Genomic DNA, 71,046 nt, shown 5'->3' on the forward strand with positions numbered 1-71,046 from the left:
TTTATTTGAGAGGGACAGACACAGAGAGAAAGACAGAGAGAGAGAGAATGGGCGCACCAGGGCTTCCAGACTCTGCAAACGAACTCCAGATGCGTGCGCCCCCTTGTGCATCTGGCTAACGTGGGACCTGGGGAACCGAGCCTCGAACCGGGGTCCTTAGGCTTCACAGGCAAGCACTTAACTGCTAAGCCATCTCTCCATCCCGAAAATGCTGTCTTTAGTCAAAGGAGAGGCTGGGTGGGTACCTGTGGGGTTTTTTGCTATTTGGTGAAGGCCCAACATTCAAGTCAACCAACCAGTCCAGAGTAGATTGGATGGGACAAGACAGCGTGGAGGACCGTGAAGGGCAGGGGAAGAAGCATGATCATTAACAGAACTCGAGCAGGAGGAACTGAATTCAAGTCCTTCCTTTACTTCAAGCTAGTCATAGGCTCCGAGTTTTTCTCTCAATCTAGAGAACGGGGGTAGTAACCTATACCCACATGGTTCTTTAAAGGATCTTCCAGAGTGAAGACTTGACATTTCTTCTTTCCTTCTGCAGGTTGGAAAGAGAAGCTCCAAAGCCCACAACCCTTCCAGACTGAGCCGCAGAGAACTGGAGAGCTTTGATATTTATTCCTCACTGTTGTAGATATTCTCGCTGCTCTTACACATGAGCATGGATTCTGGAAACCGGACAAGGGGTGATGTCCCATGAACCTCTAAGGAGCAACTCCTAGTCTGGAGGGAATATACAAATGTATTCATGGCGTATACTTTATTTTGAAAGACTTTTTTTCTTGAGACAAGATCTCATATAGCCCAGGAGGGTCTCAAGTTTGCTATGCAGCTGAGGATGACCTTGAACTCTTGGTACTCCCAAGTGCTGGAATTACAGGCATGCACCACTACGTTTGGGTTTGAAAAATGATTTTTTTAGACTGGAGAGATGGCTTAGTGGTGAAGGCACTTGCCTGTGAAGCAAAATGACCTAGGTTTGGTTCCCCAGGACCCATATAAACCAGATGTACAAGATGGTGCATGTGTCTGGAGTTTGTCTACAGTGGCTGAAGGCCTTGCTGTGCCCATTCTCTCTCTCTCTCTCTCTCTCTCTCTCTCCCTCAAAAAAAAAAATGCTTTAAACAATTTTTTTTGGTTGTTTTTCAAGGCAGGGTCCAGGCTGACCTGGAACTCACTGTGTAGTCTCAGTCTGGTCTAGAATGAACAGCGATCTTCCTACCTCTTTCTGCTTCCTGGGAAAATGATTTTCTTAAAACTACAAGCAGAGAGAAAGAGAGGGAGCGAGGAGAGACAGACAGACAGAATGGGTGCACTAGGGCCTCCAGCTGTTGCAAATGAACTCTGGATGCATGTACCACTTTGCATGTGGTTTTATTTGTGTACTGGTGACTCAAACTGGGGTCATCAGGCTTTCCAGGCAAGCGCCTTAACCACTGAGCAATCTCTTTAGCCCCTGAGAAAATAATTTTCTTTTTCTGGAGGTAGGTTCTCACTGTAGCTCAGGCTGACCTGGAATTCACTATGGAGTCTCAGGCTGGCCTCAAGCTCATGGCGATCCTCCTACCTCTGCCTCCCGAGTGCTGGGATTAAAGGCGTGCGCCACCGCACCCGGCTCTGAGAGAATGATTTTTAACAGCCACTCTGAGAGCAAGTTTTTAACTATCTCTGGGAGTTGGGCTGGCCACATTCTGACAACTTGTAATTTACAAAATGCTACATAAATGTAAGGTAGATATTCCTTTTCCCTGGTTCTCTACCCTGCAACTTGCTTCCTCTTCCTTGCTAATGTGGGATGGCTGCATTCCTCCACCCTCCCATTTGAAAGTGGGGGCAGTGAAAGATGGTGTTGACTTGGGGGAAAAGGAAGCAACTCTGTGCTATCTGGCTGTGAGTTGGCTGACAATCTTATATATATAAATATGTGTGTGTGTGTGTGTGTGTGTGTGTGTGTGTGTATATATATATATATATATATATGCATACACACATATACACATATATACATACATACATACATTTATGTATATATTTAACAACATATTTTGTATGGCTACATCATATGTTGTATGTTGGTACCTTCTTCCCTTATATCTGCCTCCATTCCCCTGGGGACCCTCCTCAGTGGGGTTGTGGGTTATGTGCTGTGGGAGCAGCAGTCACTTTTCTTGGGGGTAGGGAATGCTTCTGGGCATGACGTCTCAACCTGTAACTCTTATAATTTTTTTGCTACCTCTTCCACAAAATTCCGATTGGCTGGCAATTCTTGCTGGGGGTCCAGAACTTAGGCTTCATGCAAATGCCCAAAAGAGGCATTTTCAATTGCTTTTAAAAAAATTCTTAGTTGTTGACAATTTCATACATGCATATGCTATACCTTGATCATATTTGCCTCACATTACTCTCTCTTATTCCCTCAGAATCTCTTTGTATTCTTAAATTATTTCCCCTTCCAGTTTCGTGTCTGTTTGCTTGCACGGGCGTGTGTGTACGTGTGTCGGGTGTGTGGTTATGGACTGGAGTGTGGACATCTAGGAGAACATGGCTTCTGTCCCCCAGCAGCCATTAGCTCTAGCTCCTCAGGGAGGGGTGGGGCTCCATAAACTCATCCCCCATTCAGGATGGAATGTTGCGGGGCCCAGTCTTGTGCAGGTCACCACAGTTACTGTGATTTCCGTGAGTGCATAAATTGTCAGGTCACGTCCAAAAGACAGCAGCTCGGAGCACTCCTTCATCCTTCAGCCCCAACGTTCTTTCCTCATGCTCTGTCACAGCGTCCCCGGAGCCTTGCAGGCGGGAGGATACATGTCCCACTTAGGGCTGAGCATCCAACAGCCACTTGTTCTCCACACTTTGACCAGCTGTGAGTCTCTGTCTACTGCGAGAGCAACTCCTCTGACCAAGGTCGTGGGTAGCATTCATCTATGGGCAGATCTCCTTCCCCAGGGACAGTCATCGATGAGATTTTGTATATCCTTCCAAAGCATTGCTATGGCAAAATAAGCATATAAACATACATTTTTCTTTTCCTTCCTCCCTCCCTCCCTCCCTCCCTCCCTCCCTCCCTTCCTCCCTCTCTCCCTTCCTTCCTTCCTTCTTTCCCTCCCTCCCTTCCTCCCTTGCTCCTTCCTCCTGTCTTCCTTCCTTCCTTCCTTCCTTCCTTCCTTCCTTCCTTCCTTCCTTCCTTCCTTCCTTCCTTTTCTTTCTTTTTGAGGTAGGGTCTCACTCTAGTCCAGGCTGACTTGGAATTCACTATGTTGTCTCAGGGTGGCCTCCAACTCATGGTGATCCTCCTATCTCAGCCTCCCAAATGCTGGAATTAAAGGCATGTGCCATCACTCCCAGTTTAAATATACATTTAAAAAATAAATTTATTTATTCATTGAGAGAGAGAGAGAGAGAGAGAGAGAGAGAGAGAGGCAGATAAGAGAGAGAGTGGGCTTGTACATCTGGCTTACGTGGGCACTGGGGAATTGAACCTGGGTCCTCAGGCTTCAACAGCTAAACCATCCCTCCTGCCCAAACGGACATTTTTCTAATCCAGCGGGTAGCATACGGCTCTGGACTTTCTTCTTGATGTGTGGTAATGTAAGTCAGACCTTTCTTTACACGTTTGTCTCTGCATGGGTGTTATGATCCTGTACCTAACCAGACTTGCTACGTGGATGACTAGTTTGTTTCACATTTTCTTTAAATTGTAGATAATACAACAGTGAATATTATTTTACACATATCTGTGTGTCCATGTGTGAAAATGTCTATTGGGTTTATTTTTGTAGAAGATGACAGTGAGGTGAAGGATGGTCTGTTCTGGTTCACTTCAACAACATCTGACCTGAAGAAACTGCATAAGCCTGACGCTACACAGAAGCCACATGCATTCCAAGACTAGGTGGAGGAGAGCACGCTTGGCGGAGTTTGGAGTTTGAGGAGGAAACTGTGTGCAACCAATAGAGACAAAGACAGAGACAATAGAGCAGGATGTTTGAAGCCTGGAGGCTCGGAGAAGGAGCCTCTGTCTGAGCCATCAATAGGCTCAAAAGTCCACATGGGCAGGAGAAGAGGTCACATCCCAGCATGTCTGGGTCACTGTCAGAAATTCTGCTGTGCTTCTCGTTGCAGAAGTACCAGGACTTATGAGGTCCCAGCTGCTTCTCCAAAAGCCAGGCCCCTGGAGAGAGGTAGCAGCTGCTTTTCTTTTCGTTTCTTTTCAGGTGAAATTCTCATAGGTAGAGGTGTCAGGAGACTCAGGAGCATCAAATTGTGGTGGTGGCACCTTCTGTGAGCCAAAAAGAACACGCAAGAATAAAGTTAATAGAGCCTTGGACGATTAGAGTCTCTTCAGTCTGTGCTAGTGGGAGACAGGAAGGCAAGGGCAGGGTATGGCTGCTCCATCCTACAGGTTTTAAATATTTTTATTTTTAAAATACATTTATTTATTTTTATTTATTTATTTGAGAGCAACAGACAGAGAGAGAAAGAGGCAGAGAGAGAGAGAGAGAGAGAGAGAGAGAGAGAGGGAGAGAATGGGTCTACCAAGGCCTCCAGCCACTGCAAATGAACTCCAGACACATGCACCTCCTTGTGTATCTGGCTAACGTGGGTCCTGGGGAATTGAACTTGGGACCTTCGGCTTTGCAGGCAAACACCTTAACCACTAAGCCATCCCTCCAGTCCTCCTACAGGTTTTATAGAGTCTCCTAGTGGAAAAGGCCATGAGCTGCACCCTGTGCAGTGGTATACTAAACAGTTTAGTCCATCAAATCTAGGGGGTTAAAAAAAATCCCCATAAAAATATCCTGCCTTGCAGAAGCTTCCACTGAGTGACCACAATCTCTGCCTTAACCAGAGAGACAATGCAATTATTAACATAATGATGATTCAGATGGGAACCAAGTGCCCATTAGGCTTTCATGGTCTAAAGGTTCTAAGGATCCCGTCTTTTTTTTTTTTTTTTTTTTTTTTTGGTTTTTCAAGGTAGAGTCTCACTCTAGCTCGGGCTGACCTGGAATTCACTATGTAGTCTCAGGGTGGCCTCGAACTCTCGGTGATCCTCATCCTCCTACCTCTGCTTCCCGAGTTCTGGGATTAAAGGCGTGTGCCACCACGCCCAGCAGGACTCAGGGAGGGCTGTGAAAGGCAGATGAAACCTGAGCTGATGAGGAAGGTTAGGTTCTAGTAACAGCATTAGAGGTAGAATAAATCTTTGAGATATGCAGAGCTGTGAGTTAGAAAGTACTGGCTACAAGTAGGTCTTACATCTCCTAATCAAGGGATACTGGAATTACTGATGCTGAAAATCCTGAAAACAGATGACAAATTCTGTTGGCAACTTAGCTGAGGAAATGCATTGATTTCTACTTATACTGTAGTTGAGGATGGGTTTAAGGGTCTGAGATCCTTCGGGCAATGGGGGTGCTGCGTAGGACTGACCAGGCAGTGGTCACATGTAAGTAGAATAATAGAAGCATGTTTAGAAGTTTTTTTTTGTGTGTGTGTGTGTGTGGTGTGTGCATATGTGTGTGCATATTCATATGTGCGTGCACATGACAAGGCTCGTAGTCATTCTAAAACTCAGAGTGGGGACAAAGATCCATGACTTTAAGGTTGAACAGTTTTGGCCCAAAGACAAGGGACCAGACTGGAGTGGTGGTTGGTAGCTCCGGGAATGTTACAAGTAATACACATTTGTCCTCAAGGCCAAAGGCAAAATCCCTGGCTGGCTAAGAAGTAGACTATGGTCTTAAAGTCAGGAGGAGGCAGATTATAAGTGTTTGCTGAGTACATTCTAGCCTCCTCCTGCCCTGCTTCTTCCTCTTCCTCCTCCTCCTTTAAGATAGTGTTTTTCTATGTAGCCTAGGCTGGCCTGAAACTGGCAATTCTCGGGCTGGAGTGATGGCTTAGCGGTTAAGGCACTTGCCTGCAAAGCCAAAGGACCCAGGTTCGCCTCCCTAGGATGACCCCATAAGCCAGATACACAAGAGGGTGCACACATCTGGAATTCATTTGCAATGGCTGGAGGCCCTGGCATGGCCATTCTCTCTCTCTCTACTTGCCTATTTCTGTATCTCTCTCTCAAATAAATAAATAAGTAAATAAAAATATACAAAAATTAAAAACAACCTGGCAATTCTCTTGACTCAACCTTCCTATTATATGCCACCATACTTAGCACACTATCCACCTTTTTATGTTCAGCTCAAATCCCTTTTGTTGTTTGTTTTTTGTTTTTCAAGTAGGGTCTTACTCTAGCTCAGGCTGACCTGGAATTCACTCTGAAGTCTTAGGGTGGTGTTGAACTCATGGCGATCCTCCTACCTCTGCCTCCCGAGTGCTGGGATTAAAGGCGTGCGCCACCACGCCCAGCTCAAATTCTTTTCACAAGGCCTTTCTGCTTTCCCTCAATGCAGTGACATATCCTACTTTCAATGTTGGAAAGACCCTTGGGACTCCACACATAATTTATTAGGTAGTCACATAGATTCTGCTCTCCTCTTTCATCTGTCTAAATCAACTCCACTGCTCCTCAACCAAAATGTAGGTTAGATTACACATCTTTAGGGTTGGGTTGGTATAATAAACATAGTGGATCCCCAGAGCACCCTGGCCAACTATTGGTGAAGAGAAGGCTCTCAGGAAATATATGCTGACTGATCTATCCATCCCAAATAAGCAGTATAATAGAAACCGTTTTAGCATGTGTACGTGTGTATATGCACATGTGTATGGGCATGTGTGCACACGTGAGTGTGTGCATGTAGAGGCCAGAGGTTGGTGTTGGGCATCTGTCTCAATTGCCTCCCTGAACCCAGAGCTCACCAATTCCAGCAGTCTAGCTAGCAGCGTGCCCTGGGGATCCCTCTGCATCTACCTCCTAAGCACTAGGAGTATAGGCAGGTTACCACAACCTGGCATTGAGGATGGTGCTGGGGAGCTGACCGCATGGCAAGTGCTTTACCAACTAGGTATCTCTCCAGCCCCTTTTAGGTTTTTTTTTCAAGGTAGGGTCTCACTCTAGCCTAGGCTGACCTGGAATTCACTATGTAGTCTCAAGCTGGCCTTGAATTCTTAGTGATTCTCTTACCTCTGCCTCCCAAATCCTGGGATTAAAGGTGGCAATTTTTTTTATTAAATTTTTATTTATTTATATGAAAAGAGAGAGAGAAAGAGAGAGAGAGAGAGAGAAGACTGAGACTGTGAAAACCATGGCCTTAGGCCTTGCAAATAAACTCCAGATGTATGTGCCCCTTTGTGCATCTAGCTTTATGTGGGTACTGGGGAATCAGACCTGGGTCTTTCAGCTTTTCAGGTAAATACCTTAACTGCTGAGCTATCTCTCCAGCCCTTAGAGTTTTTTGTTTGTTTGATTTTCAAGGTACAGTCTCACTAGCTCAGGCTGACCTGGAATTCACTATGTAGTTTCAGGGTGGCCTCAAACTCACTGTGACCCTCTTACCTCTGCCTCCCCCAGTGCTGGATTAAAGGCATGTGCCACCACACCCGGCAAGTTTTTTTTTTTTTTTTAAGTCTTTTTGAATATATTACAGGGAAAATTTGGAGATAGATTTAAAAGCAAAACTGTGAATGGACTCAATTTTATCAAGAAGGTGAAAGTGGAGTGGTCACTTAGATGCACATAAAGGTCAATTATTTAGAATTATTCAAGAGTTTTTAAAGAGACCCTTTGTATTTCTCAGCACTGGAACTTCCAATTTCCATCTATGTGACCAGAGGCAAAATTAATTTCTCTAAATCTCAGCTTCTTCCATTCTCAAATGTGAACGATAACACTTTTCCCAGAGGTGTCAAAAGTATGGAAGAGAGTGTGTTTGTCAATGTTTTATAAACTGTAAACCTTTGTATAAAAGCTAGTTATTATCATCACAGTTCTTAATGGTAAATTCTACCTCTAAGTAAGGCATCTCTTTAATACTCTAATAGAACCAATATATTAGTTAACAGCACATTTTCTTTTTCTTTAAAATTTTTTTTGTTTATTTTTATTTATTTGAGAGCGACAGACAAAGAGAGAAAGAGGGAGATATAGAGAGAAGAATGGGCCCGCCGGCCGCTGCAAACTCCAGATGCATGCGCCGCCTTGTGCATCTGGCTTACGTGGGTCCTGGGGAATCGAGCCTCGAACTGGGGTCCTCAGGCTTCACAGACAAGCGCCTAGCCACTAAACCATCTCTCCATCCAGCCCAGCATATTTTCTTGACACTAAATAGTTGGTTAATTTTCTTTCCTTTTTCTGTTTTTTTTTTTTTTTTTTTTTTTGAGGTAGCATCTTGCTCTAGCCCATGCTGACCTGGAATTCACTATGTAATCTCAGGATGGCCTTGAACGCACAGTGGTCCTCATACTTCTGCCTCCCAAGTACTGGGATTAAAGGCGTACGCCATCATGACTGGCTTAGTTGATTAACTTTCGATTGTTTTGCTAAGTCATCATTTTAGTATAGTTAGGCTTCGTGTGTGTGTGTGTGTGTGTGTGTGTGTGTAACAGATGTATGTTGTGCATACACACACACACACACATACAAAACATAACATATATGTGTATATATTTACATTGCAGTGTTTGAGTTTATGGTCTCTCTCTCTCTCTCTCTTTTTTTTTTTTTTTTTTTTTGAGGTAGGGTCTCACTGTAACCAGGGTTGACCTGGAATTCACTATGTAGTCCCAGGCTGGCCTCAAACTCACAGCGATCCTCCTACATCTGCCTCCTGAGTGCTGGGATTAAAAGTGCATGCCACCATGACCAGAGAGTTTATATACTCTTATTCTAATCAGTGTTAAAAATAATCAGTATATTGGGCTGAAGGGATGGTTTAGTGATTAAAGTGATTGCCTGCAAAGTCAAAGGACCCAGGTTCCAATTCTTAGGCCCTATGTAAAGCCAGATGTACAAGGTTGCACATGCATCTAGAGTTTGCAGTGGCTGGAGGCTCTGGCATGCTCATTCTCTCTCTCTCTCTCCCTCTCCCCCTTCTTTCTTTCTCAAGTAAATAAAAATAAAGAATAATCAATATGGACATTATTAAATCAATTAGAAATGTTCAGGCTTTGGCCACACAAGTACAAATCAGACATGTTGCTTAAACATTTCTGTTGGCCATAAAATGTATCAGAATGAGTAAAGTTTAAGCTCCTTGGCCATGGAAATCTAAGGACTTTTAGATTTAGAAACTAGTTTTTCACTTTTTGGGATTTGGGAAAGAGAAAATTTTCTCACCGTCCGAGGTTTTTGCACAGAAGAGTAGATTGTGTTTGAACTCTCTTTCTTCTGAGGAGCTGGACTATTTCCCTGTAACAGACCAATGCCAGATGCTGTAAACACCAGATGAGCTTCCCAGTTTGACCCTCATCTCTTGAGGACAGGGGATGTCCCACAAAGTTCTGGCCAGAGAGAGGAGTGGGGAGCTACCTTGGTGTCATGGGGACAATGCCTCTGAGTCCACCCCTCTTATTAATGGCCCGAGGACAGGAGCGGAGGAACAGGCGTCTCCATTCCAAGGGTCTCAGGGCTTGGTAAACACAGATGGAACTGTGAGTCTGTGCCTGCGCGTCTCTGGTCCTGTCCATAGCCCCTTGTTTGGAAGAACTTGTCACCCAGGATCTCGGATGGCCCCACAAGTGGGAAGAGGATGAAGCCATTTTGATCAGGGGTACTCACATGGAAATTAAGGATCACTTGTACATAATTCAAGTCCCTTTCAACCTCAGACTTAACCACTGTGTCATCTGGGGTGACGTCATACTCCGCTTGTCCCCGAAAGGCCAGGTCGTATGCACTGTTCCCCTGAGCGCCCAAGCCATACACCTCATCTCTTCCATTGACAGCACTGGGCAGTTCCGTCCTTTCATCCTCCTCCTCTGTTGTGGCGTTACTGTCAGAGCTGGTGTCTGTGGCGGGCCTAGACCAATGCCTCGTCGTCTTAGGGGGAGTGTTCAATTTCTCGTACCGTTGGGAGACAGAGGTGTATATTGTGTGGTCAGCTTGGGGTTCTGGAACATATTGTGTAAGGTTAACAAAAGCATGCCAATCCCCACCTCTTTCTTGCTTGGCTTCAAGGATTCAACCTGTTCTAGCTTCCATCCCAGATGAAGCCTCGAGGACTGAAGTTTTCTTCTGTCTTCCCTTACAGGGTTTCATCCTGCTCCTCTCCCTTCCTCCTCCACCTCCTCCTGGTTTTGGTTTTTTGAGGTAGGGTCTCACTCTAGCCCAGGCTGACCTGGAATTCACTATGTAGTCTCAGAGTAGCCTCGAACTCATGGTGACCTTCCTACCTCTGCTTCCTGAGTGCTGGGATTAAGGGCGTGTGCCATCACGCTTGGCTCCTTCCTTTTAAAGCACTTATTTTATTTACTCACTTGATCAGTATTCATTGAATATGGTGTGATGGACTTAGCAGCTGTTAGTGAGTGGAAATAGCTCAGCTGGATAAACTATGCCCAGCACAGGGAGGGTACAAAGGTGAAGTGGACCTGGTAGAGGAGTGTACTGTCTAGTTGGTGGGGAGGGGAGTCATAGCCAGATGTAAATTAATTTTATTATTATTTTTTATTTGAGAGAGAGAGTGTGGGGGGGAATGAATTGGCACATCAGGACCTTATCCACTGCAATTGAACTCCAGATGCTTGTGCCACCTACTGGGCATGTGCAAACTTGTGCTTGCCTCACCTTTATGCATCTGGTTTACGTGTGATCTGGAGAGCCAAACATGGATCCTTAGGCTTTGCAGGCAATTGCCTTAACTGCAAAGCCATCTCTCTAGCCCCAGATGTAAATTATTAATGTAAGGTGAGCTCTGATAGGCGTGTGTCATGTGGAAAGTATTAGGAAGGTTCAGAGAGGAGACCATGCACCCTCATGGTAGAAGAACAGGGAGGAACTTGAAGGTGGCAGAATTGAGGTTGGCATTAAAGGAAGGACCAGGTTTGGTGCTCTGCGAAAGGAGAAGCAGGATTCGGTAAGGGTGAAGCGTGGAGCACTCTCAGTTTTGGGAAAGGATTGTTCTCAGTATAGTTCTGTGGCAATGGCCTAGGCATAGGACAGTCAGAACACATGTCTATGAGCAACTGGCATGGCCTACCAAGAGGATGTCAGCCTCGCTTTGAGGCACCTCAAACAGCTCATCTGACCTGAATGTGGAATATTCACAGCTCCCATCCGCTAAGAGCCTGCTAAGTGTCAGGCAATTCCACAATGTCTTTTATCTGCAATCAAGCCCACAAGGCACAGATGTGAGGAAACTGGACCACAAAAGGTTAAGTGTTTGCCCAACTAAGTGGGAAGAGCCAGGGTTTCCATGCGAGGAGCTTGGTCCCTGGTGATAATACCACTGCTCAGTCCTATTCTGCCTGCCCCCAACCAGACCTTTATGAGGGAAACAAAGTAAAGTGTAATCTGGCCCAATAGCTGTCAAGAATAGTGATTATCACCAACTAAGTGACCACTCTGGACATCAGTCCACATTGCAACTCTGAGAGGTAGGTACCCTCATTTTGCCAGGTAAGAAAAATAAAATTTAAAGCTTGAATTACCCAAGGTCATATAACTGATAAGGAAGCAGGATTGTCTGACCTCAGAGCATGTAATCTGTTAATTAAGTTTGTGTTGTTTCTACCAGGAGGAGCTACTGGTCACTTTAGAATAACCAGGATGATTACAAAGTAGGGAGCAAAAAAGATTTCAAAAATTTCAGAGGGAATAGTCTTTTAGGGAATTGTTACAATATTTTAGGGGAGAATTAACAAGGAATTGGAATGTGTATTAATAAGAACTGGTTAGATAAATCTGTTAACTGAACTAAATGGGAGTCAATTTTAATCTTCCTATGCTAAAATTGGCATCTACTGTTAAATTTAAAACACCAATTTTTAAAAAAAGTTTTAAAAATATTTTTAATTTTTATTTATTAATTAGAGACAGAGAGAGGGAGAGAAAGAGAGAGACATGGGCACTCCAGGGTCTCTAGCCTCCGCAAATGAACTACAGATGCATGTGCCATCTTGTGCATCTGGCTTACGTGGGACCTGGAGAATCAAACCTCGGTCCTTAGGCTTCACAGGCAAGCACCTTAACTGCTAAACCATCTCCCCAACTCAAAAGTTTTTATTTATTTATTTATTTGATAGAGAAAGAGAGAGAGGGAAGGAGAAAGAGGCAGAGAGAAAGAGAGAAGGAGAGAATGGGTGCGTAGGGCCTCTAGCCAGTGCAAATGAACTCCAGACACATGTGCTGCCTTGTGCATCTGGCTTATGTGGGCACTGAGGAATTGAACCTGGGTTCTTAGACTTTGCAGGGAAGCACCTTAACCACTAAGAAATCTCTCCAGCTCACATTTTTAGAAAAGTGATATAGACTGCTCCCGTATGTGAAATCAAATGGAAAACACCTCTCCCCCACAATGCTAGGGAGATGGAGCACTGTGGGGTGGAGGGGGAGAGTAAGAGCAGGCACTTCAGCACCCCACCCCAACATCTGTTGGAGCAGTTCCACTTTTATATGCTTCGTGCTATTGGGTGGTTGTATAGCAGTTTGTTTCAAGAAATTTCAAGACTGAAAAACCACTGCTTAGTGATGCTCTTGGGCAGTAGGTGTCTGTATAGATTCATATGGGATTTTTTTTTTTTTTTTGAGGTAGGGTTTCACCCTAGTCCAGGCTAACCTGGAATTCACTATGTAGTCTCAGGGTGGCCTCGAACTCATGGTAATTCACCTACCTCTGCTTCCTGAGTGCATTCATTAGGGTTAATTTTAATTAATTTTTTTTCATACAAGCATACATTTTATTTTATTTTCTTTCTCAATTTTTATTGATGTTTTCCATGATTATAAAAAATATCCCATGGTAATAGTTTCCCTCACCCCCTTTTTCCCTTTGAAATTCCATTCTCCATCATATCCCCTCCCCATCTCAATCAGTCTGTCTTTAATTTAATTTAATTTAATTTAATTTAATTTTTTCTCAATTTTTAAAACATCTTCCATGATTATAAAAAAATATCCCATTGTAATACCCTCCCTTCCCCACTTTTTCCCTTTGAAATTCCATTCTCCATCATATCCCCTCCCCATTTCAATAAGTCTCTCTTTTATTTTGATGTCATGATCTTTCCCTCCTCTTATGAGGGTCTTGTGTAGGTAGTGTCAGGCACTACGAGGTCATAGGTTAATTAAATTTTAAATCTGCTCCCACCAATGACTTACTCTTCCATCTGGCTTGGAATCTAAATTCTGAGAATAGAGAAAATAATTCCATCCTCATGATAGACCACATTCAAGTGATGAGAACACATGTCCAAGGAGCCTGGGAGGCCCCAGAGGACAGATTGTCCCTTCTAGTTCACTTTCTGTAAGGAATCCATCTTTGTTGAGGATTTTGCTCCCAAACCATCTTCCTTTAGCATACTGCATTTTAAACTTTAGTGGGCATTCGAATCACCCATGGGGCTCATGCAGATTTGGATCCCCCAGTGCTCAGGGGAAGTACCCAAGATTCTGTATTCCTAACAAGCCCCAGAAAGATGCCCATGTTGCTGGCTAGCAGACCAGCCTTTGAGTAGCTAGGTGTTGGAGCCTCCATGCGGTGGACACAGCCTGTGTCAGTGGGGGTATTACCTGGTGTGTCAGCGGGGGCCTCAGCTTGGCTGAAATTGAAGGTTGGGGTTGAACCTGAGAAAGCAAGTTAAAGAAGGTCACCAAGAGGGGTGTGAGCAGAGCCGTGTCTCTCAGTGTGAGCATCAAAAGAAAAGGGCAGAAGTTCTGAGGACACGACCAGGAGAGAGTTTATGGAAGAGGACTCCTGATGTGAGCCTAGGACAGCGGACAGTGGTGACCAGAGCCCAAGGTCTTCTTCAGCTGAGAGAAGGGCGGTGAGCTTCCAGCCTTCTCTATGGAGGAGAGAGCTTGAACTCTTCTAGAAGTAATTCTCCCAGGAGCCCCTGTGTTCTAGCCTTCCTGCTCTTTCAGGGAAAAGTCTCCATTCCTGTACCTATACGCATACTAAATTCTAAAAGGAACTGCCAATCAGAATAGCTTATCCCCTTGCCTACAGTGGATGGGTCCAAGCAACAACCGCATGACTTTAGCTTGGCCAATCAGAGATATTTCTGACTTTTTTTTGGAGGTAGGCTCTTGCTCTAGCAAGAATTCACTCGGTAGTCTCAGGGTGTCCTCGAACTCAGGGAGATCATTCATTCTACCTCTTCCTCCTGAGTGCTGAGATTAAAGGTGTGCATCTCCATGCCTGATATCTTTTTTTTTTTTTTTTTTTTTTTTAAGTAGGGTCTTGCTCTCTAACCCAGGCTGACCTGGAATTAGTCTCAGGGTGGCCTCAAACTCACAGAGATCCTTCTACCCCTGCCTCCTGAATGCTGGGATTAAAGGCATGCGCCACCACGCCTGGCTTCTGACACTTTTTCAAATTGAATAGGAGGGAAACATTCTTTTCCTTCTGTGGGAGCTATTAGGCCACCTGTGCCTGATCCAATCAATCAGTAGCTACGCTGTGGTAGACCTCTCCCTGTTACCTGCAGCCTTGACTCTCAGCTGGCTGCAGTGTTAAGTGTTAAGCTGGCTGAGAAACAGAAAGAGAAATGAGATATGGGGAGGTCTTGTATCCTTTGAGCCTCTAGTAACATTTTCAAGTAAGGGTCATGAGTCATGAAGAGATAAGTCATGTCCCTTGCCCCTCCCCCATACCCTTAAATACCCAAGATAATTTGAGTTGATTCACAGCTATGTAGATCTGATCAGCAACACACACCCTCCCCATCTTTCTGAAAAGAAATGAGGCCTTGAAAGAGAAGGAGTAACAAGGGATTATGTGAGGACACAGGGGCCTCCCTTCTTACTGGTGGATGCAGATCTTAGAAATCTCCACTGTCTCTTCTGCTTCCAAATGCTCACAGCACAAATTCCAAGGAGGAGAAGGATGGAAATGGCCAAGAGGAGCCCGATCCAAAGGCTCTTGTTCCACTCAGGGCCTTTAAAGAGAAAAATGATCAGGTTTTAATACAGAGAGTGACAAAAGAGATTGGAGCAAAAGACAGATGTTGCAGTCAGGTTTGCATTGCTGGTAGAAAGCACCTGACCAAGCACAGCTTTTGGGAAAAAATGAATTATTTTGGCTTACATCGTGGAAGCTCCATGATGGCAAGGGAAAATGATGGCATGAGCAGAGGGTGGACATCAACCCCTCACCAATATCGAGTAGACAACAGGAACAGTAGAGAGTGCCAAACACTGACAAGGGGACACTGGCTATTACACACCCATAAGCCCGCCCCCAACAATGCTCTGCTTCCAGAAGGAGTTAATTCCCAAATCTCCATCAGCCTAGCATTCAGAACACCTAGGTTTATGGTGAACACCTTAGTCAAACCACCACAACAGAACATAATGGCCCTCTTACATGATCCTGAAACTCCTATGATATCTCCTAAAATATTTTTTCCTCCCTTCCTCCTCCCTCCCTCCCTCCCTTCTTCCCTCCTTTACTCTCTTTCTTCCCTCCCTCCCTCCCTCCCTCCTTCCTCCCTCCCTCCCTCCCTTCTTCCTCCCTCCCTCCCTCCCTCCCTCCCTCCCTCCCTCCCTCCTTCCCTTCCCCTTCCTTCCTTCCTTCCTTCCTTCCTTCCTTCCTTCCTTCCTTCCTTCCTTCCTTCCTTCCTTCCTTCCTTCCTTCCTTCCTTCCTTCCTTCCTTCCCTTTTTGACAGGGCCTCATGTACCTCAAGTTGGCTTTCATCTCTTTATGTAGCCAAGGATGACTTAAACTTCTGATTCTCCTGCTTCCACTTCCCAAGTGCTGGGATTACAGATGCACACTGCCACACTAGATATTTTTCAGCACTGGGGATCAAACTCAGGGCCTTGTGCATGCTAGGCAAGCACTGTGCTTCATCCAGAACTCTTGTTTTGTTTTGGGGTAGGGTCTCACTCTAGCCCAGGCTGACCCAGAATTCACTAATGTAGTCTCTGGGTGGCCTTGAACTCACAAGAATCCTCCTACCTTTGCCTCCTGAGCGCTGAGATTCAAGGCATATGCTCTTTTTTGTCCCCTTTAAGATAAGGTATCACTTTGTAACCAAGGCTGACTTCAAATTTGTGATCCTCCTGCTTCAGTCTCCCAATGGCTGGGAGGACAGGTGTGCACCACCCTGCTTGTGTCTTTTTGCTTTTTCTAATAGCGTGACCATTAGAACAAAAGAACTGCCAACCTAGATCCCACTACTTTGCAATGTGCTGCTCTGAAGACTCCCTACACTTCACCACAGACTTTCACAAAAGGCTCAGAGGCCCCAGGCTTGGAAGCTGAGTCAAGAGCCAGCGAGAGTCACCTGAACAGATGGTCCACGAGAGGAACTGACTCGAGCTGTTGCTGACAGGGTTGTTGGCTGTGCATGTGAAGTTGGGGTGACTGTCGCCACTTTTCCAGGAGACTTTGAGGTGTGGGCCCCTTTGGATCATGACAGCTCCCTTCTGCACAGGCGTCCATGTGTATGTCACATTGTTTCCGCCATCGTCCACCGAGCAGGTAAGGTTGATCTCGCAGCTCCCGTCCTTGGTGTGCATGGGGCTTGGAACGACTGTTGGTTTCTTCAGCCTTTCTGTGTGAGGAAACAGGGAGAGTCAGCTTGGAGCCAGATCTATCTACATCATTCATCTAAAATACACTCCTGAGCGCGTGTTGTGCCCCCAAGAACCACAGGCCCTTTGGAGTACATCTGGTCTTTCCCTCAGGCATCTTTGCTTCTTTGGACTTGATCTTCAGGTGTAAAGTAAATTAGTGAAAAGGAAAAAGTAGAAAGAGACCATTTTATTCCATGCACTATACCTCTGGTGAAAAATGAGCCAATCCAGGACCACAACTAATCTCAATTCTACAAACTCCATGTGGTCTAACTTATTTACTTCCCCAAGAGAAGGGATATACAGAGGCACACATAACCCCCGGCACACAGGAGGTGTTCAATAAACATTAGCATGTTTTTTTTTTTTACTTAAAAAATATTTATATAAGAGGGAGAGGGAGTGGGAGCGAGGGAGGATGGGCATGCCAGGACCTCTTGCCAAAGCTAATGAACTACAGACATATGTATTACTTTCTGTATCTGCTTTTATATGGGTACTGGGGAATTGAACCTGGGCCTTTAGGCTTTGCAAGCAAGTACCTTTAACTGCCAGCCATCTCTCTAGTTCCATTAACATATCTTAAATGTTTCTTTTACTCCCCCACCCAGATAGAGTCTCACTCTGGCACAGGCTGACCTGAAACTCACTGTAGCACCAGTCAGGCCTCAAACTCACAGCAATCCTCCTACCTCAGCCTCCTGAGTGCTGGGATTAAAGACATGTGCAACCATGCTCAGCTTTTAAGTGATTCTTCTAAGAGCTATCTAAAACGTTATTTAATTTTTTTAAAAGTTTTTATTTATTGAGAGAGAGAAATAGGCAGGGAGAGAGAGAAAGAGAGGGAAGAGAATGAGAATGAGTGTGCCAGGGCCTTTGGCTGCTGCAAATGAACTCCAGACATGTGTGTTCCCTTGTACATGTGATTTTTGTGGGTTCTGGGGAATCAAACCTGGGTCCTTTGGCTTTGCAGGCAATTGCCTTAACCACTAAGCCATCTCTCAGCCCTAAGATGCTATTTTTCTTTTAAAAAGACATTTAATATTTAAGTAAATATTACATTAGCTGGGCATGGTGGTGCACAGTCTTAATCCCAGCACTCGGGAGGTAGAGGTAGGAGGATTGCCATGAGTTCAAGGCCATCCTGAGACTACATAGTGAATTCCAGTCCAGCCTGAGCTACAGTGAGACTCTACCTCAAAAAAAATTATATTTTGTTACTTTTTGAAGATTTTAATTTTTAGAGTATTTAAGAAATATTTATTTATTTATTTATTTAATAAAGAAAGGGACTTCTGGTTAAGATGGTGGCTTAGGAACCACACCAAAGCAGCCTAGTAGAGAAAAAGCCAAAGAATACCCATCAAAATACACACTTTTACTAAAAAGTGAGGTGTATAAGAAATTAAAATGGCAGCAGAGAAGTAAGAGAGATCCAGGGCATCCAGAGCCCACACAGGCAGGCCAAAGAGGCTCCGGGAGCAGTGGTTCCAGCTCCAGCTCCGGCATTGGCAGCAGCACCTCCGGCAGTGGTAGATCCAGCAGCGGCAGCAGCAGCTTCAGCTCCAGCAGCAGCAGCAGAAGCAGCAGCAGCCATAGCAGCTGTGGATACAGCAGCAGCAGATCCAGCAGTAGCAGCTCCAGCAGCGGTGGTGCCAGGTCTGTGGGGCCACAGCTGCCAGGCTCCACTTGCCCCACAGGAAAAGCCAGTGCTCAGCTCTAGAAAACAGAACCGCGGTCCAGTGGTCCAGCCAGCCTACTTGAACCCACAGGGCACCAAAGAGGGATGCATAACTGAGACCAAATTCATCTAAAAAGGTAACTGGGATTGCATCAGGGAAGGGTCTCTCTTGGTCACAAGCTGACTTGGAACCTTCAGCAGACCAGAAATCTTAACCTCTTTGTTGATAGAGGATCTGGTTGTTATAATACCTACTCTTGCATAAATACTTGGTGCTGTCTTTCATTGAATGTGTACATTGTTTAGTTATATTTTAGAATCTATATGTATTTTGTTCCACTCAGCCTACTTGAATACTCCCATAGCAGGCAAACCCAACCCCTAGGAACACCTTTGTAGATACTATGAGAGTCTTAAGAGCCACACCTAACACCTTAAGCTCTTACCCTGATGATATATATCATCAGATCAATTGATATAGCTAAGAATACCCCGCTAGCTAGAAAATCCAAGCACTAACTTAATCCAAGATGCAAAATTATATGCATTATAACACAAGAAACACTAAAAATCAAGACAATAAATCCACCAAAAAGTATTAATGCATCAGAAATAACCTCCAGTGAGAGTGAGTTAGAGGAAGTACCTGAGAAAGATTTCAAAAGAATGATTGTAAATATGTTCAAAGAAGCCAAAGAACAAATCAAAGGAATCAAAGAGGAAATAAAAGGAATCAAACAAGATGCAGGACACCAACTTAATGAAATAAAGAAGTCAATACAAGACATAAATAAGGAAATAGAAATAATAAAGAAAAACCAGTCAGAATTACTAGCAATGAAGAACACAGTTCATGAAATAAAAAAACTCTGTAGAAAATCTCACCAGTAGAATGGATGAAGGAGAGGACAGAATATCTAAGCTAGAAGATCAGGTGGCATATCTAATACAGTCCAACAAAGAGAAAGACAAACTAATTGAAAAGCATGAATGGGAATTTCAAGATATTGGGGACACTATGAAAAGATCAAACATAAGAATTCAGGGCATAGTAGAAGGAGAAGAATTTCACTCCAAAGGCATAGTAAGCATCTTCAACAAAATCATAGAAGAAAACTTCCCCACAATTGGGAAAGAGTTGCTAATGCAGATTCAGGAAGCCTTTAGAACACCAACCAGACAAAACCTGGAAAGATCCTCTACTCTCCATATTATAATCAAACTACCAAATGCACAATCCAAAAAAAAAAAATATTGAAAGCAGTTATAGAGAAAAATCAAGTTACCTACAAAAGCAAGCTCATCAGGATTACAGCAGATTACTCAACACAAACTTTAAAAGTTGGAAGGGCTTGGAGCGATGTATTCCAAGTTCTGAAAGATAACAACTGTCAACCAAGATTAGTTTATCCTTCAAAGCTATCCATTGAAATAGAGAAATAAGGACATTCTGTGACAAAAGCAGGCTAAAGGAGTATTTGAAGACAAAACCAGTTCTACAGAAAATACTTGGAAGAATCTTCCATGCTGAAGAGAAGGAAAAGCACACATATAAGGAACCTGGAAAAAACAAACAATACTCAAATACTAGTTAACACAAGAGAGAAAAGGTAGAACTGGAACTATAAAGAAAAAATGGCAAACATAAATACATACTTTTCAATAATATCTCTTAATATTAGTGGCCTCAATGCCCCAACCAAAAGACATAGGTTTGCAGACTTGGTTAAAAAGCAGGATCCTGGGCTGGAGAGATGGCTTAGCGGTTAAGCACTTGCCTGTGAAGCCTAAGGACCCCGGTTCGAGGCTTGGTTCCCCAGGTCCCACGTTAGCCAGATGCACAAGGGGGTGCACACGTCTGGAGTTTTTGCAGTGGCTGGAGGCCCTGGCGCGCCCATTCTCTCTCTCTCCCTCTATCTGTCTTTCTCTCTGTGTCTGTCGCTCTCAAATAAATAAAAAAAAAAAAAAAAAAAAAAAAAGCAGGATCCTGCCGGGTGTGGTGGCGCATGCTTTTAATCCCAGCACTTGGGAGGCAGAGGTAGGAGGATCGCCATGAGTTCAAGGCCACCCTGAGACTACAGAGTTAATTCCAGGTCAGCCTGGACCAGAGTGAGACCCTACCTCAAAAAAAAAAAAAAAAAAAAAAAAAAAAAAAAAAAAAAAGCAGGATCCTACAATTTGTTGTCTCCAAGAAACTCAACTTTCTACAAAGGATGGATATTATCTTAGGGTGAAAGGTTGGAAAACAGTGTTTCAAGCAAATGGGCCAAGCAGGGGTTGCTATCCTAATATCTGACAGGTAGACTTCAGTCCAATGTTAGTCAAGAAAGATAAGGAAGGTCATTTTATATTGATTAAGGGCACACTCCAACAGGAGGACATTAAAATCCTAAACATATATGCAGCTAATATGGGGGCTCCCAAATTCATCAAACAAACACTATTAGAACTAAGGTCACAAATAACAGCACAGTGGTAGTGGGGAATTTCAACACTCCACTTTCATCAATTGACAGGTCATCTTGGGAAAAAATAAGCAGAGAGGCATCTGGACTAAATGAGATCATAGAAGGTATGGACCTAACAGATATCTACAGGATATTTCATCCAAATGCTGCAGAATATACATCCTTTTTAAAAATTTTTTTGTTTATTTTTAGTTATTTATTTGAAAGTGATGGACAGAGAGAGAGAGAGAAAGAGGCAGATAGAAAGAGAGAGAATGGGCGTGCCAGGGCCTCCAGCCACTGCAAACGATCTCCAGACACCTGCACCCCCTTGTGCATCTGGCTAACGTGGGTCCTGGGGAATTGAGCCTTGAACCGGGGTCCTTAGGCTTCACAGGCAAGCGCTTAACTGCTAAGCCATCTCTCCAGCCCCAGAATATACATCCTTTTCAGCAGCACATGGAACATTCTCCAAAATAGATCATATATTAGGACACAAAGCAAATCTTAGCAAATACAGGAAAATTGAACTAATTCCTTGCATTCTATCTGCCCACAATGGAATCAAACTACAAATCAATAGCAAGAATAGCTATAGATCATACACAAAATCATGGAAACTAAACAATACACTACTAAATGATGAATGGGTCAATGAAGAAATCAAGAAGGAAATCAAAACATTCATAGAGTCAAACAATAATGAGAAACAACATACCAAAATCTCTGGGACACAATGAAGGCAGTCCTAAGAGGTAAATTTATAGCTTTAAGTGACTATATTAAGAAATTAGAAAGGTCTCAAGTAAATGACCTAATGGTTAACCTTAAAGCCTTGGAAAAAGAAGAACAAGGCAAACCAAAAATCAGTAGATGGGAAGAAATAATAAAGATTAGGGCAGACATTAATGAAATAGAAACAAACAAACAAACAAACAAAAAAACAATCCAAAGAATCAATGAAACAAAGAGTTGGTTCTTTGAACAGATAAACAAGATTGATAAACCCTTAGCAAATCTGACCAAAAGATAGAGAGAAGAGACATAAATTAATAAAATTAGAGATGAAAAACCCAACATCACAACAGACACCAAAGAAATTAAAAAAATCATAGCGACGTACTATAAAAACATATACTTCACTACGTATGAAAATGTGAAAGAAATGGATGATTTCCTTGATTTATATGACCTACATAAATTAATTCAAGATGAGATTAATAACTTAAATAGACCTATAACAAGTATGGAGATCTGAGCAGTTATCAAAAATCTCCCAAACAAAAAAAGTCTAGGCCCAGATGGATTCACTGCTGAATTTTACCAGACCTTCAGGGAAGAACTAATACCATTGCTTCTAAAGGTTTTCCATAAAATAGAAAAAGAAGGAATCCTACGAAACTCCTTCTACGAAGCAAGCATGACCCTGATACCAAAACCAGGCAAAGATAGAACAAAAAAAGAAAATTACAGACCAATCTCCCTCATGAACATAGATGCAAAAATTCTCAACAAAATATTGGCAAACAGAATACAAGAATGTATCATGATGATCATTCATCCAGACCAAGTAGGCTTTATACCAGAGATGCAGGGCTGGTTCAACATATGCAAATCAATAAATTTAATACATCATATAAATGGACTGGAGGACAAAAATTATATGATCATCTCATTAGATGCAGAAAAAGCATTTGACAAAGTCCAACATCCCTTCATGATAAAAGTCCTACAGAGACTAGGAATAGAAGGATCATATCTCAATATAATAAAGGCTATTTATGACAAGCCCACAGCCAACATATTACTAAATGGAGAAAAACTGGAAGCTTTTCCACTGAAATCAGGAAGAAGACAAGGGTATCCACTGTCCCCACTTTTATTTAATATACTTCTGGAAGTTTTAGCCATATCAATAAGGCAAGAGACACACATAAAAGGGGTACAAATTGGAAAGGAAGAAATCAAGTTATCAGTATTTGCAGATGACATGATTCTATATATAAAGGACCCTAAAGACTCTACCAGCAAACTGTTAGAGCTGATAAACACCTACAGCCATGTAGCAGGATACAAAATAAATACACAGAAATCAGTAGCCTTCCTATATGCCAACAACAAACACACAGAGAATGAAATCAGAGAATCACTCCCATCCACAATTGCATCAATGAAAATAAAGTACCTTGGAATAAACCTAACCAAGTAAGTAAAGGATCTCTACAATGAAAACTATAAAACACTCAAGCGAGAAATTGCAGAAGACACTAGGAAATAGAAAAACATCCCTTATTTCTGGATTAGAAGAATCAATATTGTGAAAATGGAAATCTTACCAAAAGCAATCTACACATTTATGCAATCCCCATCAAAATTCCAACAGCACTCTTCAAGGAAATAGAAAAAACAATACAAAAATTCATTTGGAATCACAAAAATCCTCGAATATCTAAAATAATACTGAGCAACAAAAATGAGGCTGGTGGTATCACTATACTTGATTTTAACCAATACTACAGAGCCATAGTAACAAAAACAGCATGGTACTGGCACAAAAGCAGACATGTAAATCAATGGAACAGAATAGAGGACCCAGATGCAAGTCCAGGTAGGTATAGCCACCTGATAGTCGATAAAAATGCCAAAAATACTCATTGGAGAAAAGACAGACTCTTTAGCAAATGGTGCTGGGAAAACTGGATATGCATCTGTAGAAAGATGAAAATAGATTCTTCTTTCTCTCCATGCACAAGAATTTAGTCCAAATGGATTGAAGACCTTAATATCAGACCTGAAATCTGAAACCGCTAGAGGAAAAAGTAGAAGAGACCCTTCAACATATTGGTCTTGGCAAAGACTTTCTGAATATAATATGACTGTTGGGACCTCATGAAATTACAAAGATTTTGTATTGTAAAGGACACTGTGAATAAAGCAAAGAGGCAACCTACAGAATGGGAAAAAATCTTTGCCAGCTATACATCTGATAGAGGATTAATATCTAGGATATACAAAGAACTCAAAAAAATTAAATAATAAGAAATCAAACAAGCCAATTAAAAAATGGGCTATGGAACTAAATAGAGAGTTATCAAAAGAAGAAATACGAATGGCGTATAAGCATCTAAAAAAATGTTCTACATCCCTAGTCATCAGGGAAATGCAGATTAAAACTACGTTGAGATTACATCTCACTCCTATCAGATTGGCTATCATCATGAAAACAAATGACCATAAATGTTGGAGAGGATTTGGTAAAAGAGAAACCCTTCTACACTGTTGGTGGGAATGCAATCTGGTCCAGCCATTGTGGAAATCAGTGTGGAGGTGCCTAAGACAGCTAAAAATTGATCTACCTTATGACCCAGCTATAGCACGCCTAGGCATATATCCTAAGGACTCATCTCATTTCCTTAGAAGTACGTGCTCCACCATGTTTATTGCTGCTCAATTCACAATAGCTGGGAAATGGAACCAGCCTAGATGTCCCTCAACTGAGGAATGGATAATGAAGATATGGCACATTTATACAATGGAGTTCTACTCAGCAGTAAAGAAAAATGAAGTTATGAAATCTGCAGGAAAATGGATGGATCTGGAAAGGATTGTACTAAGTGAGGTAACCCAGGCCCAGAAAGCCAAACGTTGCATGTTCTCCCTCATATGTGGATCCTAGCTACAGATGATTGTGCTTCTGTGTAAGAAGGAACAAACTCAGTAGCAGAGGCCAGTAAGTTAAAAAGGAGATGTAAAGGGAAGAGAAAGGAAGGGAGGGGGGTACTTAATAGGTTGATATTGTATGTATGTAAGTAGAAGAATAGATTAACAGGGGTGAAAAGGCCCAAAATGAGGTCATGGAAGAGATTGAGTAAAGGAAATGTGGAGGGAGGGCTCATCAAAATCTAAGGATGCAAATAAATCATATGGAATCCTTCAGTTTCAGACAATGGAACACTCAGGAGCCATAGATCATTGTTAGAAAATTTTCAGTGCAGGGATGGGATACCTCCAGTGAGTTGTTGGCCAGGGAGGTCCCTGATGCCCCCAAAACATTATAGGCCATTGCGGAGGCCCTTGGCTTCCCACCAGGAATAGATGGTAAGACCCTATTGCTGAAGACTCCACATACTTGGGCTGCAAGGCCACTGAGAAATCCTGATGGAACTGAGCTGATAACCTCCTCCATGTAGACCAGCTGACAGAAAGCTGGAAGAACCCATTCTACATGTAGTTCAATGGGAGAAAGAGATACCACCAGTGAAGATACTCAACAGTGGACACTGCAAGCCTTATAATTGGCCAGCCAGGCCAAATAAGCCAATGGGTGCAATAGTGGCAGGTCTGTCAAGGTGGAAACCAACTGCCCTCTAATTGGACTGGAGGCCCACTCAAAGGTGGTGGGGGGAACACATCCCTGATACTGAAAACTTAAAACAGGGGTAGTCATGAGCCCTAGGGTTGTAACATCTGCTGATGTCTGGATAAATGTATATACTATGCTTATCAAAGTGCCCAGTAAGTACTTCTCTTAATATTTATACCCTTATATTAATGCTATTCTCACTTTGGGTAGAGAATCTTCTCTTTTCAGTTAGCAGTGACCTTGGGATGACTCAGAAAGGTATCATAGTGCTAGAAAGAAGTGACTGGAGTACTGAGTAACATCTTGATCACACCTTCCAAGGCTCAGGGTCTAATGCAGAAGAGGTGGCAGGAAGAATGTAAGAGCCGAAGGAAGGGCAGGATTCCTTACAATATGCTCCCTCCAGACATAAAATGGCCTGGATATCCATGACCTCATAGTGCCTGACACTACTTACACAAGACCATCATAAGAAGAGGAAAAGATCATGACTTCAAAATAAAAGCAAGACTGATTGAGATGGGGAGGGGATATGATGGAGAGTAGAATTTCAAAGGGGTAAGTGGGGGGAGGGAGGGTATCACCATGGGGTATTTTTTATAATCATGGAAGTTGTTAATAAAAAAATTTAAAAATAAAAAGAAAGAAAGGGAGGGAGGGAGAGAGAGAGAAAGAGGCAGGGAGACAGAATGGGTGTATTAGGGCCTCTAGCCACTGCAAACAAACTCTAGGCGCATGTGCAACTTTGTGCATCTGGATTATGTAGGTTCTGGGGTGTTAAACCTGGGTACTTTGGCTTTGCAGGCAAATGCCTTAACTGCTAAACCATTTCTCTGGTCCACGTGTTGTTATTTGAACAAAAAGTTATTTTCAATAAATGGCAAGGCGGGCTTTGTCTGTTATTACTTTTTCTTAATCTTTTTGCTGATTCTTTTAGTATTTAACTCACTATATGCAGTGGGCATGAACATGACCAGCTTGCTACACACTTTGACTGGATCATGGGTAGATGGTGTCTGTTACCACAGGTACCTAGACATCAGCGAACTAAGGCTGAGACTATGGTGATCATATCTGCATGGTGCAGGCAAAGATGCTGGTAGAGTTAAACTGTACAAAATGTCATCAAGTCTGATGAAGCCCAGGGTTCAGGAGAAAAAAATCTGAGTTTTGTGTCTCATACTCTGGGGATTTGAGTGGCCCATCCTCTCAGAGACATATGGTCTTTGAACACCAACGGCCTGTCCGTTGTTTATTCTGATTATATCCTAGTCAGCTCCCCCCTTATTAAAAAACAATGGTTCTGGGCTAGAGATGGCTTAATGGTTAAGGTGCTTGCCTACAAAGCCAAAGGACCCAGGTTCAATATCCAGGACCCATGTAAGCCAGATGCACAAGGTGTCACATGCATCTGGAGTTCATTTGCAATGGCTAGAGACCCTGGTACATCCATTCTCTTCCTCTCTCTCTCTCTCTCAAATAAAAAAATTAAAATAAAATATTCTTTAAAAATTAAAAAGAAACCCAATGGTCCATTGGTTGGGTAGATGGTTCAGTGGTTAAAGGCACTTGCTTGAAAGCCTGATGGCTCTGGTTTGATTCTCCAGTACCCACATAAAGCCTGATGCACAACTTGGCACTTGCATCCAGTTCATTTGCAGCAGCAGGAGGCCCATCCATACACTGTCTTGCAAACAAACAAATAAAAATAAAAAGTCATAATCCAGTGAAAGTGCAGATTCAAGAGTTCCTTGTTCCATCTGCGAATCAACACAGAAAGACACAATATGGTGGTTGGGTCCTAACAGGAACTCTAGAGCAAAGAGTATGTTGTTGGGTAGATTTTTGCCTGGCTGATAGTTGTAGTTTCCTCTCCTGTGAATTCACTGGGATGAACGTAATAGCTGTGGTTGGGCCCTGAGGCATTTTCATAGGAAGAGAGGAAGGGAATGGCAGCAGATGAAAAGTCTTTTTAGAGAAATAAACTAGTGCTGAGCATTCTGCCCAGAGACTCACTGTAGATGAGCAGAGTGATGTGCCTCACACTGGTGACTTCGGAGGCCTCTGAACACACATAGGCATGGTAGGTGCCAGCATCCTCCATCTCCAGCCGGCTGATCTTCAGGGAGTAGTCCTGGCCAGACACCCAATTCCTATTGTCCTTAGGACTCTTGTGCGTAATGGGAGGATCTGCTGTTACTGCTTCCTCCCATTTGTTGCTGATGACAGACGTGTTAAACATCCAGACCACATTCTTCACGTACTGACTGGCTGAGAGTGCTAGGGGTAGGGTAAACGACTCTCCCAGGGTCCCCACCATGGTCTCCCCCATTGTTTTTCTTCCATAGGCTCCTGGGTTTGCTGCTAAAGATGAGACATTGCAGCTTTAGTCACTCTCCTTACCACCCTTGACCCTCAGCTGACCCGAGGAGGCATGGAGTCCCTCCTCTCCTTGTCCTCCTGCCCTTGACCCTCAACTGACCTGAAGAGGCATGGAGTCCCCCTCTCCTTGTCCTCACGCCCTTGACCCTCAGCTGACCTGAAGAGGCATGGAGTCCCCCTCTCCTTGTCCTCACGCCCTTGACTCTCAGCTGACCCGAGGAGGCATGGAGTCCCTCCTCTCCTTGTCCTCCTGCCCTTGACCCTCAGCTGACCTGAGGAGGCATGGAGTCCCCCTCTCCTTGTCCTCACGCCCTTGACTCTCAGCTGACCTGAGGAGGCATGGAGTCCCTCCTCTTCTTGTCCTTTTGCCGTTGACCCTCAGCTGACCTGAAGAGGCATGGAGTACCTCCTTTCTTTGTCCTCTTGCCCTTGACCCTCAGCTGACCCAAGGAGACATGGAGTCTCTCCTCTGTTTGTCCTCCCAGCCCCCTCCTTTGATGAGGCAGCTCTTTTGTTTCTGCAAGACCACATGTTCCACTTGGCTTTGTCCATTGCATATTCAGCATCTCTAGCCCTGTCCCCCTTCTGAGGAGACTTTAGGGCACACTACCCCCTAGGCAAAGCTCAATCTGCACCTCTCCATCCACACCCCCCTTTCCTCCTGTGTTCTACCTTTGGAGTATCATAGCACCTTGAGAGTTCTCAAATTCTACCAGCCTCTCTCAGGCTCTCTAACAAAGGATCTTTGGACTTTCTCCATACCATCTGTGACCTACCAGAAACCTGGATGCTCACTGCTTCTGGAATCCCCTAGAAGGTCTGAATGGAGCCACTTACCTATACAGAACTTCCAGGCATGGATAGGGCGGGAGCTACTCTGGCTGATGGGGTTCCGGACTGTGCAGGTGTATGGGAGGTCTGAGTCACAGAGTCTTTGGGAGACGGTGAAGAGGGGGCCACCATGGGGTTCAGAAGACTGAGTGTCCTTTTGGGTCCAGCTGTATTGGACGCCATTTGTTGCCCCCTTCACAGTGCATGACAAGGTGATGATGCAGGAACTGTTCACGGATATGTTCATAGACTTTATAGCAACTTGAGGCTCCTGTAGCTGTTCTGAGGGAAAAACAGTATTGCAAAGGCACTCATATTTGTTCCCTGGTAGGAAAAGACTGACAAAAGAAGAAGAAGAAGAAGGAGAAGATAATGACAGAGAAGTCAGAAGCATTGGTCAGCATTGCTTGTTCTTGGTTCCAGGCTCAGGATGATGCCCAGATACAAGGAGTGGGGTTGTCTCTCCAAAGGGCTCCAAAATAAGATGAGTAGAATACAATGCTACCACTGAACTTACTGTCTAGAAGACAGACCATTTAGCCAAAGAGGATTATTCTTGGGCCTAAAAAATATAATGGAAGTTGTCCTATAGGTTTTAGGCTTGCTTGGGACCTATGACTCTTCTTTCTAATTTCTTTCTTTCAGAAAGGAAATGCCTATCCCATTTCTGAGCCAACACTATTTTGTAAAAGGTGAAAAGACTTATATGACCTGAAGGCAATCAAGAGTATACCACTGTGGTTTGGAAGCAGGTCACTTGTTTCACAGATGCACAGCTGGTTCAAAATTCACCTCAGAGTGAATTATACAAGTCTTCATTCTGATATGATTTTGATGGTACTTTGATATATATCAGAGTTTAGCAGGAATGGGTTAAGACTCTAGGGTTATTGACATAGGGTGATGGTACTTTGCATATAAGAAAAGGGAAGAGTTACTTGGGCTCACCTGTGTCCTTCCCAGATTCATATATTGAAATCCTAACCATTAGTATCTCAGAATGTGACTGGATTTGGAGCTAGAATCTTTAATGCAGTGACTGAGTTAAACTGGGGCTGCTAGGGTGGGGTGTGACACCATGTTACTGGAGTTCTTTAGACAGAGGGATGATCGTTCGAGGACACAGTGAGAAGGCAGGCACACAGGACAAGGAGAGAGGCCTCTAACAGCATGTGCCTTTACACCCTCAGACTTCATAACTCAACTCCATGAATATAGCCCATAGACTTCTTTAGAATATAACCTACTCACATATATGGGCTTAAGAATATTCAAGACAGTTGTATTTATGAGAGAAAATATTAGAAACAACTAATTGTGTATTAGTCAGCTATGTGAATTATAACAATGATAAAATAAGGATTCTATGGCTGAATTTTCCATTCTTGACACCTGTGTATACAGAGTTGGAAAATTACCAAAATAGTAGTCATATTTACCCTGATTTACCAGTCACATTCTGAGATGCTATTGGTTAGGATTTCAATATATGAACTTGGTAAGGATGCAATTAAGCCTTAGTAACTCTTCCCTTTTTCTTTTTCTTTTTCTTTTTATTTACTTATTTATTTGAGAGGGAGGGAAGGAGGGAGGGAGGGAGGGAAGGAGGGAAAGAGAGAGAGAGAGAGAGAGACAGAGAGAGAGAGAGAGAGGGAGAATGAGCATGCCAGGGCCTCCATCCACTGTAAATGAACTCCAAACACAGGCATCTAGTTTATGTGGGTCCTGGGGAATTGAACTTAGGTCCTTTGGCTTTGCAGGCAAGCACCTTAACCACTAAGCCATCTCCCCAGCCCAACTCTTCCCTTTTCTTATGTGTAAGGTACCATTACCCTATGCTAATATTCCCCAAAGAAAAAGAAAACTTGTTCTTGAAAATAAAAGGTAAGTGCTATAGGTATAGTGTGCATGAAGCCCTTGAATTTAATCCTTAGTAACAGAGGGTCGGGTGTCAAAATTCACTGAGCAGTTTGGAACTCACCATAGATTTGCAGCGTGAACTCCTGATGGGAAGTGTTAGAATTCTTTCGGTTTATCTGGGCTTTGTAGGATCCTGCGTCTTCTTGGCCTAAGTTACTTAAGTACAGGGAATAGCTCCACTGGATGTTTAGTCGGCCCTTGTAGCTTTTGGCCAGAATATGTATATCATCATTGGGACGTACTAAAACAAGAACCTCTTTGGAACTACTCCAGACGACTTCCTCAACCTCGGTGTCTCTTGAAATGTTTAGAGGAAGAGTCACAGAACCTCCTAGAATCCCTTGTACCACTCTTGGGGCTAAGTCCTTTTCAGAGGCTCCTACTCCTGTAGAAACAGAAGACAGACTTGAAGGAGCATCTGTACTTTTCAAGCCAGCTTTCATTCATTCATTCACTCAATAAACATGTATTTGGCATAATTACCATATGCTGAGAGATGAAATGAAATTCCCAATCTCCCTTTTCTAGATCCATTGCCTAACAATGTAATTCATTCATTCATCCAAATTCTCATGAAAGTAGCTATCACAGTAAAATAGACATTCTAAGTTTCTGTTCTAATTGAATTGTTTGTAATTCTGAATGAACTTATGATTTCTGAGAATCAGTTTACTGACCTTTAAAATTGGAATGCTCATAATATAGTTATAAGGAATATGGTAAATATTAAGTGAAAGCAAGTTGCTGTGAAATTGCAAAGAGCAGATAAAGTGAAAACAGCATCTCTTTAAAAATAAGATGAGTAGATGAATACCTCAAGGGCTGGAGAGATAGGTGAGAAATACAAGTAATGTAATGATAGGCCCTTAGTGTGGGTGTTGATGGAAGGCCATTAGCAAGAGACCAGAAAAATGGAATTCTGTGGTAGGGACCTGTTCCAAGTCAACATACTAGGCTTGTGAGTGTCACCATAAAATTCAAGGTTTTTGAAGTTTAAGGATTTTTTTTTTTTGTTATGTGTGTGTTCATGTGTTAGCATTGGGCACATATGTGTCATGGCAGGTATGTGGAGACTAGTGAATAACCTTGGCTGTCAGTCTTCATGTTGCATTGTTTGAAGCACAGTCTCCTGCTCAGCACTGTATGTGTAAGGCTAGTTGGTCCATGCCTATGAGCCTTTGGGATTCTCCTGTCTCCATCTCCCACCTCACTGTAGGAGCACTGGTATTACAGATGCACATTACCACGTCTGACTTTATATGGGTTCTGGGGATCTAAACACAAGCCCGCATGGTAACATTGTGTGGTAGTGTGAAGGGACTTCCCCCAATAGACTCAGGAGTTTTATTATAGCTTCTTACATTTCCAGCCACCTGGCTGGAGGAGGTGTTACAGTGGGCAGATCCTAGGGTCCAGCCCTAAGTTGTAGGGGAGGATCTGAATCCAGCCTAAAGATACGCAGCATGTCTGAGTTCTGGAATTCCTGGAGTGTACTTGTTTGTGTTGGTGGTGGTTTCTTTTCTCTGCCTCATGTAAAGGGGGCCAACTTCTTCTGCCATTATGGAACTTCCCCTGGATCTGTAAGCTTCAAATAAATTCCCTTCCTCCCATAACTGTGTCTGGTCTGGAGGTTCATCCTCTCAACATGAAGGTGTCTACTGCACATGGCAAGTGCTTGACCCACTGAGCCATTTCCCCAGACCATTTGAGAATATTGTTTTTTAGAGAGAAAGAGAAAAAGCAAGAGAGAAAAGAGAGAGAAACTTGGTGCACCTGGGCCTCAGCCACTGTAATTGAACTCCAGATGCACCACCTAGTGGGCATGTGCGACCATGTGCTTGCCTTGCTTTTGTGCACCTGGCTTATGTGGGATTTGGAGAGTTGAACATAGGTTCTTAGGTTTAGCAGGCAAGTGCCTTAACCACTAAGCAACCTCTCCAGCCCCCATTTGAGAATTTTTATAACAAAGAGTCAAGGGCAAACAAAACCTCTTTCAGTTGGCCTCAGCCTACCTGCTTCCTTGTTGTCTAGGGGAATCATGGATTGGTTTGGCGAAGTCAGGTTTTGGGTTAGGAATGGTTGATAACATTGATTCATTCTTGATTTTCTCATCTCAGACAGGACCCACATTGCTGATAAACATTATATTCAACACTTCTAAGAGCCTAGTGTTGCATCATCACTGTTACAGAAAACTGAGGCTCACAGAACCGGCATCGGAGACTGATGGAGAATCAGGATGAAAGTTTCTTTCCACACCAGCGTAGGCCCAGGGTAATCGCTTCCAAAGCCTGGACTGTGATTCTTGGTGGTTCAGAGCTTCTGTACCTTATCTTGGACTACTTTTGTTATTGTTAGGTCTTAGAGCCCAGAGCCCCAGCCTAGTGCCAGAGACCTTGACGAGGAGACAAGCAAGTTTTACAGAAACAGAAGGTGAGTTTGCAGACAGATGCCTGCAGCTGAGCTATGGAAATGAAAAGATGGTTTTCAGTACAGGTAAGAAGCTGCAATGCAAATCATGGACTTGAAACAATTAAGCAGACCACAGTGTTAGGACAAAAGACTATATAATACAACACAACCAATACAAAAGTCTGTACTGTACAGGACATAACTATAGGGCAGGGCCACCTGACTTAAATTTCTTGATTCCAGTTGCCATCTCAACATAACTCATTTTCTTTCTGTGGTTTTCTGTTGGGTAACTCTAGCCTGGATTCTAGGTTGTAGGGCTTCTGAGGCTCCTTAGAGAGCTCTGGGGATTTAGATGAAATTAGATGGGCTTGGGAGCCATGCTATTCAAAGAAGTCTGGATGGAAAAAAGTGCATTAAAATCAGAGAAAGAGGACTAGACGGATGTCTTAGTGGTTAAGGTGCTTGCCTACAAAGCCCAAGGACCCAGGTTCAATTCCCCAGGACCCATGTAAGCCAGATGCACAAGGTGGTGCATGCATCTGGAGTCTGTTTGTAGTGGCTGGATGCCCTGATGTGCCCAATCTCTCTCTCTCTCTCTTATATAAATAAATAAATTTTTTAAAAAGTAAGAGAAGCTGGACATGGTGGTGCATGCCTTTAATCCCAACACTTGGGAGGCACTTTGGAGGATGGCCATGAATTCAAGCCAGCCTGAAACTACATAGTGAATTCCAGGCCAGCCTGAGCTAGAGTGAGACCCTACCTCAAAAAACAAAACAAAACAAAAAATCAGAGAAAGAGAAGAGGTGAAGTGGGTGAGGGGTGGTAAGGAAGCAGGAAAACTTTGACAGAGGTTCCAGAATGTTATGCACAAGCGGTGACACTCGGATGGTTGTAGGCCGTGGGAGTGCTCTGTCTCGGCTAACAGCAGCTGAGCACAGCTGTGGAGGCGGCTAGGGAGGAAGCAAGGCTGGGGACCCTGGACGTGAGGAGGACCGATTCAGAGGGTGGAAACTGTTGGTATGAGGATGGTTCGAGGTTGTCTAAAAGAGAATTTCTATCTGGAAGAGTTGCTTACAATCGCTAGGTGTGTGTTAGGTGCTTTTCATAAGTCTCCTCATTTAATCCTCAACATTACCCCATAATAAGGTCATGTTGACAGACAAGGAGCTGAATTTAAAGACTTTAAGCCACTTTCTTTTTTGTTTTTCTTTCTTTTTTTTTTTGCTTTAACAGAAAATTTTATTGCCTCTAAGTTTTCTAAAATAGTAATAGAAAGAAATAGTTGTTATATTCCTTGAAAGAAGTCAGCATTTCTAATACATTCTTTCATCCATACACTCATATTCCCTGAGTGAATGAAAACTTGAATGAAATATAAATTACAGATATTTTAAACAATAGTTATAGATACATATATATCTTACTTTGTGTACTTCAAGATACACAATTAAGCCACTTTCTTAAAATGAGAAGGCAGAGTAGTTGCAGAGTCTGGAGAGGGTATTCATGGTGCCCCTGGAGGTTGGGAGCCAGGGGCACTGACTTCCTCTGTCCTGTAAGCCCAGAAGATGGCTGGGTGTTGGTTGTATAATTATGACATGCTTTGAATTCACATCTCCTCACAGCAGACACAAAAAAGCTTCACAGACTGTCAATGGAGGAAGCAGGATGTGGGTTTTGTAGGTCAAATTCTGTTGCAGCAGTGCTATGTAGCTCCCAGTACAGATAGCACCCCAGCCGTCTTTTCTGACCTGCACCATTTAACACATAATGTCAGAGGGGCTCAAAGACTGTAAACACTGAATTTGACTTGTCCATTCCTTGATAGTTTTCATAGGAGGTGCATGAACAGTAATTGTTATGGTAATGATCACAGCTTTCACCAACTGTGGACCTTTATATATATATTTATATGAAGATTACATATATTTATATATGTTACATATATTTATATAGATAAAGATTACATAGTTATTTATTTATTTATTTTCTAGGTAGGGTCTCACTCTAGCTTAGGCTGACCTGGAATTCACTCTGTAGTCTCATGGTGGCCTTGAACTCACAACGGTCCTCCTACCTCTGTCTCCCGAGTACTGGAATTAAAGGCGGGCACCACCACATCAGGCAGATTATATATTTATAAAGATTACATGTTTATATATAAAGATTATATATATTTATGTATAAAATCTCCAATCTAGAAAAGAGTCCAGTGTGGTATATTTCACTGTGTTCTCCCTGTAAGAAATAGAGGACAGGCTGGAGAGGTGGCTTAGTGGTTAAGGTGCTTGCCTGCAAGGCCTAAGGACCCATGTTCCACTTTCCGGGTTCCACCTAAGCCAGACGCGCAAGGTGACACAAGCGAACAAGGGCGCACATGCGCACCAGGAGGCAAAGTGTCTGGAGTTGGAGTGCAGTGGCTGGAGGCCCTGGTGCCAATTCTTTCTCTCTCTCTCTCTCTCTCTCTCTTACTATCCCTCTCTTATAAAACATAACAACAACAACAACAACAAAAGGAAATAAAGGCATACATAGCTAATACATGATGGGGCAAGAATTTAATTTTAAATGTGCCCAATACTAAAAGTGCCTTTTTACCCTACTGCTCCATAAGCTCCTAAATGACTCTTTGGGTTGCAAAATATTCACCCTTTTAGGCTGAGGAGTGAGATTTGGTGTTCCTACAATCAGTGGGACCAGATGGCGTAAGATGTCTCTTTTCCCTGAGCTGTTTGAAATTCACTGAGACGCAGATGACATCGGATATAGTTTCTTTCAGAGTCACACAGCCAAAAACCATAAAACCGTTAGGTTTGATATGGGTATTTTCTGTGTTGGTATGGCGAGTAAGGGTGAAATCAAAAGTAAAAAGAGCCGGGCATGGTGGCACATTCCTTTAATCCCAGCACTGGGAGGCAGAGGTAGGAGAATTGCCACGAGTTCGAGGCCACCCTGAGACTCCATAGTGAATTTCAGGTCAGCCTGGGCTAGAGTGAGACCCTACCTCGAAAAACAAGACAAAACAAAACAAACAAACAAACAAAAAACAAGTAAAAAGAAGTCTGAGCCGGCCACCAATACCTGCATCTGAGTTTTTTTAAAACTCCCCTCAGGGGCTGGAGAGATGGCTTAGCGGTTAAGCGCTTGCCTGTGAAGCCTAAGGACCCCGGTTCGAGGCTCGGTTCCCCAGGTCCCACGTTAGCCAGATGCACAAGGGGGCGCATGCGTCTGAAGTTCGTTTGCAGAGGCTGGAAGCCCTGGCGCGCCCATTCTCTCTCTCTCCCTCTATCTGTCTTTCTCTCTGTGTCTGTCGCTCCCAGATAAATAAATAAAAAATAAAAATAAAAATAAAATAAAAAAACTCCCCTCAGGCCCCACTGTTCTCAGGTCCCACACTACTATCTGTACCACCTCCCGAGCCTCTGGGAAAGGCAGAAGCCCGGAGGAAAACAGCCACTACCATTCTACCTGCCTGAAATCTCACCTTGTACCTGAGAGATTCCCCAGAGAACAGCAGGAGCTGGGCCTCACTGGGGAGGGAATCGAGATCGTCAGAAGTCACCTTTCCTGGAGCCATCTGACCATGAGATGTCTCAGCAGTGACAGGAAGTGGAGAAAAGCTCCAGCAGTTCTCCAGTTCCCTAGGAAATTGCGAGGTGGCTTGTTACAGGAGAATTTTCTTGGATCCTTATGTGGATTTATCTCTTCTGTGTAGGGAATACACTCATCAATTAGCATTCTTAAGAAGGAAATGTGAGTGTCAAGGGAGCATAGCTTGAGCTCAGAGTTATTTGAGAGTGGCTAGAATGTCACCTCCTCCTGGTGCATAAATGTGCACGTACACACACACACACACACACACACACACACACACACACACTCACACAGGGACATCTCAGAATAAAGTAGAGCCTGCAGAGCAGTTATCACAAAGAAGGAAGTTTCCTGACTTTACTACAACGAGACTCTTTGTGGCCAAGAACAGGGCCAGCCTCAGAGACCACCACCAGCAAGTGGTGATGGCCACAGTGTGGACTTACCCATGAGCAGGAAGAGGAGAGGAGTCCACAAAAGGGAAGAAAATACTCGAGGCTGTAGTTTATCAGAGGAAGGCTGTAGAGCCTGGTCACCGGAACGACTCTTGAAGCCCGCCATGAGAATGTATTTGCAGACCTCAGGCTGAAGGAGGAAACATCACAGCTTCCGCAAGTATGGGCGTGTGGGGGGTGCATGTGCACGTGAGTGGGTGTGTGTGTGTGTGTGTGTGTGTGTGTGTGTGTGGCTGAGCGCATACTCAGGAAGGGTGGTATACTATATATGGAGCGCTATAGACTGTCATCTGCTCAGGCTGAGGGTCCAAGCATGTTCAGAGCCTTTGGGGGATTTACAAATGAATGTTGAGCATTACTTTTTTTAGCATAAAGGGAGCTGGTTGTAAACTTGGCCCATGATGATGACTGCTGAGATCAGCATCTCCGGGCATTCACATCCTTGCATGAGTGAGGCTGGATCAGGCGACTGCTTCTAGTGAACATAACGTGGCAGAGGTTACGAGACGTCACTTCTGAATTTAGGTTTACACAATGGCTGTAGCTTTCATTTTGGGTTCTCTCACTTCATTTCCTTCCCTCCTTCTTTCCTTCCCTCATTTTCCCTTTCTGTCTTTCCTCCTTCCTCACTCTGAGGGAAGCAGGCTACTACATTGTAAGCTGCCTTATGAAGAAGGCCCCAGGACAAGGAACGGAGGGAAGGATTCGGGCCAGCATGCAGCAAGCAAGTGATGTCTCTGGTCAGCAGTCGATGAGAGCTCGAGGTGTGTCAGGAGTCCCACGAATGAAAGTGAAAGTGGGTTTTCCCAGGAGGATCTGGAGATGCCCACATCTGCGGCTGACACCTTGACTGTGGCTTTGTGAAGGACCTGAGCCCGAGACATGCTGCTCAACTGTGCAGCTTTCTGAGTCACAGACACTGTAACATAACAAATGTTTATTGTTTTAAGCTAGTTAATTTCCAGGTGACTTGTTACACAGCAGCAGTGCAATGGCCCAACAAGTTCTGTTTTGCTGATGTCCTTTGTTGGTGTCCTGCCTCAGGTAACTGAACGACTTAACTGCTAAGGGAAGACATGCCGGTGAAACTCCACTGGGCACCGATATATCACCAGTGATGGTACAGAACAGGGCGAATTGAAAAGGCAGGTTGGGGCCGGGGTGGGGGCTGCATCATTTCTTTTAGCTTGCCTGGGGAAACTGACCAAATGCCTACCTACTGTCACCACCAAGGGTGATCTTTATTTGATCTGCTGACTCACACGCTAGTCTCTTTTGGGCTTGTGTCACAGACATACCCAGAAAAAACCTTTTACCAACTTTCTGGGCATGCCTTTGCCCAGTGAGGTTGACACAATTCAGCATCACAAGTTCACCTCTTGTCAACTTGGTACCCACGCCCATCTGTTTATCCATGCTTAATCTCCACACAAGGCCACAGTTCAGACTTATGCTGCTTTCACCCTGATTATCCATGACAGTAGCCATACCCATCCCATTTTGGGTTAAGTACCCCCTGGTCCCCTGCCACCCCAGGTCCAATGACTTCCTGGCATTTACGCTTTCACCTTCGTAGCCATGATTCCCACCAGGCTGCAGAGAAGAGAGATCATGAACTTTCTGGGGCTTCCCTCCCCAATGTGTTTCTCAAAGTGCTGGTGAAAGTTATGTTTGCTAGCATGGGAGACTATGTCTTAAATGAACATTTCACTGCACATTCCAATCGCTTTAAGTCTGAGTTATCCTTTAAAAAGGATTTTATTTATTTATTAGATTGAGAGAGAGAGAGAGAATTGATGGATGGGCATGCCAGGGCCCCGGCCACTGCAAATGAATTCCAGATGCATACATGGCTTTGTGTATCTGGTTTTAAGTAGGTATGGGGGAAATTCAATCCAGGCTGTCAGGCTTTTCAAGCAAGAGCCTTTAATCACTGAACCATACCTCCAGCCCAAGTTATTCTTTTATATTAAAGCAAGTAAGTCAGGTTAGTCCAATTCACTCATGGTGGGTCAACTTGTAGCCAGCAGTGGTAGGTGCAACTTGACATACCAGTGGTGCAGCCCTGGGTGTTCTCTTGGAGACTTCCACTCAGGTGCAGCTGGGACATTTAAAAAATGATTACTGTGTATTCATTGTAGGAAGCAATGGGTTTCATAATGGCATTTTCATTCAAGTCTATACTGTACTTTGACCATATATTTATCCCCATTACTTTCTCTTGCCTCCTTCTCACTAGTCCCCTTACTCTTCTGAAATAGTTCCCTTCTACATTTTAAAAGTTAAAAATTCATTTTAGGGTTGGAGAGATGGCTTATCAGTTAAGACTCTTGCCTGCAAAGCCTAAGGGCCCAGGTTTGACTTTCCAGATCCTACATAAGCCAGACTCATAAAGGTGAGGTAAGCGCAATGTCTCACATGCCCACTAGGTGGTGCAAGTGCCAGGAGTTTGATTTCAGTGGCTAAGGCCCTAGTGTGCCAATTCTCTCTCTCTTCCTCTGTCTATCTCACTTGCTCCCTCTAAAACCAAACAAAAAATTCATTTTCATTTATTTATCTAATTATTTTGTTGTTGTGGTGGTAGGATCTTGTTCTAGCCCAGGCAGATCTGGAATTCACTATGTTGTATCAGGCTGGCCTCAAACTCATAGCAATCCTCCTTCGCCTGCCTCCCAAGGGCTGGGATTAAAGATGTGCTCCACCACACCCTACTATTTATTATCTAGTGTGTGCGTGCGTGCACGCGCACACACATACACACACACACACACACACACACACACACACACACACGGGGTTGGGTAGAGAGAGAGAGAAAGAAAGAATTTGGAATGCCAGGGCCTTTTGCCACTGCAAATGAACTCCAGATACATGCTCCACTGTGAATCTGGCTTTACATGGGTACTGGGGAATCAAATCTGGGCCAGCAGGTTTGGCAAACAAGTTCCTTTACACTATGAGCCATCTCCACAGCAGGTTCCACATATGAGACAAAACATGAAATGTTTTTTTCTGTTTTTGGTTTTTTGGGGGTAGGATCTCACTCTAGCTCAGGCTAACCTGGAATTCACTATGTAGTGGCCTCAAATTCACATCTATCCTCCTATGTCTGCCTTCCAAGTGCTGGGATTAAAGGCATGCACCACCACACCCGGGCCTTTTTTTCTGGAATGGGGAGATTTTTTTTTCTAAGTCTGGTTTGTTTTAGTTAGTATGGCCTCCAGTTCCATCAATTTTCTGAAATTAACACAACTTCATTCTTCTTTTTGGCTATTGTGAGCAATGCCACAATAAATATCGGTGTATTATGTATCTCTGTCCTATGCAATTGGGATCTTGACTTAGGTTTATTTCAGGGTCAGTCAATATGAAGCAACATTGCTTGTCATTTATTGAGAAAGAAAAGCACATACTAAGAGAGGTAGAATCCAGTGTGGGCATTAAGAGATATCTAAGTTCCTTATCAGTAGCTGTACCTATTGGATTTTGTGACTTTTTAAGTTACATTGTTTAAAGGATATAACTATATCAACATTTAAAGATTAAGTAAAATTATTTTGGGATTTAAAAAAATTTAAAAATATTATTTTTATTTTTATTTTTTGGTTTTTAGTGAGACTCGAGGGTCTCACTATAGTTCAGGCTGACCTGGAATTCACCATGTAGTCTCTGGCTGGCCTCAAACTCATGGTGATCTTCATACCTCTGCCTCCTGAGTGCTGGGATTAATGGCGTGCACCACCATGCATGGCTGGATTTCTTTTTTTTTTTTAAATCTAATGAAATTTTCTTTTACATTGCTGAGTCTTGTGGCTTCCATCCTTCCTTATTTCATGTTCCCTCATTTTTGTATCTTGCAACTCAAAACCTACATGTGATTCAAGTGGCAATCCTAAAACAGGAAATGTCTATAGGCTGACATATGCACATTTCAGCTACTCTGTGAGGCAGGCCAGTCTGCAGTGGATATCATGGGCCATTTTCTAGCATGGTCCTTGCTCCTCCTTGGTCTTCTCATGGGTAAGTACACCCTTCTTCTGCCTCTTACACTCAATCTTCGGTCTAACAATGGACCATTTTCTGTGAAGGGGCTGCCTCTTTGGGGTGTATGTGTTGCCCACACGCAGGTGCTATAATCTCACATCATGAACCGCAGACTGTGTCCTTGTCACGCTCTCATCTCTTTTCCTGGTAGAACACAAGGAGCCTGGGCATTTCCAGAGAGGATGAATGAGGGGCATGGGCCAGGGTTAGCCACAGGCATGTCTAGGATTCACCTCTTGTGTATCTTGCCATTTCAGGCATATTTTCAAGAACCCATAGGGCTTTGTGTCCACTATCTGGTCCTTTCTCTTTTCCCTTTCTCCTTCCAGCCCCAGAGAGTGACTTCTATATTCTATTAATAACTTCAGAAGCTGGATGTGGGGCCCTGGATCTTCAGGGCTGCAGTTCCCCAGAGACGTTCAGGCAACTTGCAGAGCAGGGTCTTGAGTGGTTGTGAGTGTGACAGGAAGAAGTTCATCCAGGAGACAGGTTCAGAGAGTAGCTTGAGTTATTCATCAGGGGACTGAGTTTTTATAAGCAGTTGAGAGAAAGTGGGAAGAGGGTCCTAAGGGGATTGGTGGGCTCAAAGGTTGCTAGCGGCTGGTTAGGGATGTTCATTGCAGCATGTAGGGAGTCAGGTGATCTACACAGTGGTGGGAAGAGGGTCGCAGGGGGATGGGCTGTGTGAAGGCTGCTGGCTGATAAGGAGTTTCCTAGGCAACTGGCCAGAGATCACAGGGCTTTGAGTAAAGCCTAAGTCTTATCTGAATGTCCAGGTATCCCAGGCTTGGAGAAGGAGTGGCTCTACTTCCTGCCAAACTCGGGGCCCAAGATTTTGTCTGGGGGGGTCCATGAGCCTGGCTCGGTACAACCCCTGAAAATGGGGGGAGGAGCTCCCCTGCTGGTCTGGTCCCCGAGATGCATGCAGCGGTTCGGGCTGCTGTGACCTCTCCGGAGCCTGGGGGCCTTAGTCCTGTCAGAGAACTTAAGCTTGCTTTAACCCAGGGCCCGCCTGTGTCAGCCCCCCTTGTTTTCACAATGGGGAGCTGTCATCATCTTGAGAGAGATCTTTATACCTACCACAGGTTCAGATAGAGCCCGATGGTGCACGAGGACCTGATTAGCAGCGACCTCAGCAATATCAGTTATCTGTTGTCTGAGAAATTTGATGAGGCAGGGGCTACAAGTAATAGGGTTCCTACAGCAAGGGGGGGCTAAGGAGGGGGAGAAGCCAAGTGACTAAAGGGTTAAAGAACCAGGTGGTGCGGTTCTCAGGCTTGTGGCAGTCAAGCAGCTCCTTGTGGAGTTTTTTTTTGAGAGTTTTAACATATTGTTCAATAACATTTGATTCATTAACAAAAAAACAGCATTCTTCTCCCAAGACCTTACATGTCCCCCCATGCTCAGCACTAATGAGGTCTGAGGCCCTACGGTTCTGAAGTACCACACCAGTGAGAGAGTTCAGTGGTCTCTGGAGACATATGAGGCAGTGATAGTGGATATTATGGCCTGGTCAAGCTTACTTTGGAAGCCCCCTGCGAGGTGGTTGGTTTGGACAAGAGCAGCTCCTGCAGCACCGGAGGCCCCCAGGGACAGCGCAGGCCGAGGCCACCAGCAGAGGGATGAACATCTCGCTTGGTTGGTGTGGACGGAGCTGATAGGCCGCTTCCTCTTCCTTGCAGAGATACACCCGTGGAATCATCTAGACTCAGGAAGAGGAGGGAGAGGAAACAATTATGCATGGGGTGGTTAGCCCTTCACACCAAAGGAGAGTGGGTGTCTTGACACAAGTGGTCCTTGTTATGGAAATGTCGAGGAGGCATTCAGCTCTGGTCGGCCTAGAGCTGGACAGGCAGAGGCACACCATGGCCAGAATCAAAGAGGGGAATATCAGTAAGGCAGGGTTGGGAGTAGCTTGTTATCGATGTAGGGTATTAAGGGTGGCTTTAATAGGAACTGCGGTTAGCAGGGAAGGGAGGAGATGCACGAAAGAAGCCGTTAGAAGCACAAGGACGGGTAGTGAAGGGGAGAGGCTTGGCCACATAGTGGACATATTGTGTCCATGTTACAGGGGCTGGTATTTTTTCTGTGACTTGTTCCTGTGAGAGAGTATGACAGTTAGTTTGCACCGGGCGGGAAGCAGGGGTGTACTGTCTGGAAATACGAAGAGTCCCAGGGGGAGATGAGTGGTAGATACTAGCATCGAGTTTCCTATCACCCCATCCCCCAGCGTTCATTCCAGGGGTCTCGTATGGAGAGTGCACATTCTCTAGTTTTCCAGGAGGCTTTGAAGACAGCGTCAGGATGCCTAAAGCTGTCAATGACACAGTAATCGTATCGGCATCCTCCGTAATAGTTCTGGTCTTTAAGACACTCTGTTAGTTTGGTGACAGGCGAAGCGGGCTATGCTGTCCACACAAACCATAGACTTGGGATAGACACGGAAGGTGACAGTGTCTTGGCAGCCTTTAGTGAGGCAGTATCCTGTGCCAGTGATTTTATTGACCCCTTGATAGGACTCTAGGGCTGCAAAGTGCTATCCTCCACTGGGGGTGGGAGGTGACAAAAGAGGCAGCGAGAGAGACATTTGCATTGGAATGTAAGATTGTTGAAGCCACCAACAAAATGGCAGAGCGGGAGGCCTGTGGCGGGCATATGGCTTTGGCTGTGCCCATGAAGTCATGGATATCCCTCCGGGGGGCCCCTATTTCAGGTGGTGCTGGCGGGGGTGGTGCTTCCTCCTTTTCTTCCATCTCTGATCTGTCAACGTCAGGCAGGCCATCACTTTGGTCAGTGGATGGAATCAGACATTTCGAGCTGGAACCCACACGGGCCTGGGCTGGTCCTGTGGGAAGTCAGATCAAATCCCCTTCCCGTGGTGAGGAGGCATCTCATCCTTCCATATCCCACCTAAGGGATCTCACCATCGCAGCAGAACGGGAGGGGCGGTCTCTGGTGTGTGCCAGTGGAGGGTGATGGGGGTATTGGGAGTTTTTGTATATATTGGAAATGTTTAAAGTAGTCAGGGCCATGGCTAACTGAAGGTTGGGTGGATAGGTATTGGGCTTAAATTTTTTTTTTTTTTTGCTTATTATGTATGTATTTATTTATTTGAGAGTGACAGACAGACATAGAGAAAGAGGCAGGGAGAGAGAAAATGGGCACACCAGGGCCTCCAGCCACTGCAAACAAACTCCAGATGTAGGCACCCCCTTGTGCATCTGGCTACCATGGGTCCTGGGGAATTGAGCCTCAAATCAGGGTCCTTAGGCTTCACAGGAAAGCGCTTAACCACTAAGCCATCTCTCCAGCCCTGGGCTATTGTTTTTTAAGTTGGGTTTTTAAGGTTTGGTGTGTTCTTTCTACTATACCTTGGCCTTGTGGGTTATGTGGGATTCCCGTTATCATGGGTAATCTTCCATTGCATGCAAAAGGCTTTGAATGAGGAACTGACAAAAGCTGGGCCATATCAGTGTTTATTTGATGGGGGACACCTATGATGGCAAAGGTAGCGAGCCTATGATGTATAACTTTCTTTGAGTTCTCTCCTGTTTGTGCTGTGACCCATATATGATGGGAGTAAGTATCCACTGTCACAAAGACACATTTCTGATGATTGACTTGGGGAGTATGAGTGACGTCAGTCTGCCAAAGGGTATTGGCCTTGAGGCTTCGGGGGTTAGTGCCCATTGTCTGAAGGGCAGGTGTTATTATTAGTGAGGCACAGGACTGGCATGGTTTCAGTATACGTTGGAGATGATTTTTGGGAATCAGAGGGAAGCATGATTGTAATCCCTTAAGGTTTATGTGGGTGTCAGCATGAAATTTTTTTTTTTTTTTTGCTTCCTCAAGGGTAGCCAGGAAGATGTCTGTTGGGTCTCCATAGGAGGCCGCCTGGTCTGCTAATGTGTTTCCCTCAGTGAGGGGGCCAGGTAAGGGGCTGTGAGATCTTATGTGTTGCACAAATGGGGGACTTCTTTTGAAAATGAGGTTGGGGACTTTTTTTTTTTTTTGACAGAGAAAAAGAGACAGACACAGAGAGATACAGAGAGAGAGAGAGATTGGGCACACCAGGGCCTCCATCCTCTGCAAATGAATTCCAGACCCATGTGCCACCTTGTGTATCTGGCTTATGTGGGTCCTGGGGAATTGAACCTGGATCCTTTGGCTTTGCAGGCAAGCACCTTAACTGCTAAGCCATCCTTCCAGCTCCTAGAGGTTGGAGACTTATCAGCAGGGGTGAAAGAGGGTTTTCATGTAGTCAGATATGTGAGAAGCAAGCCAGGGGAGTAAGTTAACAGCACAGATGCTCTCTGAAAAGAGATGAAGGGGCCTTCCTCTAGGAGTGCCAGATAGATGCATACAGTTCCTTATATTGTGGGATCTGTCAGGAAGTTCCTTACACATGATGGTGGGAGGTTAATCCCCTGGGTGGTAAAGAACAACAGCTGCTCCCCCCCACCATCTGTAAAAATGGAGGGAGGGGCTCAGGAGACATTTTTGTTGTTGGAAAAGAGGCGGGTTGGGAGCCATTTTAGAAGGGGTATTGGAGGAGCTCATTTTTCATTAGGGTAGTTGTCAGTTTGACTGGGAAAGCCTATTAGGCAGATTGCAAATCGGGAGTGGTTCCTAAATAGCCATTGTATATCAGCGAGAGAAAGGTGGGTTATGATCGTGTTAGGTTCTTTGTCCAAGGCTTGGAGAGCCTGATCTCGCCCGGTTTTGATCATGGCTGCAAGGGCATCAATTTCTGTTAATATACGTGGGACACCGTCAATGGACGTGTGGAGCTTTTCCAGGACTCCTTGGGGTTGGTATAGTGCTCCCATGACAACTGGTGAAGAGTTAAATATCACAAGCTGAACTGCCTTGTCTGGTGAGTAGTGGGCAAGTGCCATATCAGAAAATATGTTATTAATATTAATAAAATATGTTATTAATCTTGGTTAATGACTGTTTTGCCCCTGGGTTTAGGAGACAGTGGGGGGTGAGGATGGGTCTTTGTCACCTTTTAACATACCAAATAAGGGTTGTAAATCACTGGTGGGGATAGGAAGCCATGGTGGGAGTCAATTGAGGTCCCCCAGAAGGCTCTGAAGTTAGGACAATGTGAGCTTCTGGGGAAAGGAGACTGTGGGTTTAAGGGGTTGGGCAGAGGTGAGGGAGAGTTCTGTCCCCAGGAAAGTTATGGGTGGGATAAGTTGAACTTTATTTGGGGCAATTTTGAAGCCTGCATCAGTGAGGAAAGGTATTAATCACTTAGCTCCGCTGCTGAGGTAGAAGAGTCTTTCCATACTAGGATGTCATCCATATAATGACAAATATTAAAGCCTTGATCTAAATGCGGCCTTAATGCCACATTTAATGCTTAATGCTCTTGGCATATAGTGGTCCAGACACAAGCCTGTCCACAAGTTAAAGAGACCAGCAATCTGCCCTACAGGCTTTAAAATTGTTTTTGTTTTTGTTTTTATTTTTATTTATTTATTTGAGAGCAACAGACAACAGAGAGATAAAGAGGCAGAGAGAGAATGGGCATGCCAGGGCCTCCAGCCACTGCAAACGAACTCTAGATGCATGCACCCCCTTGTGCATCTGGCTAACGTCGGTCCTGGGGAATGGAGCCTTGAACCAGGGTCCTTAGGCTTCACAGGCAAGTGCTTAACCACTAAGCAATCTCTCCAGCCCTGCCCTACAGGCTTTTAAGAGGTTGATGCATTACCAGCTTTTTGTGTTGGAGAGAAATAGATGGAAGTTCTTTGCCAATGCCAATGGGCTGCTGGGGTCCAGGCAGAGGACAGCTGACTTTCAGTCATTGCTGAAGAGTGGCCTTGGCCAATAGACATCAGTTGCCAGTTCCTTGTGTCTGGTCCCCCACAATGGCGTGAATTGAAAGTAAAGGAGGAAAAAGAGAAGCCCACCAGCCCTCAAAACATGAAGGCAAGGCCACAGGATGCCGATATGGCCCAGATTGTCCCTCTGGGGGAATACTCACTTACCCTGGTATGTCACAGAGGGTCACTGTTTGGGTGCCATCTATGGGGCCCTGGATCTTTGGGGCTGCAGTTCCCCAGAGACGTTCAGGCAACTTGCAGAGCAGGGTCTTGAGTGGTTGTGAGTGTGACAGGAAGAAGTTCATCCAGGAGACAGGTTCAAAGAGTAGCTTGAGTTATTCATCAGGGGACTGAGTTTTTATAAGCAGTTGAGAGAAAGTGGGAAGAGGGTCCTAAGGGGATTGGTGGGCTCAAAGGTTGCTAGCGGCTGGTTAGGGATGTTCATTGCAGCATGCAGGGAGTCAGGTGATCTACACAGTGGTGGGAAGAGGGTCTCAGGGGGATGGGCTGTGTGAAGGCTGATGGCTGATAAGGAGTTTTCTAGGCAACTGGCCAAAGGTCACAGGGCTATGAGTGAAACCTAAGTCTTATTGGAACATCCAGGTATCATGAGTTTGGAGAGGGAGTGGCTCTACTTCTTGCCAATCTCAGGGCCCAAGATTTTGTCTGGGGGTCCAGGTTCACTGCAACCCTTGAAAATGGGGGGGGGGAGGAGCTCCCCAGCTGGTCTGGCCCTTGAGATGTGTCCAGTGGTTCAGGCTTCTGTGACCACTCCATAGCCTGGGGCCTTAGTCATGTCAGACAGCTTAAGCTTGCTTTAACCCAGGGCCCCGCCTGTGTCTGGCAGCTGGCCTCAAGACACTTGGTCGGGCAGTTTCTGGAGCCCTGGATTCTCACTGCTCACTCCCAAGCATCTGAGAGGTGGCAGGAGACGGCTTGAGCACTAGTGGTTAGGATAAGTGGGGTCTTGAGAAACCTATGGTGAGGGGCTGGCTTCTGTTCTTGGTCTCATGAATATCCCCACCCATCACACGTGCCCCAGGTAGAGTCTCCCTCTAGCTCAGGCTGTCATGGAACTCACTACGTAGTCTCAGGCTGGCCTCGACTCACAGTGATCATCCTACCTTTGCCTCTTGAGTGCTGGGATTTAAGGCATGTGCCACCATGACCAGCAATCTTATGAAGTTTAAACTTTTATCCTTCAGGGGAAAACTAGAATGTCACTGGCCTTCAAGGCTATCCCCATTATCAGTACTAGATGTTGCCTTAACCTTCGGATGAATTGCTTTGATGTGTTTAAAGCTTAGCAGTTTATAAAAAAAGTCCACCAAGATTTTTAAAAGTTTAATCCCTATGACAATCTTAAAAATTTTATATATATATATATATATATATATATATATATATATATATATAATTTATTTGAGAGAGAGAGAGAATGAATAGGCACACCAGAGTCTCCAGCTGCTGTACATGAACTCCAGACACACACTTCACCTTGTGCATCTGTCTTACATGGGTCCTGGGGAATTGAACCTGGGTCCTTTGGCTTTTCAGGCAAGTGCCTTTACCACGTAGCCATATCTCCAGCCCAACAATGTTTTAATATGGACAAGGTAGGTCATATTACGCCAATTTTAGAGATGTTAGGACAAGAGATTATCTGACATACTGTGCTGCCACGTAGTTGATGGTCTTGAAACAAGGTCCCCACACCCCAACTGTGGGAATCCAGCAGCAGTGGGGGAAATCTCAGAAAGCCTTAACTGCTAAGCCATGTCTCCAGCCCATGTTTCCTTTTCTTAAACCCAGAAACCTAGGATTCTCAGTAGGAAGACTGACACCCTCCACATACACCTAATGATGAGGCCAGCCCAGACAGCTTGACTTTACCTTACTACGCAGACAGTCAATTCCCTCCATCTTCTCCTGGCTTCAGGGAACTTGTGACTCTAAAGAAAGACTCCTGACATGGCTCCTGGCATGAGGCACAATGAAGTAGATGCTTAAAGTTAAACAAGACAATGAATCTCAGAAACCTGGGAAACACCTGGCTGGCTCAGGAGCGCACTGCTGGAAGCAGGTTGCCACAAGCAAGCAGGACCTGAACTGAGGTCACCATTACTGTACTAGGGGTACAGGGCACACATAGCTGCTGACTCAGGGGCTCCTACAGGCTGAATTTCAGACAGGGGCCAGTGTGCAGAGAGGAAGGTCGCTCTGGTGTCAACACTGATGGCCTACCAGGTTGCTCCAGGTGCAGCCTGCACAGCTCCACGGAAGAAGTGAACAGTGCGTGTCCGGTGGATACCATGGTGAGTGCATGGATGCCGGAGCTCCCTGGCATGTGGTGTATGTGACCGCTAGACAGCCACCAACTTCCGACTTCTCACAACCACAACGGTTACAGTGCACCCTGCTTCAGCTTTCTGCAGGTGTCTCAACTGCCTGGCTGCAGCGGTGTGGTCAACGCTGCTGGATTCTACGCTGGAAACAGGACCCAGACCCTTCCCAGCACCATGTGACCTTTTTTCACTAAATAACTGTGTGGCAGACCATAGTCAGCTTTAGACTGTCTGCCTCCTGGACGGCAGAAAGGAACCTCCTGCCTCTAGGGTCCCAGTCAGGGCCAGGGATCCTCTGATGGAAAGTCACTTGCATTCTGCTGACTGGCTTTAAAACTGTCTCTACGAGCTTGGCACAGAGGCCCATGGCCTGTAATTCTAGCACTTGAGAGGTGGAAGCAGGAGGACCAGGGGTTCAAGATCATCCTCAACTATAAGGTGAATTTGAGGCCAGCTTGAGCTATAAGAAATACTATTCCAAAACAAACAAAAAACAAAATGAATAATAAAATAAAGTAAAACACAAGTATCTCTACAATGATGCTGAATAGTTTTCGTGAGGGTCAAACAAGGTTCATTCACTAGGTTGTCCAAGTGATGTTAAGAACATTTAAGAAGCCAGGCGTGGTGGTGCATGCCTTTAACCCTAGCACTTGGGAGGTAGAGGTAGGAGGATCGCCATGAGTTCAAGGCCACCCTGAGACTACATAGTGAATTCCAGGCCAGCCTGGGCTAGAGCAAAATCCCACCTCAACACACACACACACACACATACACACACACACACAAACACAGAGCCTTTAAGGATGGTGATTTCTAGTGAATTATAATAACTCATTGTAATATAATTATAATACGTGCTAATAAAGCCTAGTGAATACTATTTTCTGCTTCATTTAATTCAACCCTCACAGCATCCTCGATGATGCTCCCTGTTTCAAAGGCAGGGAAACTGAGACTCAGAGAGATTAAGTAACTGGTTTAACATTACACAGGTAGTACGCGCTAGAGCAAGAATTTGAATTTGGCTAGTCTGCCAAGTTCACCAGGACTTACTCACACACACTCTCAAGTACAGTATAGGCTGGGATCCCAGTGACTGACTTAAAATGGTTTGGCCAACATAGCACTGGTTTTTCTTTATTTTTATTAGAGAGAGAAAGAGAGAGAGAGAGAGACAGACAGACAGACAGAATGGGCATGCCAGGGCCTTCAGCCACTGCAAACCAACTCCAGTTGCATGTGCCCCCTTGTGCATTGTGCATCTGTGTTGCGTGGGTCCTGGGGAATTGAACCAGGGTCTTTTGGCTTTTCAGGTAAATGCCTTAACCACTAAGCAATCTCTCCAGCCCTTTCCTTTATTTTTTTCTTTTTCTTTTTTTTTTAAAATTTTTATTAGCATTTTCCATGGTTATAAAAAAATATCCCATGTTAATTCCCTCCCTCCCCCCACACTTTCTCTTTTGAAATTCCATTCTCTATCATATTACCTCCCCATCACAATCATTGTACGTTTCCTTTATTTTTTTGTTAAATTATTCTTATTTATTTGAGAAAGAGAAAGAGAGAAAATGAGCATGCTAGGGCCTCTAGCCACTTGTAAAGGAATTCCAGACGCATGCATCACCTTGTGCCTCTGGCTTTACATGGGCACTGGGGAATTGAACCAGAGTCCTTAGGCTTTGCAGGCAAGCACCTTAACCGCTGAGCCATCCCTCCAACCCAGCACTTGTTTTTCTACTCCACAAAAACAAGCTGCCAGGAATACCCCAGGAATCCTGGCTGGGCTTCCAAGGAGCTGGTATTTTTGGTTTTAGAAGTGGCTGGACAACCTCCTCCCAGGATGCTGTAAGGTAGCAATCTCTGCTATGGATGGGGCTGGGTTGAGTGAGTCTGGCCCTAAGCAGTTGTCCCCAAGTGCCAAGCAGCATGGGTCATTAGGGGTGTTTCACGAATTTCCTAAATTTCCTTTATACCTGACAACCTGCAAGTCCTAGGTAGCATTCGGGTAGATATTTGCAGGTGTTTGGGTTGAAGAGCGCCCTCTGCTGGGAAGGAGAGGTCCTGGCTCCTGTCAAGTTCTGTCTTGAGAAAGACACCTGCATTCTCTGGATCTCTCTTTTCTCATCTTTAAAATGAGGCCAGTGATCCTTCCTTTGACTTTCTCAGCTAAAAACATAAACCTTCTGGTTTACTCAAGCTTTCCTGAAGCTTCTATTCTCTGCTTGCAGGACCGGAGCCTTCCACAGAGGATGCGGCACCGCTGGTGGTAACTGGGACCTTAGGGGAGTCTGTCATTCTGCCTGTGAAGTTGTTGTCTGGACAGCAGGTGGAAAGTGTCTCCTGGACATCCCGTTCGGAGCGCAGGGCATTTGCCTCCATCACTGTGACAGAAACTGGAGGGCCAGACACCTTGTACCAGGCGGAAACTCAGTACCGGGGTCGCGTGAGTGTGGTGGGCCCTTACCACTCTCTGAGGATCAGCAACCTGAGCCTGGAGGATGCAGGACCCTACCGGGCCCACATCAACCTACGGCACTCTCTGATCACCCACACCCAGAAGTACCACCTGCAAGTCTGGGGTGAGTGTCAGGGCAGGTGGATGGGGGCGGTGTCAGTCCTTGGTCATTGTCACAGCCATTTAGTAACATTTTCAGTGTCCTTTCTCTCCATGGCTGTCTGTCTGTCTGTCTATAATCTTGTGTGTGTGTGTGCGCGTGTGTATGTGTACAGATGTGCTGGTCTTCACCTCCCACCTTGTTTGAAGCAGGGTCTCTCACTCACTGCTCCATTTGCCAGGCTAGCTGGCCCAGGAGCTTCTGGGGGATTCTTTTGTCTCTATATCCCTTCTCACCCGTAGGCACACTGAGGTTACAGATGCCCATTACAGTGCTCCGCTCTATGTGGCTTCTGGGAATCTGAACCTGGGTCTTTCCACTTAGGTGGTGTGAGTGCTTTATGGACTGAACCATCTATCTTTTGGGCCCTTAATGTTTATTATTATTATTATCATTATTACTAATATTATTATTATTATTGGAGGTAAGGTCTTATTATAGCCCAGGCTGACCTTGAGTTCACTATGTAGTCTCAAGGAGGCCTTGAACTCATAGCAATTCTCCTACCTCTGTCTTCTGAGTGCTGGGACTGAAAAGGCATGCACTACCATGCCTTGCTTTTTTTATTATTATAAAAAATACCGGGCTGGAAAGATGGCTTAGTGGTTAAGCGCTTGCCTGTGAAGCCTAAGGACCCCGGTTCGAGGCTCGGTTCCCCAGGTCCCATGTTAGCCAGATGCACAAGGGGGCGCACACGTCTGGAGTTCGTTTGCAGTGGCTGGAAGCCCTGGCGCGCCCATTCTCTCTCTCTCCCTCTATCTGTCTTTCTCTCTGTGTCTGTCACTCTCAAATAAATAAATAAAAAATTAAAAAAAGATACCTTTACTTACTTGAGAGAGAAAGTATCTGGGCACACCGGGGCCTCTTCCCACTGCAAACGAATTCCAGACACATGCGTCACTTTGTGTATCTGGCTTTATGTGGGTACTGGGAAATTGAACCCTAGAGTGGCAGGCTTTGCAAGCAGGTGACTTTAAACTGCTGAGCCATCTTTACAGCCCTCTCAGTGTTCGTTCTAATATGAGATTAATACTTGTTTATTGTGTAAGATCTATACTGGGGAGTTACTTGGGAGAATCTCCTACAAAATGTCAAGGCCCAAGGACTTGCTTTGCATGCATCAAAGCAGGATTCCTAGGAAGTCGTCAGTAGGGAATGGGAATTGAGGGCCCAAAGAACTGGGTTTTGCCACACTCTGCTCTTGGGGCTTTCAGCTTCCCCATTGCTAAAATAGGAACAGTACCTACCTCTGAGCATAAGTGCTCTAAACAGAGGTAGGGGGAAGCTATTATATTCCTCACAGAACCATTTTAGCAGGGGAAAGTACAAAGGAAACAGCAGGTGTGAGGTGAAGTACTCAGCCCTGGGACAGCCAACCCGGCTTGCCCGACCAACAGCAATCCTTTCAGATTTACCCAGTTTACCCCTTATAGCAAGGAAATAGGTACCAAAAGTCCCAAACCCCTGGGTTCTTGCCCCACACCAGCACAGGTGACACTGAAGCCAAAGGGACTAGGGGACTGTGATGCAAATGGCGGAATGCCCCATGCTGAGGATTTTGCTGGACTAGACTACAAGACTGCAAGGAGACTCTTTTTTAAACGGTCTTCAGCCATGCTCTTTGTGGGGGCTGAGGTGGGTCACCAGCCCAGACCAGCTTCCCAGGGAAGAGAAAGGCAAGGGTGGGCTAGTCTATAGGCCACGGCTCACAGCCTCTCGTCCTCTGCTCTTCTAAGATTTTGTTCAGAATTAACCTTGGATCCAGCTTTTCCTGAGGGGTGAGCAAGACCCCAAAGTGCCTTGGCAGAGCCATTTCCCTGAAAGGGCTCCATGGGCAGGGAAGTACATATCAGAGACTAATGGTGGGAGGGATGCAGACAAGCTTCTCATCTTCTATAATTATTTTTATTTATTTATTTGAGGTAGAAAGAAAGAGGGAGGGGGGCGAGAGAGGGAGGGAAGAAGGGAAGGAGAGAGAGAGCCCGCGAGTGCATCAGGGTCTTCAGTTGTTGCAAACGAATTGCAGACGCACGTGCCACCTTGTGCATCTGGGTTATGTGGGTCCTGGAAAATCTGACCTGGGTCCTTTGGCTTTGCAGGCAAGCGCCTTAACCGCTAAGCCATCACTCCAGCCCAGGCTTTTCATTTCCTTTGGGCTTTTATTTCTAGATTAAATAAATTGAGTTGAGTCGGGCGTGGTGGCGCATGCCTTTTATCCCAGCACTCGGGAGGCAGAGGTAAGAGGATTGCTGTGAGTTCAAGGCCCCCTTGAGACTCCATAGTGAATTCCAGCTCAGCTGGAGCTAGAGTGGGATCCTACCTCAACCTCTCCCCCCCCCTCCAAAAAAGAAAACAACAACCTGAGGGTCAGACAAGAAAAAGGACACCCATGGCACCGCGCTAGAAGGTGTCAGGGCTGGGACTAGAACTCAGGCATTGCCTGTGCTGTGGTTCTCTGGGTTGCTGGCATGTCATCCAAACTAGTGAGGGTGTTGAGGAGAAGAGAGACTGCAGAAGTCAAAGCAGAAGAGTTTCCAACCCAAACATCACCCTACAGAAGACACATTGAGATGAGGTAGCAGAAAGTCATGTCCAGGCTGCCTTTTTCCCGGGCACACTCTTGGCCTGCATGGTCCTTCCTGCATGTTGGTAGGCTGTCCTTGGGGCTGCCGGGCTAGGCCAGGGGCTGAAGTGGAGTAGCAGAGTGGTGGCCTTCTCTAGGCTGTCAATTGTGTTGGACCCGTGTTAGCCATCTGTTTACTGCACTCACTTGCTCTAGCCTAGGCTGATCTGAAACTCACTCTGTAGTTCCAGGCTGGCCTCAAACTCAAAGCAATCCTTCTACCTCTACCTGCCAAGAACTGGGCTTAAAGGTGTGTGCCACCATGCCTGGCTCTGCACTCACTTCTAATGCCTCCCCAAACATGCCTGGCTCTGGAAAGTAATGGTAATGTGGGCACCTGAAGAAGAGAATGGGACGCATGCACCCGGAGAAAGAAAAGATGTGGTGCAGGTCCAGGGAGTTCAAGAGAGTAGGAGACACCTCAGAGGCCTGAGCTCATCCTCTTGAAGCCCAGTGTATGCTACTGAGCCTCCTGCTGGGGCAAGGTGTAATTACAACATGGTTCTGTGGTAGTGTTCCTTTTATTTTGGGGAAGGGGGAGAATACAGGGATGGGGTCACATCCATTTGAGTTTTGGATTCACTATTTAAACAGCTAAGAATTTGGGTAAGCTACTTGAGCATTCTGAGTCCCTGAAATAAAATAGACGTGACACGTCCTTTACCTACTCCATGGGGTTACTCTGGAAGTCAAATTGGGTACTAAGTAACGTGGTCATGTAAAGTCCGAGGCTCTAGAAGAGCTGTGGGCGGATCAGGTCTCTGCGGCTCCTTATGTGTCCTCAGGGTGAGGCAGCTTGGGGTGACATTACCTGTGCTTTCTGTCTAGTGGAGTGGAGGCCCAGAGGGCTTTCTCAGTTCTCAGTTTATTTTCATTCTCTCTCACAGAGAGACTGACCCAGCCCCGAGTCACACTGAGCTCCAGGACCGGGGAGAACGGACACTGCGTTTTCATCCTGACGTGTGTGGCGGAAAGCAGAGGAGGCATGGTGACCTACAGCTGGATGCCCCTGGGTCCCCGGACTGTGGTGTCCCATAGAGGGTCCGTCCTCAGTGTCGCTGTGCAGCCTGGGGACGAGCCTCAGGCCTTTACCTGTACTGTCAAGAATCCCGTCAGTAACAGCAGCTCCCGCCTCATCTCAGTGCCGCACTTCTGCACAGGTATCTTGCTCTTACGGCGCCCAGCGGTGTTTGGATAAACGTGAGATGAACACACATCAGGCAAAATGTGATTTAAACAGAGGGCCGGGGGAAGCCCTCTAATGCCCCCTGAACTGACTGTACTCGCAGCTTTTACTTAGATTCGGGGAGTCAATGCTATGGGGAGTCTGAGCATGAGACAGATTATGAGATGGCATCAGATCAGACCATGAGCTGTTTGTTTAGGTTTATTTCATCAGGACATCTTTGGAGAAGCTCTGAGATCCCCATCTTCAAGAAGCTCTACCCAAGGCTCATAGTTTTCCACATCCCCAGGCTTAGCCTGTGCAAAGATTAGCTTTATTCCTTCCAATTAGCTTTCCAATTACTCTGATTCCACAGTCCCTGGTTACCAGGAACCCAAGCACTCGGCCTGCAGCAGCTTCTCTGGAGTGGACAGAGAAAGTAGAGAAAGAGTCCTGGTCCCCCATAGGCCCCAGGGAGGGGAGAAACACCCCTGGGAAAGAGCAAGGTGTGCCAGGAACGGGTGGGCTATGGGAGGATAAGGAGAAGACCCAGGGGAGTTGATGGAGAGGTGGGAGGCACTTGGGCTTGATGGGACCTATGGATGCCCCACGTGGGTAGAAAAAGACCGTTTCTGAGGTTCTGTTTTCCTTGTTCTGTCTAAAGGATCAGGCACCCTACGAGAGGACACAGATGGGGAGACTGTGATCGGAGCCCTTGGGGAGTTGGCCATTCTTCCCCTGGAGGTCTCAGCAGAGAAGGATGTGGAAAGCGTTACTTGGAGCTCCAAAGGGCTTGTTGCTGTTTTGCAACCAGGCCCAGGAAAGCAACCAGTCCTGGTTTCCGAGATGAAGGGACCCTACAGTGGCCGACTGAGCTCTCTCCACCACGGCTATTCACTTCAGATCAGCTCCTTGGGGCTGCAGGACTCGGGCCCCTATAGAGCCTGGATAGCCCTTCGAAATTCCCCTGCCAACATCACTAAGGACTTTACCCTGCGTGTCTATGGTGAGGAAGACCACATTTGATCTCTCATCTTTCCTCTCCCTCTCTAGAGCTTCCTCACATCTTGGGTCTTCTCTTCTCGGCACAGAGAGGCTGAAGAAGCCCAACATCACCGCCAGCTCCCAGATCGTGAGGAGCAGCACTTGCTTCCTCACCTTGCTCTGCTCCCTGGAGGGGGCCGGAGAGGATGCTCAGTACAGCTGGGATCCCCGCGGCCCGGGCTCCGTTGTGTCCCATGGTGGAACCACTCTCAGCACCTCTTGGAGACCTGGAGACAAGGACAGCTACCACTGCGTGGTCAACAACCCTGTCAGTGAGAACTCCAGCTCCATCTCCATCAGACCCCTCTGCTCAGGTAATGCCTTCCTTCCGTGACACTCTTCTTCCCGAGAAGCCTTGGTCCTGGTTCTCAGCATCTCTGCTTGACTTGCTCCTGGATCTAGTAGTGGGGGAAGAGAATGAGGGGAGGGGCATTGGTGGGCATCACAGAGTTCCCAGGTAGCAGGAGCTGAGGGCCGTGGAGTCACCATCCCCGGGCCTAGCTTTGTCCGGCTTCTCCCTCACCCTTGGGTCCTGTATGCCTCCGCCACTGTGAACTCAGTTGGGTTTCTGCTCATTTCAGGCACTCCACGAGGAAAGGTGATTCTCCATGCCCACCCAGTCCTACAGGACACTCCCTTCCCAGCAGGGAACCTAGCCCTCCTTGGCTATATTCTTTTTTTTTTTTTTTAAATTTTTTATTTATTTATTTGAGAGCGACAGACACAGAGAGAAAGACAGATAGAGGCAGAGAGAGAGAGAATGGGCGTGCCAGGGCTTCCAGCCTCTGCAAACGAACTCCAGACGCGTGCGCCCCCTTGTGCATCTGGCTAACGTGGGACCTGGGGAACCGAGCCTCGAACTGGGGTCCTTAGGCTTCACAGGCAAGCGCTTAACTGCTACGCCATCTCTCCAGTCCTCCTTGGCTATATTCTTAAAGGTGGCTCGGCCCCTCTCTATCTACAGCTGCTTTGGAGGAACCCAAGGCCGAGCTCCTCTGTTGGCAAGTGTGGCCTCCCTTGGCTTCATTCAACTCAGTCACAGGCCATGGCAGAAAACTATCTTGCAGGGTCCCATCCTTACCTGCCCTAATCATTTTTCATATTTGTTTTTGTAGTTTGAGCCACTGGCTGCTACTCTGTCCTCTGACTTCTTACTGATTTTACCGGCAGAGGTTAAGCTGCGGGCCAAGGGAAGTTTGCGATACTCTTTACTATTGCACCATGTGATGCTGCAGGGGGTGGGAGCTGCTGATCAAAGGTTGCAAAGCTTCAGCTGGAAAGAGGAATAGGTTTTGAGATCTACTGGGCACATAGCCAATAACAATGTGTTTAGGGGATGGGTTTGTGGCTTATTTGCTTAGTAAGGGTGGGACTCCTAATTCACTTTCCAGCAACACACATGCACATGCTTGATATATATTTAAAAATCACTAAGAGAGTAAATCTCAAATGTTTCACTATAAAAATGATAGGTAAGCAAGGTGAGGAATTAACTTGACTTAATAATAACACGTTGCATACAAATATCAAAATATCTTGAGCCGGGCGTGGTGGTGCACGCCTTTAATCCCAGCACTCGGGAGTCAGAGGTAGGAGGATCGTCATGAGTTCGAGGCCACCCTGAGACTCCATACTGAATTCCAGGTCAGCCTGGGCTAGAATGAGACCCTACCTCGAAAAACAAAACAACAACAACAACAAAAAATCTTGAGCAGGAAAGACAAAAGAAAATCATGAGAGGGGATTATGACCAAAATGCATATGTACTATATGATAATTGTTGATAAAAGGTTTTAATATCTCATCAATTGTACCCCTTACATATATACAATTTCATCAATCAAAATAATAATGACAAAAATAAAAAGTCATGGAAAATGTAAAAAGAATATTAAGGTTGGTTATGTAGCTCTATGACAGACTGCTTTGCATGTGCATGGCCTTAGTTTTGTAGTTCAGCGCTGACATAAATCAACAAAAATTAAAAAAAAAAAAAACCCTCATGATACCTGCCCATGATGTAAGGCACAAGCATTTTAAAACCTTTTACTCATTTGAACAAACATATGCACTACGCATCTTTTATGCGCCCCGTGCTGTTTTACCCATTGAAGAAACAGTGAAGAGTAGGTGTGAATAAACTCCCAGCCCTCAGGGAACTCACTCACAGTCATTACAGCCGAACCCAACTAGTTTCTTGACCGTGCTGGGAAATGGAGATGGCAGATCCCTGGGGCTTACTGGTGAACCAGCCTAGCCAAAGCAGCAAGTTCCGGGCCAGTGAGAGACCCTTTCTCAAAAAACAAGGTGGTCCTCTTGGGCGTGGTGGCGCACGCCTTTAATCCCAGCACTCAGTGGGGAGGCAGAGGTAGGAGGATCGCCATGAGTGTGAGGCCACCTTGAGGCTACATAGTGAATTCCAGGTCAGCCTGGGCTAGAGTGAGACCCTACCTCAAAAGAAGAAGAAGAAGAAGAAGGAGAAGGAGAAGGAGAAGGAGAAGGAGAAGGAGAAGGAGAAGGAGAAGGAGAAGGAGAAGGAGAAGGAGAAGGAGAAGGAGAAGGAGAAGGAGAAGGAGAAGGAGAAGGAGAAGGAGAAGGAGAAGAAGAAGAAGAAGAAGAAGAAGAAGAAGAAGAAGAAGAAGAAGAAGAAGAAGAAGAAAAAAGAGGATGAGGAGGAGAAGAAGAAGAGGAAAAAATAAAAAAAACAAGGTGGTTCTGAGGAGCCACATCCAAGGTTGGCTATGGCCAAACGGCAGCAACGTCAGCTCTGGAGTGTGACACTGATGGGCAGGGCTGTGGTGCTGGGGACATTCTTTGGCAGGGCCAAGAAGTCTTTCAGAGACTTCCTGGAGTGCCTGTTGTCTGATAGTTTGAGCTATTGCTATCTTTTCCTTGGAATTTTTGCAATTATTATAAGTTTATTACTGCTTATTTTTGCTTTCATTTTCCCCTTCTCAGTAGTAGTAGGGGAATCCAATTCATATGTAGCTTTATAGTCACCAATGATTAAATAGGAAAAGAATGTTCCTGCAGAAATTTCTGAGGTTATAATGTTTAAACAGGTAAACAGATTATGGATCATAAAACTACAACTAGTTTGACTGAACAAAGTTTCTCGACACCACAAATGTGTATTTCACCTAATGAGACATGTTCCTCGCAATGCTATGTCACATGCCTTACCAATTGTTCCCAAGAAACATTACTCATGATCATAGGAATTAATGGACACATTTCCTGAACCTACAGATGACTTACTAGAAAAGGAGCCTGAACTGCTAGGGAGCAAAAGCAAACATCTTTCAAATAATCTGTTTGGGCCCATGCAAGGAAGTAAAACAAAATATGTAACTTTCAGAATTAACAATAGAGTCAGGTTAGGCTCCTAAAGGAAAGATATCAATGCAAAGCACTGTTGGATAAATCAACCTTTATCACATACAGGGACATACATTAATGAAGTAAGGATCTGGAAAGATGGAAAAGAGTTAAATATCAAAATCTTCCTTTTATGGAGACACTTGAGGTCAGGACCAAACTGTAAAATGGAGCAACAAAGAAGGGACATGGGGAGACAATTAAATCAGTACTGGATTAGAAATAGAGAAACGCACTGTTATTCTGGCCACAAGGTAATATTATGTAGAGAGTGACTAACACTGCCCTTTCTGAGGTCAAAAATGTCTATCATTTTATAGCCGCAAGAGCTACTTGCCAGGGCTCTTGGCTAGTTTCCATGAGCCTGAATAAGACATTAACCAGCTTGCAATAATTGACTTTCTTATTTAAGATGTTATCAGAATGTCTATGGGGCAAGAATTTCCTGAGTTAAGCAGAAGCAGGGGAAACCAAGAAAAAAGAGGAATATCGTGCAAGATTTCTTAGAGAATAGAAGCCACATGAATAAGTTGCTATGTCTTGCTTGCAAAAAAATGTAATGTATAAAGAAAGAAGCAGAGTTTTGCTCTGCGTCCAGTACACGTCACCTGAACCACTGGTCCACGTCCTTTCCTCACAATGCCGACTCCACACTTCCCCTTTGAGTTCTACAACCCCGCTGAGGCTGGGCCTCGGCACAAGCTTGATCTCTAGCTTCCACATGCACATACGTGGACTTGCCCCTCCACAAACATGCACACACACACACACACACACACACACACACACACACACACACTAGTGTTTGTGGAAATCTGTGGTGGGTGTTATGGGGTACAAGAAGATAGGGTAATTGGCCTCAGACAATCACACCCCCCATTTCTTTCTTTGGGATCTGGGTATTCCAGGGTTGTTCCCAGATTTCCTTTTCCTAAAGGAACCTCTGGCCCCCCATAGCTGTTTTTTTTTTTTAATGTTTCTACATTTTTTTAAAAATATTTTTTGTTTATTTTTATTTATTTATTTGATAGTGACAGAGAGAGAAAGAGGCAGACAGGGAGAGAAGAGAGAGAATGGGTGCGCCAGGGCTTCCAGCCACTGAAAACGAACTCCAGATGCGTGCGCCCCCTTGTGCATCTGACAAACGTGGGTCCTGGGGAATTGAGCCTTGAACCCGGGTCCTTAGGCTTCACAGGCAAGCGCTTAACCACTACGCCATCTCTCCAGCCCGTGTTTCTACATTTTTTATTTTTTTAAATTAAGAACATACTTTGTATGGACACATCATGTGTTGGTAGTATCTTTTCCCTCCTCCCTGGCCCCACTCCACAGCAGGCCCTCCTCAGTGGGTTCGCTGGTATTTCCCATGGGGTTGTGGGCTAAAACTCTGGTTTTTCAGGCTGGAGAGATGGCTTAGCGGTTAAGCCGCTTGCCTGTGAAACCTAAGGACCCATGTTAGACTCTCCAGATCCCATGTAAGCCAGACACACAAAAGTGAGGCAAGTGTAAGGTTGCACATGCCCACTAGGTGGTGCACACATTTGGAGTTCAATTGCAGTGGCTGAGGCCCTGGACTCTCTCTAAACAAACAAACACACGCTTCTGTTTTTTCTTCCTTGAAGATCTTTCCCCTATTCCCTTGTCATTTTCATTTTCTTTTACTCAAATCTCTAATCCATGGTCACTGTTTTTTTTTTTTTTTTTTTTTCAGCCTCCTTCCAGCCCTGTTCTCTGAGGAAAGAATTTCTTTTCCTTTTTATCTTGGGAGTGTTGACGATTGCACAGAGCTGAGCTTGACCTTGGAGAAGACAAGACAAGGAACATAAGCAGTCACTCTGGAGATGCAGAAATGAAGGACTCTGCCCAGGGAGCCAAGCAGATGCCAGTCCCACTTGGTGTGTGTGTGTGAGAGAGAGGGACATTCGTTCTGACTGGGGCAACTTATCAAGAAACTTCTATGGCTCACATGTTTAAAATCATCTGTTTATTTTTGTGTTTCAAAAGGTTTAGAAAGAAAAGTTTATTCATTTAAGAAAAATTAATAGCTTGAAACAAAAGATTAATAAAGCATTGAGTGTTTAGTATACAAATGATTAATTTTTGTTTATGTTTAAATACCTGGGTTTAGGGCTGGAAGGATGGCTTAGCAGTAAAGGCATTTGGCTGCAAAGCCAAAGGACCCAGGTTCAGTTCCCTAGGAGCCATTTAGCCAGATGCACAAGGGGCGCACGCATCTGGAGTTCATTTGCAGTGGCTGAAAGTCCTGGTGTGCCTCTTCCTCTCTCCCTCCCTCCCTCTGTCTTTGACTCTAATAAATGTATAAAAATAAATACCTGGGCTTAGAGGGCCCAGCTTTATGCTAAATGTCATCTCCTTGGAGCAGCTTTGAGTCATCTTATTAAGCAGCTCTTTCCTCTTATTCATAATCAGTGCCCCGTTTTAAAAAGTTAACCAGGAGACCATTTAGGCTGAGCTGGCTTCAGGGTTGCGGGCTCCTTCAAAGCAGAGCGAATTCAACTCAGAGTAACTTAACTAATGAGAAGCCATCAATTAAACTCTAACGAGGGACTTTCCACTTTAATCAATCAGATGTTTTCCTTGTCTTGCTTCCATGATTTAACATTGTGTGAATGTTTTTCCCCCTTCATGCTTCCTAAGGAACCCAGCAGCACCGTGGTATGGGGTTGCCTGATACATAAATCACTGTTCACTCAAAATCTTTAAAGGCCAAACACAGAGATGGAGAATAAAATAGTGATTACGGAGAGATGGTGAGGGAGGGCGTGGGAATGAGGTGATGTGGGACAAAAAATACAAACTAGCAGATATATAGAGTGAGTAAGTCTAGAGATAATGTTTAGCATGAGGACTATGTTAATAAAAATGTATTTTAGTACATATTTTTGTCAAATAAGTGTACTTTACCTACTTTTGCCAAAACAAACTGTGTGTGATATTACATGTCAACAGTGTAGAAGGGTTCCTCTTTTTCTGCATCCTCACTGGCATCTATTGGCCTTTGTTTTCTTGATGGTAGCCATTCTGTAGGAGTGAGATGGACTCTCAAAGTAGTTTTAGTGTGCATTTCCTGATGGCTAAGGATGTAGAGCATGCTTTTTGATGTTTATAGTCTATCTGTATTCTTTTGAGAACTTTTTACTTAGTTCCAGAGTTCATTTTTTTAAGGTGTGATCCTCCTATGTCTGTCTCACAAGTACTAGAATTAAGGACGTGCACAGCACTCCTGGCTTGTTGGGAGCTTTTATTTTTATTTATTTATTTGAGACAGGGAAACAGATCAAGAGAATGGGCACACCAGGGCTGCCAGCCACTGCAAACGAACTCCAGACATGTGTGCCACCTTCTTTTTCTTTTGGTCAGATTTGTTAAATCTTTTCTATCCTTTCAAAGGACCAATGCTTCATTTCATTGATTCTTTGTATTATTTTTTTTTTGGGGGGGTTCTATTTTATTAATTTCTGCCCTAATTTGTTCTTTTTAAAATTTATTTACTTTTATTGTTTCTTCTCATCTACTGATTTTTGGTTTGACTTGTTCATCTTTTGCCAAGGTCTTAAAGTGAAGTATTAAGTTGTTTACTTGTGACCTTCTTGATATAGACACTTAAAGCTATAAATTTCCCTCTTAGGACTTCCTTCATTGTGTCCCATAGGCTTTGGTATGTTGTGTAACCATTATCATTTGATTCTATGATTTTTTTTTTGCTACCTTATTCATTTTTTCAATGATCCACTCATCATTCAGTAGAATACTGCTTAATTTCCATGATTTTTTTTTGTTTATTTGTATTTATTTATCTGAGAGCAACAGACAGAGAGAAAGAGGCAGATAGAGAGAGAGAGAGAGAATGAGCATGCCAGGGCCTCCAGCCACTGCATATGAACTCAAGATGGATGTGTCCCCTTGTGCATCTGGCTAACGTGGGTTCTGGGGAATAGAGTTTTGAACTGGGGTCTTTAGGCTTCACAGGCAAGTGCTTAACCACTAAGCCATCTCTCCAGCCAAGTTTCCATGATTTTGTGTATACTCTATAGTTTCTCTTACTGTTGATTTGTAGTTTAATCCCATTGTGACCAGATAGAGTATAAGGACTTATTTCAATTTTCCTATATTCATTAAGATTTGCTTTGTGTCCTATTATATGGTCAATTTTAGAGAACATTCCATGTACTGCTGAAAAGAATGTGTGTTCTCAGCATTTGAACAGAATGTTCTCTAGGTATGTGTTAGGTTCATTTGTTCTATGATGTTATTTAATCCAGATGTGTGTCTGTTTATTTTTTCTAGGATGACCAGTCAAGTGAGGAGAATGGGGTGTTGAAGTCATCTACTACAACTGTGCTTGGTGTTATCTGTGAGCTTATGTCTAGTAGTGTTTGTTTAATGAAATTAGGAGCATCCCTATTAGGTGTACATATGTTTGTAATTATAATGTCATCCTGTGAAATTATTTCTTTAGTCAATATAAAGTGACCTTCTTGATCTTTCCTAAATAATGCTGGTTTGAAGTCTACCCTGTCAGATATTAGGATAGCAACACCTGCTTGTTTCCTAGGCTCATTTGCTTGAAATACCATTTTCCATCTTGTCACCCTGTCTGTCTTTTATGGATAGGTGAAATTCTTGGAGGCAACAAACAGCAGGATCTTGCCTTTTAATCCAGTCTGCAAAACTGTCTTTTGGTTGAGGGCATTGAGGCCATTGATATTAAGAGTTATTATTGAAAGGTCTATATTTATTTTTGCTATTCTTCTTGTTTTGTAATGCCTTCTGTATTTCATTTACTCTTTTCAATTAAGTGTTATTTGAATATGGTTTATTTTTTCCTGTGTGTGCTTATCTTTCTCTTCAGTGTGAAGGATCCCTTCATGTATTTTATGTAGAGCTGGCTTAGTGGGCATATATTCCTTTAGCCTGTTAATCCTGTTTTTGTTGTGGAAAGTCCTTATTTCTCCATCAGTTATGACAGATAGCTTTGTTGAATGTGGTAATCTTGGTTGACAGTTGTTATCTTTTAGAACTTGGAACACATCATTCCTATCCCTTCTGGCTTTTAAAGTTGTGGTGAGTCACCTGCTATTATCTTGATGGGCTTGCTTTTATAGGGAAGTTGGTTTTTCTCTCTTACTGGGTTCAACATATTTTCTTTGGTTTGCATGTTTAATCGTTTAATTATGATATGGAGAGGAGAGGTTCTTTCCAGGTTTTGTTTGTTTGGTATTCTAAAGGCTTCCTGCATCTGCATTGGCATCTCTTTCCCTATTTGGAGGAAATTTTCTTTTATCATTTTGTTGAAAATACCTACTATGCTATTTATTTATTTTAGCCTCTCAAATTTTGTGATGAAAGGCATGTGCCACCATGTTTATGTTTATCATATGTTTATCAAAGCACTACTTTTTAATCAGGCAGTGGTTGTCTTGCCTGCCTACTGTTTCCCCATCAGCTACATGAAGACAGGAACTGTTTCCGTTTTCTTCACAAATGTAAACCCAGGTGCCGCAGAAGCTTTGGCATATGGTAAGCACTTTAATATTTACTGGGTGAATGAATGACTAGGTGGTAAGAATGGAGTGTATATTTTCTTAAGGCTTGAAGACTGTCTTGAAATGTCTTAATGATCTGGGGCCCAATAATTACAGCACTTTCTCTTTCTGCTTTTGGTAGAGGGAAGAAGGAAATTGTATTGTTATTCTAAAAAGTTTCCTGGAACACTTGGCAAAAGAAAAGGGTTCAAATAAGGCAGTCTCAAAACAAAGTAGAAGGAGAAGAGAAACACCCTGAGGTTGTCCTCTGACCTCCATACATGTGCTGTGGCGTGCACACTCACACATGCACATCTATATACACATCAATAAATAATTAAAAAAACAGACAAATATCAAAATCATCTCAGACTTAGTATTTTATGAACAACGGAAAATTACCACTCCTAATTCTAGAAACCAGAACTCTAAGGTAAAGGTGTGGTTATATTTGGTAGCTGGTGAGAACTTAATTTCACAGATGACACATGGTTGGTGTGTCCTCAACTTCTTTTTTTTTTTGTTCATTTTTATTTATTTGAGAGTGACAGACAGAGAATGAAAGAGACAGATAGAGAGAGAGAGAGAGAGAGAGAGAGAGAGAGAGAGAGAGAGAGAGAGGGAGAACGGGCACCTCCAGCCACTGCAAACGAACTCCAGATCCATGTGCCCCCTTGTGCATCTGGCTAACATGGGTTCTGGGGAGTCAAGCCTCGAACTGGGGACCTTAGGCTTCACAGGCAAGTGCTTAACCACTAAGCCATCTCTCCAGCCCCTCAACTTCTTTATAAGAGCCCAAGTCTTCCTCATGAGGACTTTCATAACCTGCTCACCTCCCACAGGCCTCCATCATCTTCATCTTGGAGGTGAGGATTTTATTCAGACTGCAGCAAACGACTTGCAAAACTAAGGAAAGAGTCGCTAGCAGATCACATATACTCTGAACCCAGGTTCAATATTTAGTGTTGTTTCTTCAATAGCTTGGACTTGAGATGGACCTGGGAGTGACACGTCAGCAGTCATAACCCACTAGCAAAACTTGTCCTCTGTCTCTTTTCCTTCTTTCTTCTTTCTCCTCCTCCTTCTTTGTGAGATGAGATCTTGCTGTATTGATTAATCTAGTCTTGAATGCTTAGTCTTCAGGATTTTCCTGCTGTGTAGCTCAAACTATAAATACACACCATTGCTCCAAGCTATATTTTTTACTTAAAAACATTTTATTTATTTATGAGAGAGAGAATGGGCACGCCAGGATCCAGCCACTGCAAACAAACTCCAGACACATGTGCCACCTTGTGCATCTGGCTAACGTGGGTCCTGGGGGATCAAACCTGGGTCCTTAGGCTTCGCAGGCAAGCACCTTAACGATCTCCCCAGCCCAATTTTTACTTTTTGACTTGTGACTTTATGCTAATCTAGAGGTCTTTCTTGTAGTTTGGAAGTTGTTTTTCCACCCAAGGTTCATGTTCTAAGGCTAGATTCACAAGGTAAAGGTATTCCCAGGTGGTGGAGTGCGTAATAGGTGGGACTTGGGGAAGTGGTTAGGTCACTGTAGGGTACACAAGAGGCTCAATGCTTGTCTTGAGGGAGTGGGTTAAATCTCCCCAAACTGAATTGAGTACTATAATGGTGGGCTGCTGTAAAGCAAGGCTAGCTTTTCCAGCTTACCCTCTCCTTCACTATGTGACTCTCATGTGCGTACAAGCTCCCGCCATGTGTGTACCCATGCGTGTACAAGCTATCGCCATGTGTGTACACATTTGTGTACAAGCTCCTGCCATGTGTGTACCATGTGTGTACAAGCTCCCGCCATGTGTGCACCCATGTGTGTACAAGCTCCCGCCATGTGTGCACCCATGTGTGTACAAGCTCCCGCCATGTGTGTACCCATGTGTGTACAAGCTCCCGCCATGTGTGCACCCATGTGTGTACAAGCTCCCGCCATGTGTGCACCCATGTGTGTACAAGCTCCCGCCATGTGTGCACCCATGTGTGTACAAGCTCCCGCCATGTGTGCACCCATGTGTGTACAAGCTCCCGCCATGTGTGCACCCATGTGTGTACAAGCTCCCGCCATGTGTGCACCCATGTGTGTACAAGCTCCCGCCATGTGTGCACCCATGTGTGTACAAGCTCCCGCCATGTGTGTACACATGTGCTGTCTGTTGTGACATTCTTGTCACAAGCTCATGCTCCATTATGTTCTTGAATCTTCAGAACAATGAACTATGTGGCTGTTGTCTTTACGAAGTCACCAGTCTTAGGATTTTTTTTTTTTTTTTTTTTTTGGTAAAACACAAAACAGACTACGACAGATTTAATTACAAAGGAGGAATGTTTCTACCAAGAAATATAACAGTGGGCTGGAGCGATGGCTTAGTGGTTAATGGTGCTTGCTTGAAAGCCTGATGGCCTGGGTTTGATTCCGCAGTCCCCACATAAGACCAGATGCACAGGTGGTGTCCATATCTGCAGTTTGTTTGCAGGAGCAAGAACCCTGGCACACCTATGCTCATTCTCTCTCCCCCTCTCGTTCCTTGCACATAAATGATAAATAAAATACATAGAAAAATAAAAGAAATCTATATAACAGTGATTCCAGTGACCTGGAAGGTAAATCTGTCACCCAGACATTTTGGACTCCTTAACTTACCTCTGAATCAATGAGCAAAGAAGGAAGTTCCACTTTTGCCTGAGGTGGAGCTTCTGGCTACAAGGGGAAATTAGACTGCTAGCCCACAATGGAAGTTTCCTTAGGAGCATCTCTTAGTATTATTATGACCTGTGATTCAGGGTTTTAGAAAACTACAGTCCAATCCAGATAGGACTTCGAATTGTCCAAGCCCTTCAGGAATGAAATTTCACACCTCACCACATAAAGAGCTATCATGAAGCTGGGCATGGTGGCACACACCTGTAATCCCAACACTGAGTATTTGGAGGCAGGATTGAGGATTGAGGAGTCTAGGTTAGCTTTCAGATGGTAAAATGTGAAACTTTTGGTCTTAATGCAAGAGCCATCTCTCTGCCTGTCTCTGTCTTCCTCTGTCTGTCTCTCATCTTTTTCTCAGGAAGGCCTTAAGTAGTACAGTCCCTTATGCATCTTGCACACATCTTTCTTTTCTTACCTATCCCTCCTCTTATAGTATCTGTGATGTACCTGTCTCCTTATTTATTTATTTGCAATCAGAGAGTCATGAGAGAGAGAGAGAGAGAGAGAGAGACAGAGAGAGAGAGAGGGGATGGGCACACCAGGGACTTCAGCCACTGCAAATGTACCCCCGATGCATGCACCACAGCATCTGGCCTATATGGGTACTGGGAAATTGAACCTGTGTCCTTTGGTTTTGCAGACAAGTGCCTTAACTACTAAGCCATCTCTCCAGCCCTAGTATTTACTTTAAATTCATAAAATTAATGTTAACTAATTAATGCTGGTCATAGAAGTAATACATACGGGCCCAAAACCACAGCACGCGCCTTCCCCCCAATCCCTTGGTCTAAGTAACCTCACCTATTAAAGGTAATGCTTGTTGTAAGGATTAAATAAACATACACAAGGATATACACATGTACAAATATGCGCATAAGGTTTAGAACAATGCCAAGCATATAGTCAGTGCTCTTAGGTATTATGATTATCATTTTATGGAATCATTTCTTTTCTCTTATTTACTATCTTGACAGATTGCAGTAAACAGGATGTTCAGGATTACAACTAGCTAGAACTCAAAGAATCTTTACATTTGTCCAGAAGTTCAGGCTGGGGGGTGGGGGAGGGGGGGTCGGCTCAGCGATGAGCTCTCATTGTGCAATCCTGAGTACCCGAGTCTGTATTCCCAGACCCCGTATTTAAGCCAAAAGATGGGGGTTTCTATAAACCTAACACTCCCACAGCAAGAAGGGAAGTGGAGGCAGCAGAATTTCCTGGAAGCTCACAGATCAGCTAGTCCGAGGAACACAGCAGTGAACAATGGAACCAATGGAATGAGAGACCCTGTCTCAAAATGACGTGACAAGTGAGGACGGGCACCCAAAAGCCGTCTTCTGACCCCCACGCATGTGCGGCAGCACACTTGTACTAGCATGCACACGCATGTACATACACCACACACACACCAAACAATTTCTTTTCTGTTTACCAATTCACAGTACTTTCCGGGCTGTAGTCTATTGTTTCTTCCCACAGAGAGGTTCTTGCTTACACAAGGAGCATCTGGAGACTTCGTCTTTACTTTTTCTTCTAGAGATGGTCTTGATTCCTTTGAGCAGGTTCCTGTGGGCATTCAAAATGTTGAATCATGTGTCCAAATCTTAGATCTTCTTGACTACACAGATGCCTCAAAGTTGGCAATGACTGGTGTGTTTCTTATTTTCCTTGTCTGAACTTAGGTAAGTTCTTTTGTTGCGGCGGGGGGTGGGTTGGGGGGGGGGGTGTCCCAGGTCAAAGGGACAAATCAGTTCTATAAATTTGGTGGTCGTGAACTCTAGAAAAGGTGAATCTCCTCTTTCAGATCAACAAACATCCTCAAGACAGCACTGGAGGCAGAAGTTTCCTTATCCACTAGAGCTATCTCTTTCTACCTTCAGCTCACCATCCTGTCTGACCGAGAGACCTCCATCATGAGTCACTATCATAGTCTTCAAGACATTTGCCGACACCCAGCCCTAACCCCTACAATCTCTTCTCCTACCAGCTAGTGAAATGTTGGAAACCACTTCCCCCCCTGGGATGGGCGCACTGCCTTTGTTCTGCTAGGTCCTTTCAATATGGGGCTTTTGCACAAGGCTCTGTCCTCTGTCTAAGGAGACTTTCGCCTCCCCTTCCTGTTAGCAGCTCCTATTCATCTTTATTTTTATTTTAGTTTATTTATTTGAGAGAGAGAGAGAAAAAGGGAGATAGTTCAGCCACTGTAAACGAACTTCAGATGCATGCGCCACCTACGCATCTGGCTTAAAGTGGGTCCTGGGGAACTGAACCTAGGTCCATTGGCTTGGAAGTCAAGCACTGTAACCGCTAAGCCATCTCTCCAGCCCTTCTTTCATCTTTAGGTTTCAGCTCAATTTTTATTAAGTTGGAGATTCTCTGACACTTCCCTGACCCCAAGGAAAAACCATATGTATGTTATCACAACACCGTACACCTCTCTTTCATAGCAGTCCTGACAACTGTATTTGAAAGGTAATTTGAATGTTGGCCTCTCATGAGCATGTAAGTACCCTGAGGGCTCAGACCTTGGTTTTGGTTCATTGTTTTACATATTCCGTATTTTGAATAGTGCCTGAAATCATAGGTACCATATGTTATTGTCTTTGAGAATCTATTGCTCACACCTTACAACCATTGCTCCAAACCACATAGCAGCACGAAGTGGGCTTGTGACATAACGTGACTTCTCATAGTGACAAGCTGGTGGTTTTTGCCTCTTGGTTAAGCTCAGGAGGGAGGGGGCGGGGCGGGGCGGGGGGCTCTTTCTGTAGCCCGTAGCAGAAAATACTGGGTTTCCACATTACAGATAATTTGTTCTACTTGAGCCCCGCTTTTCAAAAGAGGAGAATGAGGGGGTGATCATTATTAATTATTTACTATCTGAGTCGGTTCCCAGGGGAGAAGGGATGGAGCAGAGTGGTTTCTAAGTCCCCGCCATCTCTACCCAACTTGTCATAACCTCCAGCCCTCTTTCCTGGGGGAGATTAATCTTTTCCCCAGGTCACTGTGGGAGG

General features: G+C 44.6%; 3 protein-coding genes across 4 annotated transcripts in view; 2 read left to right on the top strand and 1 right to left on the bottom strand.

The window, feature by feature from the left end:
- The window catches only part of Cd244 (CD244 molecule), a 24,200-nt gene extending 23,348 nt beyond the window's left edge, over positions 1-852 (top strand). For both annotated transcript variants that reach the window (XM_045139009.1, XM_045139014.1), the window contains one exon: positions 542-852. In XM_045139009.1, the coding sequence (XP_044994944.1) occupies positions 542-631 (90 nt within the window). In that variant the 3' untranslated portion in view covers positions 632-852. The remainder of the gene's footprint in view (positions 1-541) is intronic.
- Positions 853-3,412: 2,560 nt separating this feature from the next.
- Ly9 (lymphocyte antigen 9) lies at positions 3,413-36,821 on the bottom strand. The gene is made up of 10 exons (XM_045131473.1): positions 36,717-36,821; positions 30,320-30,643; positions 28,345-28,620; positions 27,142-27,489; positions 16,343-16,612; positions 14,860-14,991; positions 13,625-13,678; positions 9,674-10,005; positions 9,233-9,304; positions 3,413-4,276 (listed from the first exon to the last, which is right to left on the bottom strand). The coding sequence occupies exons 1-10, from the start codon at positions 36,718-36,720 to the stop codon at positions 4,208-4,210; spliced, it is 1,881 nt and encodes a 626-aa protein (XP_044987408.1). The 5' UTR covers positions 36,721-36,821; the 3' UTR covers positions 3,413-4,207.
- Positions 36,822-40,631: 3,810 nt separating this feature from the next.
- LOC123455597 (SLAM family member 9-like) lies at positions 40,632-61,772 on the top strand. Its single transcript, XM_045136959.1, has 6 exons — positions 40,632-40,745; positions 51,180-51,530; positions 55,077-55,349; positions 56,019-56,360; positions 56,446-56,712; positions 61,488-61,772. The coding sequence occupies exons 1-6, from the start codon at positions 40,697-40,699 to the stop codon at positions 61,565-61,567; spliced, it is 1,362 nt and encodes a 453-aa protein (XP_044992894.1). The 5' UTR covers positions 40,632-40,696; the 3' UTR covers positions 61,568-61,772.
- Positions 61,773-71,046: the final 9,274 nt, after the last annotated feature.

Source organism: Jaculus jaculus, chromosome 1 (genome assembly GCF_020740685.1).
Source record: "Jaculus jaculus isolate mJacJac1 chromosome 1, mJacJac1.mat.Y.cur, whole genome shotgun sequence".
Lineage (NCBI taxonomy): Eukaryota > Metazoa > Chordata > Mammalia > Rodentia > Dipodidae > Jaculus > Jaculus jaculus.

Coding starts and splice junctions, on each gene's coding strand:
- Ly9 (XM_045131473.1), bottom strand. Junction 28,621..30,319: donor GTTCACGCTGCAAATCTATG/GTGAGTTCCAAA, acceptor TTTTTCCCTCAG/AACAGCTACAGGAGCCTCAA. Junction 27,490..28,344: donor TGCCTGGAAGTTCTGTATAG/GTAAGTGGCTCC, acceptor TCTCATCTTTAG/CAGCAAACCCAGGAGCCTAT.
- LOC123455597 (XM_045136959.1), top strand. CDS start 40,697: ATGGGCCATTTTCTAGCATGGTCCTTGCTCCTCCTTGGTCTTCTCATG. Junction 40,746..51,179: donor CCTCCTTGGTCTTCTCATGG/GTAAGTACACCC, acceptor CTCTGCTTGCAG/GACCGGAGCCTTCCACAGAG. Junction 56,713..61,487: donor CATCAGACCCCTCTGCTCAG/GTAATGCCTTCC, acceptor TTTTTTTTTCAG/CCTCCTTCCAGCCCTGTTCT.